This window comes from Neomonachus schauinslandi, chromosome 6, assembly GCF_002201575.2.
Source record: "Neomonachus schauinslandi chromosome 6, ASM220157v2, whole genome shotgun sequence".
Classification (NCBI taxonomy): Eukaryota; Metazoa; Chordata; class Mammalia; order Carnivora; family Phocidae; genus Neomonachus; species Neomonachus schauinslandi.
In genome coordinates, this window is record NC_058408.1 from 122,920,534 (window position 1) to 122,981,481 (window position 60,948).

General features: G+C 36.0%; 1 protein-coding gene, 2 long non-coding RNA genes and 1 pseudogene across 3 annotated transcripts; all 4 read left to right on the plus strand.

The window, feature by feature from the left end:
- Positions 1-26,828: 26,828 nt before the first annotated feature.
- On the plus strand, positions 26,829-43,635 carry LOC110589639. The gene is made up of 3 exons (XR_002480905.1): positions 26,829-26,881; positions 29,373-29,458; positions 43,583-43,635. It is a non-coding gene; the product is annotated as an uncharacterized LOC110589639 (long non-coding RNA).
- Positions 43,636-43,648: 13 nt separating this feature from the next.
- LOC123325114 lies at positions 43,649-47,099 on the plus strand. The gene is made up of 3 exons (XR_006540233.1): positions 43,649-43,686; positions 46,446-46,495; positions 47,043-47,099. It is a non-coding gene; the product is annotated as an uncharacterized LOC123325114 (long non-coding RNA).
- LOC123325170 lies at positions 45,476-45,576 on the plus strand (annotated as a pseudogene).
- Positions 47,100-47,378: 279 nt separating the features above from the next.
- ZNF518A (zinc finger protein 518A) lies at positions 47,379-51,958 on the plus strand. The gene has a single exon (XM_021699914.2). The coding sequence runs from the start codon at positions 47,429-47,431 to the stop codon at positions 51,905-51,907; it is 4,479 nt and encodes a 1,492-aa protein (XP_021555589.1). The 5' UTR covers positions 47,379-47,428; the 3' UTR covers positions 51,908-51,958.
- Positions 51,959-60,948: the final 8,990 nt, after the last annotated feature.

Here is a 60,948-nt window from a genome sequence, read left to right on the forward strand (position 1 = left end):
AGCCACCCAGGCACCCCAAATAGTGAGGCACTTTTTAAAGAAATGCTATGTCACAAGCATTCTTTATGGTACAGAGGGTAACACTGTGTAGAAAAATTCAGATATTTATGCTTCTGGGGATTGAGAATAGTCAGACTCTGAATGTGAAGAAAATTTTTAAGTATCTTAAATGATTTATTTTTTGCTTACATATCCCTTTTTTTAATAAAGATTTTATTTATTTATTTTAGAGAGAGAGAGAGTGAGAGAGCACGAGAGGGGGGAGGGTCAGAGGGAGAAGCAGACTCCCTCCTGAGCAGGGAGCCCGATGTGGGACTTGATCCCAGGACTCCAAGATCATGACCTGAGCCATAGGCAGTCGCTTAACCAAGAGCCACGCAGGGGCCCATTACATATCCCTTTTTATGTATGGACAGAAGTGATATATAATTCAGCTAATGTCTAAATTAATCAAAAAGTTATGTTTCAATAAATACACAATAATTCTAAGTGATAAGAAAGTATAGTCACAATTTAATTGGAAGTGGTTTTTTGTATTCTTAGATTCATTTAAAATATAAGCAGTAATGGTCTCAAATCTTCATTCCTACCATCTTCTATAGTAACAGAACTCTCAAATGTAGTAGGGCACCGGACTGCCAAAAATAAAGATTCACACTCCTTTGCGGTTAGATCATGTGACTTAGTTCTAGCCAATGACACATGAACATAAGAGATGTGTGCACTCTCAAGTCATGCTTTTAAAAGGAAAAGTTGTGCCCTTTCCTTCTCCCTCTCCCATCCTTACTGATTAGAATCAAGATACAGTGATGAGTCATGTTAGGCCATAAACCAAGGGTAGCAAACTCAAAATGACTGAGCAATGAGACAGAAGGAGTTTAGTTCCCTGACACTGTAAGTCACCATAACAATCCTAGATTGCTTAAATCTAGGTTGTTACATAAGGGAGAAATAAATTCCTATCAAGTATAGGCTGCTGTATCCTGGGTCTCTATAACAGGAGCTAAACTTATATCCTAATGAATACAATTCTCTTCACTGAATTGTGGTGAATATTATTAAACTAAGTAATGTATATAAAATATTTAGCAGAGGCACGTAATAAATGTGTGTTAAAGTAACTTGCTTTAAAGTCTCAAAACAAGCCATGGCAGGTTTTAAAATTTAATTGACTTTCTGTTTTTCCTTTCTTTGTGCATTTAATAAACACTAACTGAGCATTTACTATGGGCCATTTACTGTGTTTGGCCCTGGTTCCAGAATTGGGAACAGATACAATAATATAGAGTAATAAAATACAATGAAAACCAGTTGCTACAATACAAGTGTTTATTCTCCAGGAGCAGGTCTTGAGATGAAGGAAATGTCTGATGTAACTGGGTAAGAGTGAGGAGCAACCAGACATAGGGAACTCAGATACCAAAACTGGCAGTCCATCTTCACCCCACGGCCCTTTGTATAACACAGACATTGACCCTGAGCAACTTGCTTTCACCTCTCCTACCAAGAAGGCTGCACTGAGAACTAGCAGGAAATCATAACCGCAAGGATGAGTTCATAGTAAATTATCACTAGCTACTTAAGGACTGTAAACTCTGAAAGAAAAACCAAATAGGAAAACTCACACTCAGTGAAACAACTAATAACTAATATGTAAAAGTAATATTCTCAGATAGGAGGGTATTTGATACATAAAGCAAGAACAAATGACTTTTCAAAAAAAAAACACAAAGATTTTAGAAATGAAAAATATAATTGCTGAGAATAAAGGCTCAGTACATGGGCTGAACAGCAGAGTAGACATAGCTGAAGATTGGTGTAGAGTGTTAGTCCATTGGGCAGCAGGAGGGAATGATAATAAGAAGAGTAGCTTACTATATATAGGGCTTACTGTCTTCAGAACATTGTTCCAAGCTATTTACAGATCTAAAACTCATATAATTCTCATAACAACCCTGTCAGGAACGCACTAGAATTAGTCCCATGGTACTGATGAGAAGCATATGGCACAGAAAGGATTATAACTCACCCAAGGTCACACATTTAGTAATTAGGAGGACCAGGCTTTGAACCCAGTGGCTGTTCCAGAGTCTTTTAAACACTAGGCTATACTGGGATGATGGAATGTTTAAAAGAAATATTGAGACATGTAAAGGATCAATCCAAAAGCATTAACATCCATGAATTCCAGGAGGAGAGAATACAGGGAATAGAGGGGAAGAAATAACAGATAAAAGATACAGATCCTTAAATTGAAAGCATCCTTCCTAGTAGAATAAATGGGAGACATCGAGCATAGTATGGTGATGTTTGAACAATTTATAGTGAAATTTTAGAGACTCAAGAATGAAAAACAATTCTGAGAGAGTAGATCGTAATTGTGTGCTTGCAGAAAAACAAAAAGTAACTATTATTTGGGGTGTAGAGTTGTTAATCAGCTTCTTTGTAGTAAACAATTCACAATGTATACATATATCAAAACTTCATGTTGTACACTATATACAATTTGATTTGTCAATTATACCTCAAAGCTTGGAAAAGAAGAGGCAGTCCAAAAAGTTATCAGATATAACCTACAAAAGGAATGAGAATCATTGAAGTCAGATTTTCATCAGCAATACTGAAATCAAGAAAAAAAAAAATGAGTATCTTCAAAATGTTAAGAAAAAGAATTTTGAACCCTGAATTCTATAGTTACCCAAAGCATCATCCAAATTCAGTGGTGAAAAAAGAATATTTTAAGACATCTCAACACCTGGGGCGCCTGGGTGGCTCAGTCGTTAAGCGTCTGCCTTCGGCTCAGGTCATGATCCCGGTGTCCTGGGATCGAGCCCCGCATCGAGCCCCGCATCGGGCTCCCTGCTCCACAGGAAGCCTGCTTCTCCCTCTCCCACTCCTTCTGCTTGTGTTCCCCCTTTCACTTTGTCTCTCTCTGTCAAATAAATAAATAAAATCTTTAAAAAAAAAAAAAGACATCTCAACGCCTCAAAAATTGATCCCCTCTGAGCAAACTGACAAAGGAGCACTTCTACAAAGGAAAGGCAGTGAAATGCAAGGAAAAAAAGGTGTACATATCATTGGTAAAATTTATTGTTAAGTAAATATTATTTGTAAAATGCTTCTCAGTAGCACTCTGGCATATATACTCTAAATGATATTGATGTCAGATTCTATTTTCCAAAAATGGACATAGGAATGCTTTCAGTTCCACATCCTTTTCCAGAAACTTGTCACTCTTCATCAAGAGGTGTAATTTATTTTCCCTCCCTTTGAAGGTGGGCAGGCTTGTGACTGCTCTGACCAATAGAGTGCACAGAAGTAATGCTATGTGACTTCTGAGAGTAGGTCATAAGCATAGAGCTTTACCCTAGCTCTCTCTTTTTGGGAAGTTTGCTTTGGCAAAACCAGCCACCGTGCAGCGAGGAAGCCCAAATTAGTTTACAAAGAGGTTGTACAGAGAAGCCAATGTGGAAACGCAATGCACCTCCCGGCCAGCATCCACCACCAGACTTCTGAGTAAAGTCACCATCAGATGATTCTAGTGTCCAGCCTTTGAGTCTTCCAACTGAGACATGAGACATTATAGAGCAGAGGCAAGCCATCCCCTCTGTGTCCTTTCTGAATTTCTGAACCACAAAATTCATAAACATAAAAATTGGTTGTTTTATAACATTATGTTCTGGGGTAAGTTTTTCACAATCGTAGCAACTGAAACAGATATCAGTGTGGTAGGTACTATATATAGGAAAGGATACGAGGGAAGTAAAACATGATATTTTTTTTTGTCATTTTGGGGAATGAAATAAATGTTGATGAACTCTAGACATGATAGAAAGAGGAATAAGCTTAATGAAGTGTTTGATAATTAAGGATAGTTATTAAGGGAAAAGATGCAGATTTAATTTTTTTAAATCAGTTTTATTCTGTTTATAAGAGACAGCTGAAAAAAATACCATAATGAAAGGTTAAATGTGAAGAAATAGTAATAAATATACCAGAGACCTAGTCTAGGAAAAGATAATATCAGACAAAATAGAGTTTAATGTGAAATTATTAACAACAAAAAAATAATTTCTTAATGATAAAGGTAATAATCCATCATCAAAATCATGACCTTTGTTTTGTCCAGCTTTATAACTCCACATACATGTAGAAAAACTGATGTAATTATGGGGAAGAATAGACAATTTCAAACCACGGATAAAGATTTAACATACTCTGTTTCAGAAACTGATGGCTCAGCCAGAAAAAAAAGGTTATAAAAATGCTGATCTAAATTTATATGTAAATTTTAATAAATATATGTAATACTTTGAATCCAACAAAGAAAATATATTCTTTGCAAGCATGCACAAAATATTTACAAAATTATGTATTGAGACACAACAGAATCTTCAACAAACACTTTAAAAACTGATAATATAGAAACAATGCTCTCTGACCAACATGAAGTAAAATTAGAAATTACTGCAAAAAGATAGTTTAAAAATTAATTTGGAAAACAAAATCCTCACTTCTAAATAACCCAAGGTCCAAATAAGAAATCAAAATGGAAATTATGAAATTTTTAGAAATGGAAGGTAATGAAATCACTACTTATAAATAAATAGTGAGATGCAGCTAGTTAAAGAGGAGCTTAGAGGGAAATTTATGGTCTTTACATATTAGAACACAAGAAATATAAAAATAAATACAGTGAACACTTAATTCAGAAAGCTAAAAATAATATAGCATAAGCCCAGAGAATATAGAAGAAAATAATAAATATGAAAGTGGGATTTAATTATTTAACAAACAAAACAACAAGAGAAAAAAATAATACCACCAGAAGGTTTTTTTAAAGTAATAAATAAATCAATATAAAAAAGTAGAGAAAGAGAGGGAAGGCAAACATAAAGGATCAAATGAAAAAATAGCTGTAATTGAGCTAAAAGTCCTAAAAGAGTAAAATGAATGGCTATATTCAGGAAATTTGTAAAAGCTACATGAAATATATTATTTTCTGGGAAAATATAATCAAACAAACTTAAAAAATCTGGTCAAATAATCATTCAAAAGTCATAATCAGTATTCAAATTTCTTCTTTCTACAATAAAGATGACATTTCTAGGCAGGTTTAAAGTAGTTCTAGCAAATTTTCAAGGAACAACTAATCACTATCTTACACAAACTGTTGAAAACATTACTTTTTAAAAAAGAGGAAACTTGGGGCGCCTGGGTGGCTCAGTTGGTTAAGCGACTGCCTTCGGCTCAGGTCATGATCCTGGAGTCCCTGGATCGAGTCCCGCATCGGGCTCCCTGCTCGGCAGGGAGTCTGCTTCTCTCTCTGACCCTCCTCCCTCTCATGCTCTCTGTCTCTCATTCTCTCTCTCTCAAATAAATAAATAAAATCTTTAAAAAAAAAAAAGAGGAAACTATTCAATATTCATGAGGCCATACAAAGTCAATGAAAAAAGTTATAGCCAAATTTCACTTTGGGCGTGGATGTAAACACACTATATCAACAAATTGAATCAAACACCATATTATAAAATATATACAGACCAAGTTTACATCAGACATGCAACAATGGTTCAACAACTAAAAATTCTACCAATGTAACTCACCATATTAACCAATTAAATTAAAAATAGGACAATTTAAGTAGTCAGTGAATGAGGGAAACTGTTTGATGATATTCAAAATCTATTCATGATTTAAAAAAATAACCCTTTAACAAAGTAGGATAAGAGGTAACTCCTTAATGTTGTAACTGATGTCAATGCAAAACCTCAAAAAAACATATTAATGATTAAATTTAGAAGTATTTGCATCAGAGTTAAGACATGGTATGGATGGCTTTTTGTTTTTTTGTTGTTGTTGCTGTTGTTTTACCACAACTACCACTCAGCATTCTACTGGAGACCTTAACCATCTTCAAATTGCCTTCACATGCATTTAAAATTCTCCCAGGTCTTTCTGGCTTGATAGTTCATTTCTTTTTATTGCTGAATAACATTCTACTACATGAATATACTATGGTTTGTTCATCAGCTTATTCATCTTTTGAAAGCATCTTGGTTGTTTCCAGTTTTTGGCAATTATAAATAAGGCAGATATAAAGGTTCAAATGTAGACTTTGTGTGAATATAACCCTTCAATTTATTTGGGTAAATACCTAGGAGGGCAATTCCCAGATTGTATTATAAGACTATGTTTAGCTTTGTAAAAAACTGCCAAATGGTCTTGTATAGTGCTATTTACATTCCCATCAACAATAAATGAGAGTTCCTGTTGCTCCTCATCTTCCCCAGCATTTGGTATTGTCAGTGTTTTGGGTTTGAGCAATTCTAACAAGCATGTAGTAGTATCTTATTGTTGTTTTAATTTTGTATTTCCCTAATGACATATGATGATGAAAATCCTCTGTGCTTATTTGCCATCTGTATATCTGCTCTGGTGAGGTATTTGTTCAGATTTTAGCTCATTTTTTATTTGAGTTGTTTTCTTATTATTCAACTTTAAGACTTCTTTGTATATTTGAATAAAAGTCTCTTACCAGACTTTTATAAAAAAATTTTTGGCAAATATTTTGCAAATATTTTCTCACAGACTGTGGATTTTTTTTCATTTTTTTTTTAACAGTGTGTTTCACAGAGTAGAAGCTTCAAATTTTAATGAAGTCCAACTTACCAAGTTTTTCTTTCATGGATCATGCTTTTGGTGTTGTATCTAAAAAGTCATTGCCAAACCCAATGTCAACTGGATTTTCGACTGGATCATCTTCTAGAGTTTTTATACTTTCAAATTTTGTATTTAGATCTATTATGCATTTTGATTTGTAAGTCATGAAAGGTATAAGCATCTTTGAGGCTAAAGAGCGGAACAGAGATTCAGAAGCTGCAGGGTACTAGGGAGACAGGATGGAGTTAGAGACTGGTACGTGGAGAAACTATCTAAATACAATGAATTTTTATAAGAAACCACAGGAAAGCCATATCCAAGGAGTAAGGACAAAAAAGTAAATCATCTTTAACAAAGCCTTAAACCAAGCCTAGACAGTATTAAGATGATCTACTTGCACTATATCTGCCTGCCAGGAGAAAATTTAACTGGCTCAAGAAAAAGATAGTGTCATTCAAAACATTTACATTTTAATACACAATGTCTGGCATCCGGTAAAAATTATGAGGCATGTTATAAAAGGGTCCACATAACCAAAAAACAGATTAAAAACAGATGGCAGAAATATCCCCACAGATGATTTATATATTGGAGTTATTAGAGAACTTAAAAACAATAATTAATATAGTCAAGAAAATGGTGAAAAATATAGAGAATTTCAATGGACACTTAAAGCCTGTTAAAAAGATCAACTGGTGATCTGGGACTGAAGTTATAACTAAAATTATGAAGTAAATAGATGGATTTAATAAGAGATTGAACACATCAAAACAGGTTAACTAGAAGACATGTAAGTAGAAAGTTTCAAGATTAAAGTACGAAGAGAAAAGAATGAAAAATACAGAACAAGGATAAGAATACATAGAACATGGTGAAGGGTTCTAACTTGGGTGTATATCTCAGAAGAGGAGAGAATAGAATAGTAGCAATATTTCAGAACATATTGACTGAGATTTTTCCAAAATTGATAAGGTATTAAATCACAGATTTGAGAAGCTCCAAGAATCTTAGTAGAATAATTAAAAAGAATATGATACCTGGGATCATCAGAGTCAAAGACCCCCTTCACCCCGCATAAAGAATCTTAAAAGCAACCTGAGAAAAATAAGATGTTATTTTCAAAGGAGCAGCAAATGACTTTCCAATGGAACCAATGGAAGTCAGAAGGAAGGAATGAAACCTTTAAGTTGTTAAAAAAAAACTATCTATAAAGATAGAATTCTATAACCAGCAAAAATATTCTTCAAAAGTAAAGCAAAGTAACAAAATTAAACCAAAATACTTTTTTAGCCTTTCTCTCCCAAAGCTGAGAGAATGTATTGCAGGCAGACTTTCAGCACAAGAAATACTGAAGGGAGTTGTGTAGAGAAAAGAAAAATGGCCCAAAAGGAATAACAGAAATGCAGAAATAGTTCTGAGGAGGATAAATACGTGGTTATAGAAAAGTGAATGTTGACTTTATAAAATAACAATAATAAATCTTTGGGTTTGAAATACAATATCCCAATGGATATAAAATGTGAAAAGTGCTTTCATTGTTTGTGAAGAGGTAAATTTCAGAGATACTCTAATCACTCTTATCAGTCCAGAGGGCATAATGTAATCTCTGTGGTAAACACTAAATGACTGATTAGAAGCTGTATAATCAGGAAAGTAATAAGAAAGAATAAATAATAAAAACACTTGAGTCATGTAAAAGAAGAAAAGAATTAGTAAATGAATTAGTAAACTGTGAGGAAAGAATGAGGTACAGAGAGGTGCCTGGCTGGCTCAGTCGGTAGAGCATGAGACTCTTGATCTTGGGGTTGTGAGTTCGAGCCCCATGTTGGGTGTAGAGATTACTTAAAAATAAAATCTTTAAAAAATAATGAGGTACAGACAGGCAAAAAGATACAAATGTATATAAGAGTATAAGAGACATTTATTTACTAATAAAGTGGAAAGGTATTACATATTGTCTAATATATGCGTAATTGTAGTTGTAATTCCAGAAAGAGGGGCAAGAGAGAATGGGACAGAAACAGCGCTTGGAGAGATCACGGCTGAGATTTTCCCAAGGTGAAAAGTGGTTCCCAGCCTCAGAGCAGTCTCCACTGATTTCCTCCTTTTGGTATTCTCCTCCCACGTGTGGTTTCCTCCCGCATTGTAGAGGGCTGATCTGCATAACCAATAAGATTGTGGAAATGATGGAGTGGGACTTCAAGGCAAGGCCATAAAAGACATGTGCTTTCTCTCTTGCTCTCTCAGATCACTTTCTCTGAGAAACTACCATGTCATGAAGACGTTCAAGCAGCTCTATCATGACACATGTGGCAAGGGACTGAGGTCCACTGCCAGCAACCAGTATGCACTTGGTAGACATGAGTAAGCTACGTTGGGAGCAGACCTTCCAGGCCTCGTTAAACTTTCAGATAACTACATTCCTGGCTGACATCTTATATTTAACCTCAGGAGAGACCCTGAGTTAAAACCATCAAGCTAGGGCGCCTGGGTGGCTCAGTTGGTTAAGCGACTGCCTTCGGCTCAGGTCATGATCCTGGAGTCCCGGGATCGAGTCCTGCATCGGGCTCCCTGCTCAGCAGGGGGTCTGCTTCTCCCTCTGCCCTCTTCCCTCTCGTGCTCTCTGTCTCTCATTCTCTCTGTCTCAAATAAATAAATAAAATCTTTAAAAAAAAAAAAACCATCAAGCTAGGCCACTTCCAGATTTCTCACCCACATGAACTATATGAGATCATACATGTTGATTGAATTATGCCACTAAGTTTGGGGTAATTTGCTACACAGAAACAAACAACACATACAGATTGCTGAGGCCAGGAAGTGGAGTTTTGCTATAATGAAAACATAAAATATGGAGTGGCTTTGGAACTAGGCAGTCAGGGGTACCTGGGTTAGGGAAAGCAGGAAGAGCCTTTATGTGTCTGTTGGTAGAAGCCTGATGGCCTTCATGGAGACAGCAGGCAGGGACTTAACTGAAAGTGACCTGACGTCTACTGAATGTTGAAAAAAGTGGATCCTAGCTGTGTAGAAATAAAGTTTAGCAAACAAGTGAGTGTAGTAACATGGAAGTTAGAAAACATATCAAATAAGCTGGGTGATCTAGCTAAGGAGAAATTTCAGGCCAAGAATTGGGAGTGCCTTATTTCTTCTTTTTTCTTGTAGTAAAATATAAAAGGGGAGACATAAACCAAAGGTAAACTGTTTTAAAAAGTGGGTGAGGAGAGTCAGAAATCATTGAATTAAAAATTCCCAGCCTTGGGTGCCTGGGTGGCTCAGTCGGTTAAGCGACTGCCTTCGGCTCAGGTCATAATCCCAGAGTCCTGGGATCGAGTCCCACATCGGGCTCCCAGCTCAGCAGGGAGCCTGCTTCTCCCTCTGACCCTATCCCCTCTCATGCTGTTTCTCTCTCTCTCTCTCTCTCTCTCTCTCTCAAATAAATAAATAAAATCTTTAAAAAAAAATTCCCAGCCTCTCCAAATGACACATAATGCTAAAATTAAGAAATCGCTTCCAAGCAAAGTTCAAACCCAAAGCACTTTCAGAAAACATGGTATAATAATGAAGTTAAAAGTATTACAGTAAGGGATGCCTGGGTGGCTCAGTCAGTTAAGTGTCTGACTTTGGCTCAGGTCATGGTCACGGGGTCCTGGGGATTGAGTCCTGCTTGGCAGGGAGGCTGCTTGTCCCTCTTCCTCTGCCCCCTGCTCATGCTCTCTTTCAGTCTCTCTCTCAAATAAATAAATAAATAAATAAATATTTTTAAAAAAAGTATTACTGTAAAATCCTTTTGAAGGTCTCAGAATGATGCAAGGTGATGTCTTAGTGACATTCAGGCAGAGAAAAGGGATTATATGAAGCTTCAGTGTGTTTCTCCTTAGCAGTATCAGTAGAAGCCCAAGGTAAAGAAGGGCTTACTTCAAAGAGATTTGTGGTGTATCCTTTGTCTAATGGAGTAAACTCCAATAGCATCCACAGCATATCCACAAAGATGAAAAGGAACAGTACTCAAGGAGACCCATGCATACCTGGACCTGATCTAGGTATAGAATTTTGGACTTTGAACTCATGCTGTAATGGGATGAATCTTTTGAGGATGAGTGTGTGTTGCATATGAGAGGGAGAGGGGGTAGAATGTGGTAACCAGCCACCAAGATGGCCTCTAGTGATTCTTGTCTCTCAGTATTAACACACTTGTGTAGTCCCCTCCCACATTGAATATAGTTGAATATATAACCAATAGGATATTGTAGAAATGAGGAAGTGTGACTTCTGAGACTGTGTCATGAAACACAATGCACCTTCCATCTTGTGTTCTCTTGGATCACTTGCTTTAGTGGAAGCTTGCTGCCATGCAGGGAAGGGCACTTAACTGGCCCTATGGACAGGTCCATGTGACATTGCATTGAGTACTGTTCTTTTTCATCTGAAGCTATGTGAACTAAAGAGATAAGTTATCTGCCCCTTCCATGCCAAACATAGAATGGTTGTTACAGCAGAGGTTAAGTGCTATAAATGCTCTTGTTCAGAAAGGAGAAAATGGGCACAACACATAGTCCACAGCAATTCTGAAATCAAATTGGCCAGAAGATAGTCTGAAAACAGACTACATTCATGTGGACACTTGACTTATGAAAAAAAAAGTTCTATAGAACAGTAATGAAAGGTCTGTCTTTTCAATAAATAATGTTGGGCAAATTGGAAATCTCCATGGCAAACAGATGAAGCAACTTCTACTTCTAAATGTGAAAAGTAAGCAATAACACTTCTAGAAGGTAATACATGAAAAACATTTTCTTTCTTGGGGTGGGGACACAATTCTTTCGTTAAAAAATTGAGATATAATTGACATATAACATTATGTTAGTTTCAGGTGTATAATATAATGATTTGATATATGTATATACTGTGAAATGATCACCCCAATAAGTCTAATTAACATTTATTACTACACATAGTTACAAATTTTTTTCTTTTGATGAAAACTTTTAGGATCTACTCTCTTAGAAACTTTCGAATATACAATACAGTATTATTAACTGCAGTTGTGCTGTATATTACATCCCCAGGGCTTATTTATCTTTTAACTTGAAGTTTGTACCCTTTGACCACTTTCACTTATTTCACCCAACCCCCCCCGGCCCCCATCTCTGACAACCACAATACATTGTTTGTATCTATGAGTTCAGTGGATTCTTTTTAATTCTACATGTAAGTGAGATTATACAGTATTTGTCTTTCTCTGTCTGACTTACTTCACTCAACATAATGCCCTCAAAGTTCATCCACATTGTCACAAATGGCAGGATTTCCTTCTTTTTAATGGCTGAATAATATTCCATTGTATATGTATACCACATTTTCTTTTTCCATTCATCCATTAATGGACACTTAGGTTGTCTCCATGTCTTGGCTATTGTCAATAATGCTGCAGTGAACATGAGGGTGAAGATATCTTTTTGAGTTAATGTTTTCATTTCTTTCAGACAAATACTCAGAAGAATTGCTGGGTCATATGGTAGTTCTGTATTTCATCTTTTGGGGAACCTCCATACTGCTTTCCACAGTGGCTACAGCAAATTACATTCCCAACAACAGTGCATTAGTGTTCCCCTTTCTCCACATCCTCACATAATTCTTAAACAACATAAAAAAAGACCCTAACTCTAAAAGAAAATACCAGTAAGTTGGACTATGTTAAAATTTAAAAGTTCTATTCATCAAAAGATATCACTAAAGGAAATCCTACCATTTTTAACAACATGAATGAACCTGAAAGACATTATGTTAAGTGAAATAAATCAGTCACAGAAGGACAAATACTGCTTGGTTCCTCTTATAAGAGACATCTAAGGGGCGCCTGGGTGGCTCAGTCGGTTAAGCGTCTGCCTTCGGCTCAGGTCATGATCCCAGGGTCCTGGGATGGAACCCTGCGTTGGGCTCCCTGCTCCATGGGGAGCCTGCTTCTCTCTCTCCCTCTGCCTGCCGCTCTGCCTACCTGTGCTCTTTCTCTGTCTGTCAAATAAATAAATAAAATCTTTAAAAAAAAGAGAGAGAGACATCTAAAACAGTCAAATATATAGAATTAGAATGGTGGTTACCATGGGATGAGGGGAGGGGGTTGTTCAATGAGTACAAAGCTATACAGTTATACAAGATGTGTAAGTTCCAGAGATTTGCTGTACAACATAGTGGCTATAGTTGACAATATGGTATTAAAAATTTGTTGAGAGTAGATATCATGTTGAGTTTCTTAAAACAAATTACAAAAGAATGTAGGGAAACCTTTGAAGGTGATGGATATGTTCATTACTTTGATTGTGGTGATAGTAACATGAGCGTATACATAATGTCCGAAGTCACCAAATTGTATACATACGTTGTGTGCAGTTTTTTGTATACCAGTTATACTTCAATAAAGCTGTGGGGAAAGGGAGATTGAAAATAATCCATGAAGGACGAGAATATATTTATAACACATTTAATCTACAAAGAACTCATATCCAAAATACTGTATAAAGAACTCTGATAAATCAGTAAGACATACAACCAAATAAAAAAGTGGGCAAAAACTTAGACATCTCACAAAAGAGAATCCAGCTAGTGAATAAATATATATAAAGATGCTCAATCTCATAATTAAAGAGTAGAATACAAATCCAACCACAATGACAAATATTAATGTACATATGAAACCATTAGTACTCTCATACATTCCTAGTCAGAATGCAAATTAGTGGAATCATTTGGTGATGATTTGGCAAAGTATGCTAAAAATAAATATACACAATCATATCATGTAGCCAGTCCACGCCTAGGTATATATATCCCACATAAATGTATGCACATATGCAACAGAAGACATGTATAAGAATGTTTATTGCAAAGTTATTTGTGATTATTCCATATTGGAAGCTGTCTAACTGTCCATCAGCAGGAAGAAGGATAAATATAACATGATATATTCATACACTATAATACTTCACAGTTATTTAAAATTGTTATCTATTGCTACACAAGAAAATGGATGACATGTTGAATGAATAAATACATACAAGCACAGATCATACTGTATGATAACATTTATATAAGGTTACAAAACAAGCTGAACTAATTTATGGGGACTGTAAGTCAGGAAAATGATTACCTCTTGGGAGGCGGAAGTGTGTGGAGATTAGGAGAGGGCATGAGGGAGTTTCTTGGATGCTGACAATTTTTTTTACTTCTGTGGTGATTACATGGGTGTTTTTGCTTTGAGAAAATTTGTTGCACTATACATATGAGATTTTTCCACTTCTCTATATTAGAAAAAACATTTCATTAAAATTTTTATTTTAAAGATTTTATTTATTTATTTGACAGAGAGAGATAGTGAGAGCAGGAACACAAACAGGCGGAGTGGGAGAGGGAGAAGCAGGCTTCCCGCTGAGCAGGGAGCCCAATGTGAGGCTCGATCCCAGGACCCTGGGATCATGACCCGAGCCCGGAGCGAAGGTGGATGCTTAAAGACTGAGCCACTCAGGCGCCCCCCATTAAAATGTTTTAAATGAACTCACTCTTCCTAGGACAACAACTACATAAAAACACCAATTCTTGGCAGCCATGTCATGGCAGATGCCCTGATAATAGTTGCTGGTTCTGCTATTTGCTTGTCCCTGAGGAATCATGTTTTCCCTGGTCTCCAGTTGAGTTTCTTACTTTTCCACCAGATCGGCAATATTTTAAAAACATTTTTAAATCTAAGTAGCATTTTTCAGGACTTGGTACTGGGAGATGTTTCTCTACACATATAATCTATAAAAAAATTTTTCAGAAGATGTTAAATTATTTGAATTCAACAATCTATTTTCTCTGAAGTCAGATTCAATACCTTTATGAAAACATTGGTGTTTCTTCTATAAAAGCTGGCCATTGAAGCATGATTCTATCAAAAGACAACTCTCCTACAAATGTGACTATGAGGATGACCATGAAAACACTGGCTCTGCAAAAATCCTCTCTTTCCAGATAAAAATGCTGCATTAAGATATTGAATTAAACAAATGTTTTTGTAGTCGCCATATTCCTCCCAAAGAGAAAGAAAAAGACAATTAACAAGCAAAGTTTCTATTTTAAGATTATTTATTATTCCAGGTCAAAGACTTTTCTAACAACTGGAATATGAACAGGGCTGCATTAAAATGGATATAGTTAACTTTCTGTGGAATATTATTTACTGGAGATGAATTAAAGAATATTAAAACTTACTGGAAGTGTTTTCTTTGAAGCAAGACTGTAACAGTTTACTACTAATGAAAAATACAGTCTGAGTCATCAAAAAGAGATGGAATTATTTGGCAATGTAGGAGGATAGAAGAAAAGATTTGACATGACTTACAACTTACCCTTCTCACTATTTCCCCATCCTCATATAAAATCAGAGATATTTAAACAGCTGGAAAAAATGTACACAGAATAAACATACAACTTAATGATGGCACCATTGACACATGGTTTTTTTTTTTAAATTTTTTTATTGTTATGACACATGGTTTTTAAGATTTCACTTTCTAGAAATCATTAAACATTACTTCATTTTCTGTTGTTTTTTTTTTAAAGATTTTATTTATTTATTCATGAGAGACAGAGAGAGAGAGAGAGAGGCAGAGGGAGAAGCAGGCTCCCAAGGAGCAGGAAGCCCGATGCGGGACTCGATCCCAGGACCCTGAGATCATGACCTGAGCCGAAGGCAGATGCTTAACCATCTGAGCCACCCAGGCGCCCTCATTTTCTGTTTTTTATTTTAAATAAAATTTTATCCATTTTGGGGTAGTGTTTAGGTATTTTTCAATAGCTTATTATCACTTACTACTCAAAGATTTATATCCACATGATAGGCAGGTTAAATGTTTATATATTTTTTAAATTGTGCTTTGCATGCTGTTTTGTGACATATGATAAATGTTTAATATTTAATGTTCCTGTTTTCAAAATTTCATTGATCTTGAAAATTTTAAAGAAAATACTCATCCTAATACACACATTTCAATACTATGTGAAGTGAAATGCAATCCTATTTATAGGGTCATTTTGTCCTGGTTTTGGAATCATTAGATTGTATGGTATTGATTCTAGGAAATGTGTTAAGACTTTCTTTATGTCTTAAGTTGTGTTCAAGTTTTGTAAACACTCCATTTGTTCATTCTTAGCTCTTAAGTGCAGGAATGTATAAATTAGATCAAGCCTGCTGATATCCTTACTAATTTTTTTCGGCTTGTCCTATCAGTTTCTTAAATATTTGTATTTATTTGTCAGAGAGAGAGAGAGAGGGCACAAGCTGGGGGAGAAGCAGGCAGAGGGAGAAACAGGCTCCCTGCTGAGCAAGGAACCCAGTGTGGGACTTGATCCCAGCATCCTGAGATCATGACCTGAGCTGAAGGCAGACCCTTAACCCACTGAGCCACCCAGGCCCTGCTTGCCCTATCAGTTTCTGATATAGATGTATTAAAACCTCCTTTTATGATTGTGGATTTCTCAATGTTTTTTTTTCTTTTCATTTTTTAATTTGTTCTGTCCCTTGATTTTATTTTTTTTGTTCTTTTTTTTTATTAATAAGTTTCAGAGGTAGAATTTAGTGATTTGTCAGTTACATATAATACCCAGTGCTCATTACATCAAGTGCCCTCCTTAATGCCCATCACCCAGTTACCCCATCCCCCCACCCACCTCCTCTCCAGCAACCCTCAGTTTGTTCCCTAGAGTTCAGCATCTCTTATGGTTTGCCTCCCTCTCAATTTTCATCTTATTTTATTTTTTCTCCCCTTCCCCTATGTTCATCTGTTTTGTTTCTTTAATTCCACATATGAGTGAAATCATATGGTATTTGTCTTTCTCTGACTCAGTGTTTTTCTTTTAATTGTTAGCTTTTGCTTTATAAATTCTAACCTTATGGTGTTAGGTATAAGTAAGTTCAGGATTGTGACACCTTCTTAGCTGGTTGTTCCTTTTACTATTAATATGTAGTGACTCTTTTAAATTTCTATTATAGCTTCTGTCTTTAAATTCTATTTTGGGCTCAATATTTTAAACCTATCTTCCTTTAGTATTTTCTTGGTGTATCTTCCTATTCTTTACTTTCAAACTTTATCATTTTAAGTTTTCTCTTGTAAGCAGCATAGAGATGGAATTTATTTTTGTGATGTATTCTGAAAATCTGTCTTCCAATATCTAAGCTTAATCTACTGAAATGATTATTGATATATTTGGACTTATTTTTGTTTACCCTAGTACTTGCATTTTTGATTTATCAACTTTTACCATTGTATGTCTCTCTCTTTTTTTATGTTGAATTGAAAAAAATTTACTGTCTTTTTATTTTTTTCTTGGTTTGGAAACTATAGCATATTTGTCTATTCTTTTAATAGTGGCCTTCATTTTTATTTTTATTTATTTTTTTTTAAAAGATTTTATTTATTTTTTGACAGAGACAGAGACAGAGAGAGAGGGAACACAAGCAGGGGGAGTGGGAGAGGAAGAAGCAAGTAGCCTTCATTTTTAAAGTACATACATATGTACATATGTATAAAATTTTCTGACAATGTCTAGAATTACTCAATATTTCCATCTTCTGAATACAACATGACCTTATTCATTGAACACCAAATCCAACTCCAAACCCTGTAATTCTTGTGTAAATTTTCAGCTTCAACTTTTTTCAAAGATAAGAAATTGTTTTTTTGAAGAGTTCATTAATTTATAGACATATTTTGTAAGTTTCAGAACTCACCATTTTGTTAAATCTCATACCTCCTCTACTTACCTGCTGGCTAAAGTTCATTCTTTGAATAGTACTTTTAAGGAGTAAATTAACTTAATCTTCATATGATGGCAATTATTTTTATTTTGCCCTCATTATAATAGTTTACCTAGTTATGAAGCCCTAGGTTGATAGTCAATGTCTCTTAATACTTCAAAAGATTAAGCTATTGTCTTATGGCATCTACTATAGAAATGAAAAGTTTGTTTTTAGTATGTCATTTATATTTAATCTGTCTTTCCTAGCTGAAAATTTTAAACAATTTTCTCTGTACTTTTGACATTCTTAAATTTCACTATGGTGTGCCTAGGTATGTTTTTATTTATCCTACTGACTGCTTGTAACATATTTTAAAATGAAGGACTCTTAGATATGTTCAATTAAAAAAAAAGTTTAGCTTTTGTCTGTTCAAATGCTGCTTTTCCACCATTAACACATTTGTATACTTCTGGTACTTTTCTAATGGGTGTATGTTGGAGATTTTATTTATTTATTTGACAGAGAGAGGACAAGCAGGGGGAGCTGCAGGCAGAGGAAAGCTGTCTGCTGAGCAAGGAGCCCCATGTGGGACTTGATCCCAGGACCCTGGGATCATGACCTAAGCTGAAGGCAGACACTTACCCCACTGAGCCACCCAGGAATCCCTGTTGGGGACAATCAATCTCCATGTGTGTTAACTGCTCTTTCATGTATTTTAATGTATTTATCTCCCTTTTCTGCATTTTGGGAAAATTCCTCAGGGCTATCTTCACATTTATTCTCTTTTCTGTTGTAGCCACTGTAGACTTTATCCAGGCTGTAACATACATTTCAGTGGCTGTTCCAGGATTTTCTCATTGTATTTTTAAAAAAGATTTATTAATTTATTTGAGAGAGAGAGAGAGCATGAGCAGGAGGGGCAGAGGGAGAGGGTAAGAGAACCTCAAGCAGACTCCTCGCTGAGTGCAGAGCCCCACTCTGGATGGCCTGATGCGGGGCTTGATCCCAGGACCCTGAGATCAGCACCTGAGCTGAAGTTGTATGCTTAACTGACTGAACCACCCAGGTGCCCCTGCCTGTTCTTTTTAATAACATCATTTCTTCGTTTACTTTTGTGAGGCAGTTCATTTCCTTCCAGAGTGAATTGACATTCTAAAATTTGATTTTGTATGTTAATGTCATAGCATTAGATTACTTTATGGAATTTAGAATTTAATTTAAATCAGTGGGAAGTTTATTTTTTGTTATTCCCCTCCCCTCTCCTCTCTCTCTCTTCTCTGTCTAGTTATTTTGAAGCTGTCTTTCTGAGCCTACCCCAGCCCATGGGGAAACAAGAGTTTATATTACAGGTTGTGGGTCTTCTGTTCCAGAGTAAGTTGAGGCTATCACAGTTCCCCATAGAGCCAGTGGATGATTTTGTTTTGTTCTTGGAACTTCCTGGATTTTCTTGTTATTTCTTACATTTAGGACTTACATTTCCTATTTCCTAGTTTCTATGTCTTCCTCTTTATTGTGAGGAAGCATTATTTTAGTGAAGCATCACTTTCTTGGTAAAGAGTACAAGCGAGGTAAATTTTGGAGAATTTGTCTTGATTCCACTCTTATGTTTAATTGATAGTTTGATTATAGAACCCTGTGTTGGAAAAAAAATGTTAAAGGTATTTAGAATTCGAAGGTATTACTCCATTATGGACTAGCTATTTGTGTTATTGTTGAGAAGAATGATTCTATTTTTATTCACAGTCTTTTGCATGTGACCTGCTTTTTCTCTCAGAAAGATTTTAGGCTTTTCATATCCTGAATTTTACAGTGATGTATCTTGGTGTGTCATTGTGGTGGGCATTCAGTGAGTAAATTCAGGATGGAAATTCATGTCCTTCAGTTCTGAGACATTTTCTTGTATTATTTATTTAATCATTCTTTCTTATTTCTCTTTTTTCATTTTCTAGAACTTCTATTAATTGAATGTTAGATTTTAATTTTTTATGTTTTCTACTTTTTAATTCTTTTTTTTTTTAAGATTTTATTTATTTAGGGCGCCGGGGTGGCTCAGTTGGTTAAGCAACTGCCTTCCGCTCAGGTCGTGATCCTGGAGTCCCGGGATCGAGTCTCACATCGGGCTCCCTGCTCAGCGGGGAGCCTGCTTCTCCCTCTGACCCTCCCCCCTCTCATGTACTCTCTCTCTCTCTCTCATTCTCGCTCTCTCAAATAAATAAATCTTTAAAAAAAAAGATTTTATTTATTTATTTGGCAGAGAGAGACACAGTGAGAGAAGGAACACAAGCAAGGGGAGTGGGAGAGGGAGAAGCAGGCTTCCCTCTGAGCAGGGAGCCCAATGTGGGGCTCGATCCCACGACCCTGGGATCATGACCTGAGCTGAAGGCAGACTCTTAACAACTGAGCCACTCAGGCGCCACCATCTACTTTTTAATTCTTAATTTTTTTCTATTTGGGGGAGACTTTTTTACAATTTTATTTTCAAAACTGATTATTGAGTATTTTACAGCATATTTTAAATTTTCAAGAGCTGGGGCACCTGGGTGGCTCAGTCGTTAAGCATCTGCCTTTGGCTCAAGTCATGATCCCAGGGTCCTGGGATTGAGTCCCGCCTCAGGCTCCCTGCTCCATGGGAAGTTGGGGAGGGAGAAGCAGGCTTCCCGCAGAGCCCCCCCCAATGCAGGGCTCGATCCCACGACCCTGGGATCATAACCTGAGCCGAAGGCAGTCACTTAACAACTGAGCCCTCAGGCGCCCCAATAAATAAAAATTAAAAAAAAATTTTTTTTCAAGAGCTCCTTCTTAGCCTCAGGATATCCCCTTCTCACAGTATTTCTGTTCTTCTTTCATAGATGCAATATCTTTTCTTATCTATCTGGGGATATTATACTTGCTTGCTTTCTTCTGCTTGCTGCACCAACTTTCTTCAGAGTTACTTTCTTGTTTGTTTGTTTGTTTTTACAAAAAAAAGTCTATATTTTTTAGCGCCTTTTCTTGAATTCCTGGTTATCTTTGGCTCCCAACAGTTTATATTTAAAAGTGAGGCAATTAGTTAAACATTGATTGGAATGGTTATTAACTAATAGGCTTTATTGTGGAGTCCTAGAGTTTTATTGGCAGATCCCTAAATATCAATCTCTGCAAGTATTTTTCTTGAATTCTTTCATTTAACCTGAGAGGAAAAGGGCAGTGGTATGATTTCATATGGGCATCTTTTTCATTTAAATCTCATGGATCTTTGCCTTTTGTCCTCAGAATCAATTTGCATATCCTTGGTTTCTTGGTTTTGAGGAACATTGGCCATCATGGTGATAGGATGAGTTAAAGTGAAGACCTGTGTTCCATGGACACATCTCTTAGTCTCAGTTGACTGGTAAATGCAAAACTGTTTGTCAAGATAGCGTCTCCCTTTTCTGTTGTGGTCCAGTTGTCCCTCCAGGTTTCCTCACCTGTTAGGAGCTCTATTAAATAAAAAATGGCTAGTTATGGGGTCACCTTCAGTTTCCCTCTCTTCACTTTATGCCAACCTTAAAAAATACTTTACTCTGGAAAATGTAGAAATATAATGCTACAACTACTTTTATTGTATGTATTAAACTTACAGAATTCTACTGTTTTTTCTCAGACGGCAATTTACCCAATCCCAGAGTATAAATCATGATTGGTTTAAATCAATCACAACAATCCTGTTTTCCTTTGTCATTCCCTTTGTTCTAAAGGGGAGTATGTGACTCAGTCTTGGCCAATGAAATATAAGAAGTTTATTGGAAGTGATTCTCCTCCCTGATAAGAGAAGACAGACATTTTTTGCTTCTGTCTTTTAATATTTCTACATTTTTTCAATGATTTCTTGTTCTTGCTTTGGATACTAACTTCCCTCATATCTTTAAATATAGTTAGCATGTTTATTTTAAAGTCTAGTCTGTTTTAATTATTCTTTTTCAGATGGTATATGTTATTTGCTTTGATACATTTCTTCCTGTTAATTTTTCTTCTCACAAGTCTTGGGAGCTTATGTTCCTCTTTCAGGTGATGTGTATTTGGGTCAGATTGAAAACCAGGCCCTAGTTAATGTGTTCCCACTACTGAGTGTCACTTGTTGTGTGTTTTAAAGTGAGAGGAATGGAAGAACCCAGAGCTGAGATTCAGGTGCCCAAAGCCACTGCTGAGCACTGTTGCCAACCCATTAAGCCCATTACATCATGAACAACTATTTCCTTTTTGCTGATTAGCCTTAAGTTCACCACAATAATTCTTGTTACTGCCTTTCTTTCTTACTAATAAAGAATTCTTTGTTTTTTCTGAGCAACAGCAAGGCAGGTCAAACATTTCTGAGATTATTTGCTCTTAACAGATAAGATTTCTATCAGTTTTCTTTTATCATTACAGTGATCATGCAATTATCATCCAAATCGAGATACTTTTGACTGAAAAAGTAAGAGATAGGGAAAACAGGTATAAATCAGGGTTTTTTTTTGGCAAACTGAGTTGCCTGGTCCCTCTATTCAACATTGATAAACCTCATGTCTGAGGACAGAGGCAAGTATTTGTACCTTAGAGCACTTAGAAGACATTCCAAGATGTTTATTGAACTCTGGGCCACTCTTGTGATTTATATTGTGATAGTATCACTTGTCTCGTCCATCTCTCTGAGGCATTCTGAATCTATTCTTATATCAAGCCTAGCTGTGTTTTTGTGTACCTTTATGTTCATCCACATGCTCTCCTCTGTGTGTTCAGCTTCCAGTCAAAACCTTTCTCTATATATCTATAAAGTTTTAGAATAGAGCTTTCCCTTCCTCCTTGCATTTAATACTTTCCTCTTAAACAGGTTATGCTCTTCCTATTGCTATAGTATACTCTTAAATCCTAGTCTATCCTGGCCATCCAGGATTGCCTCACTGCCTTGAAATATCCTAATGTCAGCAGGAACAAGGCCCATGAAACTAAATGAAATGAGTTGTTGGTTCTTTTCTATTTCATAATTGTTTCTCATTACTCCATCAGGCATTCTAGGATATACTGCAGGGAGCTGTATGTCCCCTTACTTCCCACTCCCCCAACAAACAACATTAACAAAACATGAACATCAGTATTAATAGAACTTCAGGACCTCTGAGATACTATATATAGCATTATTAAGGAATATGATTATTTAAAACAAGAAAATTTAGGTTTTTGTTTTTGTTTGAAGGGAGAAGTTAGAAAAATTTACAGGTGGATGCAACTTGGAAACTTTAATGAGCCATAATGATCTACTCTTACAAGTTCTTAAGTGTAACTTATTGATATTAACATGGTCCAATGTCACTGGTCTCATAGAAATTAGAGTTACCCTTTTAAAAAAACTTTCCAAAAGAATCATATTAATATAGGTAGCATTTAATCTCTATCAAATAGCACACACACACACACACACATGCACACACAAATGCCTTATACTTTTTTATTCTTTTAAAACGTCAAATAATGAAATGTACTATGCATATGAAAGAGTATACAAAAAAGTATATATAACATATATGTGTAGCAGATATGTTCTTTTTTTTTTTTTTTAAAGATTTTATTTATTTATTTGACAGAGAGAGAGAGAGCAAGAGCAGGAACACAAGCAGGGGGAGTGGGAGAGGGAGAAGCAGTCTTCCCGCCGAGCAGGGAGCCCGATGCGGGGCTCCATCCCAGGACCCTGGTATCATGACCTGAGCTGAAGGCAGACGCTTAATGACTGAGCCACCCAGGCGCCCTACCAGATATGTTCTTAAAAGAAATATAATTAACAAGGATTACATTTCCTCATTTTCTTCTTCTTTTTTTTAAAGATTATATTGATTTATTTGAGAGAGAGAGAGCAAACATGAGGGGGGAGGGAGGCAGAAGGAGAAGGGGGAGGGGCAGAGGGAGAAGGAGAAGCAGACTCCCCACTGAGCAGAGCAGGGAGCCTTACACAGGGCTCAATCCCAGGACCCCAAGATCATCACCTGAACCGAAGGTAGATGCTTAACCAATTAAGCCACCCAGGTGCCCCCCTCTTTTTATTCTTCTAAGGACTTGAATTATCTGTGCCACCTGTTCTCTTGCCCTCAGGATACAGGGATTCTTTTAAAGAATTTGATGTGACTGGGGAGAGGGAGAGATACCCTAAAATATTTAGGGAAGGCCAATATAGTTTATATACTTTAATGTTCTTCATAATTGAATATAGTATCCACTGAGAGAACTAAGAGAAAGTGACTATATCTTTAATAACAACTGAATAAAAATAGCAGCATATCTAAAGTCTTATCATCTAGGAAGTTTGAGTTGAGAGGAAACTGGCAGGGATACCTATCCTAAAAAGATCTTTCTCATCACCTGTTACAGGGTCTGAAATCCCATTTTTGGAATTGCTCTGTTGAATCATGAAATCTTTTAGATATTAGGAATCTCCTATCGAACTAGTTACTCCTTGAGGGATCACATCTTATTTATTACTAGCACAGTTTCTGGCACATAATAAGTGTTCAAGAACATGTCTGCTGAATGAATATTAAATAACATCCATGCAGAGGACATTGGGAAGGATAGTTTTTGAAGCTCGTGTTCAACTAACAATTGTTTGATAGCTTGAAGAGAGTAATCAACCTATAGTATTCTTGACCAAGAAGTGGGACCATTTTAAGCTACATTACCAGGCTCTTGGTATCTTTATTTTTCCAATTCTGGTTGTATTTGATTATATTATTGGAAGTAGGAACTTGGGACTTGAGTTGAGAGATCAGCAAAAAGGAGAGAGACATTTTTCGGAGAAACTCTTCAAATTAAATTATTTAATTCTTTAATTAGAATTGTAACAGTTATCATCTACATAATATCATATAATACTTATGATATACCAAGCTATCTATGACTAAAAGTATACTGTTTTTGTAAATATATGTACTTACATAAATATATAATAAATATTTCAAATATTATATATGTATATATAGGTTTGTTATAACTTTATTATGATATGGTGTTACCTATGATTCAGAGGTGTGAATCCCTAGAGTGAAATGTAATTCCCACTTATATATTATTTTTAGGAGAAAATTTCACTGTCTTGAAGTGATCTGCTTCATGATTCAATGACCATGAATTATATCTTGAAAAGGAGAAAGAGGTTTGTAATCAAGATGGAAACTTTGTGACTATCACCACCATCATCACTTCTACCATTTATTTACACAGTGGGTGCAATGGGGTTGATTATTCTCTACAGTCTATCAACTGTTAAGTTATGTATTGCATAATTCTGTGAAGTTCAGAGATTAAATGCTCTCAGCTAGTAAATAGTAGATTCAGGTGTTCAGAAGAATCAACTATTTAAAGCATTAAATTAGGTGCCCTATCCCCACTAACTATCTTTCTCAAGTACAAAATATCCTCTTAAGCTATGATTCCACTTTCTCTCCTTTGTATTTTTTCTTTCTCTCTCTTCTAACGTCTTCTTTTCTTCCTTTCCATTTCACTCCCTTTTCCTGTGCTAACTTAATGTTCAAAATCCAAAAAGAGGGCAAGAAAGTGGGTAGAGGTTGTGTGAAATAGATGGAGAAAGAAAAGAGGGAAGAGAGAAGTTTGTGGCTGAATAATACCTTATTTACTTAAAAAAACAAAACAAAACACCCTGGGGTGCCTGGGTGGCTCAGTTGTTAAGCATTTGCCTTTGGCTCATCAGGCTCCCTGCTCAGTGGGAAGCCTGCTTCTCCTTCTCCTACTCCCCCTGCTTGTGTTCCCTCTCTCACTATGTCTCTCTCTGTCAAATAAATAAATAAAATCTTAAAAAAAAAATTTTAAAAAACCACCCCCACACACTCCAATTCTTCCACATCATATATGCAGGTTTGTAATGTTTTTAGGTGAACATATATGTATAAGTAAAAATGAAGTTATGATGCAAATACTGTGGAGGAGAGGAGTGCAATTTCTTAATCTGAAAAACAAAAAACAAAAATTGCATCAAAACACAAACCAAACAACTCTGTGCACATTCTCAACCATCATCTTTTTTTGCAATTAAAAAAAAAAAAACAAAAAAAGCTCTTATCCTCTCTTTACTCTGTGATGTGTGTGTGTGTGTGTGTGTGTGTGTGACTTGCATGCAAAGGAAGACCAGAGACAGGGGGATGATGTTTAATGCAAAATAAAATCCATTTTGTAAACATGTTTTTTATTTTATAATAGCCTCCCTTTTGGTATTTACAGAAGATTTCTCCTTGTGTATTTTTTATACAGGCATAAGAGTACAAGACATAGGAGTACATCTAATGTGGATTATTGCTCATTTGCCTTTTCCAGGAGGCATCGTGTAGACCAATAGACACAGTGATGAGAAAGCTCCCTAAGGACAGTGAGGATTTCTTAGTGTTCTTTTATTAAAGGATGCAGAAAATCTTGTGTCTGGCTACAGATTGATATTTTCAAAAGCATACTCTTAAGACAATAAAAAATATTTATGATAAGCATTAATTTTTTTCAATTATAAACACCATATATACTACATAAGACAATAAGAAACACAAAAAAACTGAAGACAACAATTCGATTTAGTTCCATTTTTAATAATTTGATGTATCCCTCCCCCCCCCCCCCGTCGGTTTTTTTAACACACTTTTTGCCATATATATACACATATGAAAGTATATAATATGTAAAATACATAAAAAGTGAGATTAATAAGTTGGCTTCCAGAAATGCTCTACAAGAGTGAAGGGGAGCCATACTGGCCTTTGGGAGAAACCCATAGTACTAAATGACCTCTTTGTCCAGCCCAGTTCTGTGATGTTGCGGAAGGATTCCTTTGATGGGGATGAAAACCTCCCTTGTGGTAACGACAGTTTTCTGATCAATTATTAAACATGTACACGTCTGGAGTTCAGTAGGTCTTCCTGAGGGACTTGGGACAGCTTCCTTCACTGATGTGGGTTGCAATGGCTTCTAAAACCTGGGAGTCAAAAGCAACGGGGCGGGGGGGGGGGTGGTGGTGGGGGACGCCATTTGCAAAGCCGGAAATGATTAAAATCACAGGGTTGAGACCATTTCCAGTCAGTAAGGGCTTGCCAAGACCACAGTTCCTGCTTCTGGTGTCTACTCTGCATAGAGTAGAGGTTTGTCTACCATAACATTGGCAGTAAGATCTCTCCAGCTGCTGGAGAGCACAGGGCAAGAGTGAGTCACTGGCGTGGCAGGGATCGGGGAAGCGCGCTAATTTGAGAGGTCAGCGGCGAGTCCAGCTCAATGGCCTAGTCTCGCTAGGCTGAGGCGCGGACCCTGCCGGCCTCCGTCCTCTTCCGCTCGCCTCAGGTACAGCCCGGCGGATCCCTCCGCCGCAGCGTGCGCTCCCGGTAGCGCCGCGATCGGCTTTTCGGCAATACCCGGATGGAAGCGTAATGGCCGCCATCAGGGACTCGCAAGCAATGGGGACCACGACAGGTATTCCCTATGAGCGGGGCCACCCAGACTTGTTAGGATGCCGGGACTTCTAGATGGCCAGCCAGGGGGCAAAATGCGAGTTTGTGGGGGTGTCGGGATCCCCTGAACCGGCTCAGGGATCCGCCTCTTGTGATAGGAAGCGCCTGCTAAATAGTCCCGGCTATTCAGCGCTTCCGCCTAACTTGCCGCAAAGTTTTTCTAGAGAAGTCGGCTCTTTTACTCGGCGCTCCTGCAGGCTGCCAACGCTAACCTCCCGCTTCTTAGCTGGGTTTGCACTACGTTCGGGCTTTTTGAACTCAACATTCTCCCACAGCCTAGGAGCTGGAGCGGGAGCGCGGAGACAGTGTGCCTCCGCGCGCCCGAGGGGAGCCGAACCCCGGAGGAAGGGGCGGATCGGGCGCGGTGTTTGGGACGGAGCGGGGCGCGCGGCGCTCGAAGCACCCACTCGGCGCATTCCGGGGCTGGTGGAGACAGCATGGGTACTGCTGCGACCGCACCCCTCGAGCTGTAGATTCGCAGGCCCACGGCAGTCCGACTCGACGGCGTCCCCATTGTGGGTCCAGTCTCTGGTCATTGGAGGTCTTTTTTTGCAGATACGCTCAGCTCTCTGGCGCGCGCTCCCTCCTCCACAGAGTTGGCCAAAGGCGCCCTTCTTACAGACCCCAACCACACCCAGTGGCAGATGGATTTCTTTGTAACTGGCTTTCTCACTTGTAGGGTCCATTTTGAGTCTGTTCTTAACATGGTGTCCTCATTGTCAAGTAGACAGTCTCTTCCTAGATGGATATGGTAATGGAAAATATATAGGGTGAATGTATATAAGGTAAAATGTTGTAACTTTTAAGTAGACCAACGAAACAGATATGGTAGCTTTAAGGTTCAGAATAGAAAAGTTTAGGTTCAGTTTTCTTTTTAGGCTTAAATTTGGGGGCGTTTAGTATTGGTGAGCTATTTTAGCCAAAACATTCGTAGAGTGTGTTTGGATATCAAAAGTCTGTAAACACCAGAAAAATAAAATAAGTCAATATTTAAGGAATTCGTAAGAATGCTGAACTTTGTGTGGTTGTAGCAACTGTGAAACAAGACACCAAACTGTACATCAGGGTAGGAATTTCATTAACTTGAGTGACTTTGTGTTAGGCCTAGTTTACTGTTTTTTGGGTTTTTTTATGCAGCCAGGGATCTGATTTGAGTGTACCTTAAAGTTAGTATTCTCAGGTTGAACAGATAGAAACCATTTAAATTGAGGGAGTGAAATACCCTGACATCTTTCAGAGTTTTAACTGCAAATCCATAGAAATGGATTTATTATCTTTTAACAAAACTATGTGTTTCTGATATTCATAAAGACATTGCATTGTGTTAACATTTTTCAGGGCGTTAGCATTTCCTGAGGATGGTAAGCATAGTAGACCACGTTCATTTTTCTTAAAATTCTTATAAGTAAGATGAGCCTTAGGTTTGTTAGAAAATTGTTAACAAAAGGGGAGGGAGGGATATAATGCAGGTATCTGACTTGTTTTGCACATCCAAATTACTCATTGTTGCAGTGAAAATAAGGATAGCTATCAATTCAAAACGTTATATCTGGTTTTATGGAAGGGTAAAAGGATAACAACCACAATGAATACCTACTATGTGCATTGATAATGTATGAGCTTTTAAATGGTTGAGTATTTTTTTTTTATCATCACATTTTAAATCCTATCCTATTCTTTCTTACTAGTATATGTGGTCCCAAGTTTTTGTATCTTGAAGCATTCCAGAGGTTATGTTTTAGCATAAATACACAATTTGACTTTAGAATATGTTTTAAACACGTCCTTTAATGTACTTTTATTGTTTATTTTTCTGTCTGCAATTGTTCTTATGGAAGCGTTGTTTGCTTTAGATCACTTAATACAACTTTTTTTTTTTTTTTGATGGTAAAAGACTTGAGTCTTGTTCAGTTTCATTCAGGGACTCTACTAAAAGTTTTGTGATAAAGCACTATAAGCAGAAGAAAAGAATTGTGATGAAGTTGAAATTTTTATTAATTATCTGATTTCAGGTGTGTGTAGGCTATGAGTGTTTTAGTTCTGTATGGGGGTATTGGCTTCACACGGTGAGCAATTTTCATGGGATGTTAGCACAAGTGAGTATAAAGAGGTAGTATTGTGGTGGTAGGATATCTGGCTTAGAATCAGATCTAGATTGTTCTGGGTTTGTGATTTTGGCAAGATTCATTTTCCTGATCTTGAAATAAACAAAGAAAGTGAATTAGATTGAGCTTAAGCTCCCTTCGAAGCTTTGAGTTTTGTGATTTTTATAAATTTATGACATGTTATCATGGAGTAACAATGAAGGGTTATTCGCCAAAATTGCAGAGAGGTTTTTTTTTTTTTCCCTCTTAAACACATAAGTTGAATATGAAGCATAATTGAATCAAGAGTATAAAAACATTTTACTAACAGGTTTTGGTCAGTTTTAAAATCTTGGTCTTCATTTCCAGATATCGTCTCTTCTTTTGATCACTGTTCCTGATTGTGGCTTTGTCCAAGCATTAAATTGCGTGCCTTTTGTTCCTTGAAGAAGGAGGTATGGTAAAGATTGAAGTATTACAGCATGTAGTCTATTAAGCAGTAAGTTAATACGTTTTGATATTGGACAAAATAAAGTAACCTAGTTCTGTATACATAAGTTTTCATAAATTATAGTTTTATTTTTGGCCTAAATACTTATAGGTTTTCTTTTAATGTAAGCAAAAAAGATCATTTTGATTTCATAGTTGATTATTTAATACTTCATTAGCTATCTAAAGATAATTTTAACTATATTCTTCTAAACATAAAGACAGCATTAAGGGCTTCTGGGTAATGAACGATGGAGTTATATATGGTTGGAAGATGTTTTGAAGTTGTATAAATGACCAGAAGAGTGTTTCTGTTTTGCTCTAATAAGTGCAAAGTAATGCACCTAAAGAAAAACTGAAATATATTTATATCATGATTAATGGCATCAACATTATGAGTCAGAAAAGGTACTTGAGAATCACTGTGGAGTTATGACTGGTTTCCTGAAGACAATCTTCTGAATATCTTGGTGTGAACAAAATGAAGGAAAAAAAAAATCTGCCATCAAATCCATGGTATTATAAGGGGAGCTTTGCAAACTCAGTGGAAAATATTGTACCCTTGTACAAAAACATGGTTTATCTACCCTTGAAACATGAGTGTCTCTTACTGTTTGTTTTGAATAGGTACTGGGATACCACAGTATCATTTAATTCCTCTCACCAAATACAATAAGTATACCCATAAATATAACCCTAAATTAGAAATAAGGTTGTTTACATAACTACTAAAATGGCTGAAGTAGACTGTATGAACTTAAATTATTACTTCAGTAATCATAACCATGTTTTGCCATGAGTTTTACTAGTAGATGGCTTTGTTTTCAGGGCCATTTTTCACAAAGGCAGAAATGTTTTATTTTATTAGAAGTTAATGTCTAACAACTACAGTGAGTAGGGAGCAACAAAGCTTAGATACTTGGTAATTACTTATGTTCATTTATATGTCTTATTGTTTCCTACATAGCATTTGTTTGCCCTCTTACTGAATTAGGTTCACAGGGGTACTGTGTTATTCCTGAATAAAGTAAATGCTGAGTGCTAAGAATTTTCTTTACTGTGTTTGATCCAAAATTCTCAGAAAAAGTAATATGATGAAGAATGAAAACTTCAAATGTAATGAAGTGAACAAGAGGCTGCTATATGATGACTGACCAAAATGATTTGGATTATTCCATCTTGAAAAATTGTGAGCAAAGTCTGACTAAATTTTAAAATCATGATTGGTATGACTGCATGAGAGAGATATCAGAATATCAGAATGAAGTTGCATGACTTGAAGCTTATGATAAGTAGGTCTCACATGGGTCTCATTTCAAGAAATGGTAATAGCTGAAAAATATTGGCTTCATGGAGGGTCAAATAATTTCACAATGTGGTAAAATCATCACTAATTCCTAATTAAAATTGGGTTGTTAAAGGTTATAGCTGGTAGGAAAAAAAATGTGTTTGTTGACCTTGAACAATGCAGGGGTTAGGGAAACTGACCCACCACACAATTGAAAATCTGCATGTATTCTTTTGATTCCCCTAAAATTTAACTACTATAAGCCTTCTGTTGACTGGAAGCCTTACTGATAGCATGAATAGTTGATTAACATATATTCTGTGTTATATGTATTAGATACTATATTCTTAATAACAGATGATAATGAAGTAGGCAAGAGAAGAGAAAATGTTATTAAAATCATAAGGAAGAGAAAAATACATTTACAGTACTGTACTGTGTCAAAAAAAAATCCAGGTATAAGTGGACCTCCATGGTTCAAAGCTGTTTTGTTCAAGGGTCAGCTGTATATTAATTTGTCAACTCAGTATCTCTTCGTTTGGGGAGCCATCTCTCCCCTATTATGAGTGGTTAGTGGCCAGTCCTACAGTCTTATAACCCAAGCCTAGTCATCCTTATTGCAACAGAGATTGCCTGTTAATCAAGCAGAATCTTGTTAATCAAGAACCCTTCTTTGAAATTGATGTATGAATGCTGGAGAAAGATGCTCCCTTTTCTCTAAAGTGATTAATCTGGTAGGGTGTTAGTGACATTCTTTCCCACAAGTATGAGAACCCCATCTGTAGTAGGAGAAAGTGAGGCCATATGGAAATGGGAGATGGGGGGAGATAGCATGCCAGTTTCAGTTCTAGGGACCATGGTAAGAGGTATCTACGCTTTTCTTTTGATCCTGTCAGTTACCCTGGTGTCCTTCCCAGTCCCATGTCCCAAAATTTTGTATATAAATTAGTTTGAATTGGATTGCAGCAGAAAATGATCTGAGGGGGGCGCCTGGGTGGCTCAGTTGTTAAGCATCTGCCTTCTGCTCAAGTCATGATCCCAGGGTCCTGGGATCGAGCCTCACATTGGGCTCTCTACTCAGCGGGAAGCCTGCTTCTCCCTCTCCCACTCCCCCTGCTTGTGTTCCCTCTCTCACTGTGTCTCTCTCTGTCAAATAAATAAATAAAATCTTTAAAAAAAAAAAATGATCTGATGGATATTTGGCCTTTATGAATTTAAGATCTATAGCTTCAAGTTGATCACATCCATCTACAATTTGCCCTTCCACCTTATGAAAGATGCTCATTGTTCATCATGTATACATTCAGTCCTTCATTCAACCTACAAACATGTGTTGAGTGTCTACTATGTACAAGTATGTGCAACTCTCTGGATAGTCAAGGATTTTACCTTCTAGCTGAGTGCATGATGGACTTCCTTTAATGTAGCACGTTTTTATATATTTAGGTTATACTGATCAATAAGAATGTGTTGAGAATAATCAGTGCTGTGCTCAGCATTTTAGCGATAGGAAAGAATAAAAGGAATTCTTTGCCTTCAAAGTTCTTATAGTTTAGTTAAGGAACCCAGATTAACATATATGAAACAGTACAAACAGCAGAGAAATGAATGTGTGATTGTATGGTATAGATTTTAAGTCTGAATTCTGATAGAAAGGAAATTAGTGAGGGCTGGCAGGTTTCTTGAAGGAGGTATCACTGCAAATGTGTTTTAACTTAGGAGTTGAGTTTTGTTAGGCAGAGAATAATTGAGGAAAGGATGGAGTTGAAAATGGCTAAGGGCTGATCCAAGATGGGGAGGAGGTTGGTTTGACTGTAACAATGTGTATTTTGGGGGAATGAGAGATAGTGAGATGAGAGGTAGTGAGATACGAGGTTGAATATTTTAGGTAAACCCATGTATGAGGCATTTGGAAAGCCAAACACATTTTATTTTCTGCTAAGGTGGGGATTTCTTTGAATAAAATGTTTGTATTTCTTTTAGTGTGATGTCACTTGGTGATGCTAAGATACAAAATAAGTGTAATCAAGTGATGGAAATTTATTTGTGGAAAAGACCTTGTTATATTCCTCTGCTTTGAAAATTTTTAAAAAACAGTCATTAATCTGCAATGCTGTTGTGTTTTATACATGTTATGTAGGTATATATAAAATTAGTTTCTTTCTTTTTATTTCCCCCTTTTTTGAGAGATCTCATAGTAATACTGTCAAAACCATACCCTTCCTCTAGAGATACAGCCAGTTCAAAACTAATGTTGCAGTAGATATAAAAACATTCTGAGAGAGATAAGGAATGAAATTAATGTTTGATTACTCATATAGTATTTGTTTTGAGCTCCAGATACTAGGAATGATGTATAGGTTAATTCTTTCATTAAATGCTGTTGTTTACTTAACCTTCTTTCTTCAATAACCAGTTAGCTGATCCTCAACTCAAGAGAGTATATAGGAACATTCCTATATTCCAGGGTTGGCAAACTCTTGCTGTAAATGGCCAGATAGTAAATATTTTAGGCTTTGTGGGCAATATGGTTTCTTTGCACCCCCATCAGCTGCTGTTGCAACATGATAGCAGCCATAGACAATATGGAAATCAATGAATGTGGCCATGTTCTAATGAAACTTAATTTATAAAAAAAAAAAAGGCAGCAGGCAACATTTGGCCCACAGGCTGTTGGCTGTGGACCACCTATCATAGACTTAATGAGGCATTTCATTCCACAGTTTCTCATACTCATATCTTCCCATTATCCTCTTCTCTGGTAACTAAAGATGAATTATCTTTATTATTTTCTAAGTTCACCTCTTCCACTTGTTCACTAGATTCCACCTCTTCTCACCCAGTGAAGGACATTGCTACTGCATCTCTGTTTTTTTTCTCCCTCATCATCAGTTTTTCCATTTTTGTTGGATGATTTTCATAAGCATGCAATCATACTGTAATTTCTCCCAGTTTTAAAAAACAAAACAAAATAACTCTACTTCAGTTCTTCTTTTGGTCTTTTATACTGAAACTCCTTAAAAGAGTTGTCTGTACTCCATCTCCACTTCTCTTCTTCCCATTTCCTCTTAAATCCATGCTAGTCAGCCCTTTTATGGGGCTAATCAAAGTCACCACGGTCTTGACATTTAGTCCAGTGGTCATTTCTCAGTCCTAGTCTTGCTTGACAGATTGATCAATCCCTGATCCTGGAAACTCTTTCTTTACTTTGCTTTCAGGACACCACTCTCCTAACTTACCTCACTGGTCATTCCTTTCATGCTTACTAGCTGGCTTTTCCTCCTCTTTTTTACTCTAAATGTTGTAGTATCTCGAGGCTTAGGCCTTGGACTTCTCTTTCTTTGTGTACTTACTCCTTGGTGATTTCGTTCAGTTCTGTATACATAGATATATATACACACACCAGTGACTCCCAGACTTTTACCCCTAGATCTCTGTATTCTGTATTCAGCTACACATCCGCATTTCCACTTGGCTATCAACTAGATATCTCAAATTCTGTATGGCTAAAACTGAACTCTTGGTATACTTTCTATACTTAACTGTAATCTTTCTATATTAATAAATAGCAACTCATTTCTTCCAGTTGCTGAGGTTAGGGCTTTCAGAGTTAATCCTTGACATACTCTTTCTCTTCACAGACCAAACGTAGTCTGTCAGCATATCCTTTGGCTCTCTTGTCACCACATGTCCACGGTCTAACCATGCCTCATTGTCTCCACCAATGTCTCCCTCCTGGCAGTTGTAGTATACTTACCTCCAAACTGGTCTTCTGGCTCTCACTCTTACCTCCTTCCCAGATATTCTATTCTTAACATTGCCCCCAAAGTGATCTCTAAAAGATCATTCAGCTTATGTTATTTCTCTACCCCAAATGCTCCTGTAGCTTCCCATCTCATTTATAGTAAAACCAAAGTCCTTTTGGTGTCCCTCAGGCCTTGTTTAGTTCCTTTACTTCTTTGACTTCATCTCCTACTGCTTTCCCTCTGGTGTTTTCTGTTTCAGTCATACTGACGTTCTTCTTTCTAGTCTCTGAACATGTTAGGCACACTCTACACTAGGTGTTAGCACTTACTCTTTCTTTTCTTGGAACGCTTTCTGCCTCCACTTCTTAGGATCTTGGCTCAAATAAGACTTTTTCAAATGAGGGCTACCTGACTTCACGTTTAAAATTGCAACTCTCTAGTTCTGCCTGTTTTTCTCTGCAGCACTTGTGATGTTTGAATATATTAAATAATTTACTTACTTTCTTTATCATCTAAATAACTAGCAGAGTGTTATGTCCATGAGGGAGGGATTTTTGTCTGTTTTATTCACTGCTGTATTCTCAGTGTTTAGAACAAAGACTGGCACAGATTTGGTGCTAGCTACATGCCCAGAACTATGCCAGATGCTGGTGATATAGCAAAAAACATGACAGATGTGTTCTTATGCTTATGCACCTTTTATTACAGTGGTAGAGACAGATAGAAAATAAATTGGCAAATATATAAAATATTGCTGAAGTGTTACAAAAAAGAAATATAAGGGGTTTAGATAGAGAATAATTTTTTGTTTGAGAAGTGATGCTTTATAGGTTGGGGAAGGCCTTTCTGAGGTGATGATATTTTTTTTTTAAGATTTTATTTATTTGACAGACACAGTGAGAGAGGGAGAAGCAGGCTTCCCGCTGAGCAGGGAGCCCGATGCGGGCTCGATCCCAGGACCCTGGGATCATGACCTGAGCCGAAGGCAGACGCTTAACGACTGAGCCACCCAGGCACCCCTGAGGTGATGATATTTGAGCTGAGACCTAAAAGATGAGAAAGATCTAGCCATTTGAAGAATAGGAGAAGGAATAATTCAAGCAGGGAACAGCAGGTGCAAAGGCCTGAGATAGGAAAGGAGTATTTGAGGAACTGAGAGACTATCTATGGTAGCTTGCTGGAGTATATTTACAGATGAGAGTGGTGTGAGGTGAAGTTTAAGAAAGAGGTACAGTACCAGATGTCACTGCTCCTTGTAAGCCTTGGCAGAGATTAAGTTTATTTTAAGTGCTTTGGGAAGCCACTGCAGATTTTAAACAGGGAGCATTGTGATCTATTTTATATTAAGATCATGTTTGCTCCTGTGTGGAGAATGGATTCAGAGGAAGGTGGTGGGCAAGAGAGAAGCGTGAATGCCAGTTAGAAGGTTATTTTAATCCAAGTTATAGATGACAGTGGACTGAGATGATGACAGTAGAGATGGAGAGAAGAATTCAAGGTGTATTTTGGAGATAGAATTGACAGGTCTTGCTTATGGATTAGCGTGGGAGTAGGGGAAAGAGGATACAGGATGATTCGTTGATTTCTGGGAGGAGTAACTGGGTGGATTGTGATGCTCTAAGGTGGGAAGCCTGGGAAATAGAATTTGCTTCTGTCATAAAGACAAGTGCTTTACAGAGCCAGAGAAAAATTGAATAGTTTATATTATTTTGGGAAGCTGAGGGTAAATGGGTTACATGTTGATGCATGTTGTCCCAATCAAGTAGCCATAAATCTTTTGATTCCCCCCCAGCATGTGTTCCAAAGTCTTAAGTAAAATCTACATCACTGCCACAGCAAAATGACAAAAGAAGAAAAGCACAAGAGATGAAATACTCTTTCTCCTTCCCATACTAAATTTAGTGGTTTCTATTTCACTTTGGGTAGAATAATTCTGATTTTTCTCCCAATTTCCACATATTGAAAATGTGATTTCTGACCATGTGATAGAGAGAGTGTTTTAAATCAAATTCCATTGCAGCAAAAAAGTTTACATGATCTGTAGCATTTGCTATAAAATAACTTAATCTAAAATCACAGGAGGTCAGGTATTTGGGTTGCAAATAAAAGAATAAATGAGTCAAGAGTGTGTTAGGACCCTGTGTACCAATTGTCTTGGTTTTTGTGTGGGATAAGTGAAAAATATAAAATAGAACTTGTTTTTAAGAAGATTATGAATAACCTTGGGAGGTAAAACTTAAAAATGAAATGATGTAACTATAAAGAAGTATAATGGAGTGGTGAGCAATGGCTGTACTTTAAATGGATATTCAGAGAGGGAGAGATTAGTGTGTATTGCAGGTTTCATGTCTCTATAGGAGATAGAATTAGAAAGGAAGTTTGACCAGTATTGAGAAGATAGAAGGGGATGACAAGCCTGGTGAAAGGAAATAGGATGAACAAATAAATAAAGGTCTATGTGTAGGGGAGCGGAAAGCATCTTAGATATTTGGCACTGTACATTATATATATAGTCATCGTGTCAGTAATAAGAAAGAAGATTAACCTGAACCAGGAACTGGTTCTATATTTTAATTTCTGATTTTGGACTCCTTCATAATTGTATACCAACCAGTGTCACCAACCTACCGGGGTGGTACATGGCTCACATGTATACTAGCATTTTGAATCTTTCTATATCTCTACTTAATTAGATTAGCATATTTAACTCTTCATTTCTCTTCTCTGCGTTTAAGTTGATTAGGCCATGATTTGGAGGGAGCTGCCTTTTATTATATAAATTCTACAAAATTTATTCTTTCACTTATTTAAAATACGATAGGTATTAGCCCTACAGGTAAACTTTTTAAAAACGTAAAGCAGCTACAAAAAGAGTAAGCCCAGAATGTGTGTTTCAAGTCATGAAAAGATTATTATTTTGAAGGCACTATAAGGTTCTGCTTTTAAAATAAGTTCTAGGGTTTTTTTGTAATTTTCTTCTAGATCCCTTTTAGGCACAATCTTAGGTTTTTTTCAGTACGTTCTTCTTGCGGCATGCTTCTTTTGTTTTCTTTCTAGTTATATATTCATATGACTTTTGAATTCAGTTATCTCTAGAAAAAAATTTGATGACTCCAGGAATGAAATTGTTATACAAAATAATTACTAATTAGTCTTTCTATTTGTGTGATGTGACAAGTTAGGTTACAGAGCTACATGCTGAGTTACAAATGAGGGGAAGCTAAAATCAGAGTTTTTTTAGTTCTTTAATGCTTAAGCAACTAAAATAAAGAACATATAGATTCTTTTTATATCATTTCAGTAAAGATAAAAACTGTAGAATGTCTTTGCTTTTTAATCTGTTGTAGAAAGCAAACAAGACCCTAGGAATGGTGCTTTTTGATTTACTCTACTCAGGTGTTTCTTATCCTTGGCATTTTACTTTGGGAATCATCCTTTTAAAACTTCTCTGTGCGATTCCTAACCGATGCTAACGTTGCCAGTTCTCTGGTTCCTCACTTTTTATTTGGATTGTCAGTCCTCTAATTTTCTGACCTCTATTTTTACTGTTTCCAGTATATCTTGCTTTCTAGTACCATTCTAATAATATTTCTACAATACTGCTTTTATAACTTCTCTCTGCTCATGAATTCACCATGGCTCCTGGTTACCTTTCATTTCAAGTTCAAATCTGTCCTCTGTAGTCTGTTCTCACTTAACCTCACTATTATATATTTTCTCTGTGATCTAGATCCCACAGTGCCATGGGAGAAAAACGCTTTTCTTCCATTGTTACTCTGTTTTTCTGGTCTAGATAGCTTTTGCTCCTTTTTTGCAAGTTTAAGTCTACTGCTCTTTAAAGGATCATCACAAAACCTACCTTTTTGTGAATTAAATGCAGTCAGCATTGATCTATCAACTTAATGTCTTAACAGTCTGGTTACAAGTAATAAAACTAGCTTAAAGTAGTTTAAGTCAGCGTAAGCTGAAAAGGAGGAATTATTTTAAGGATACAAGATTTCCTAGAATTTAAGGGAAGGAATAGACGCAAGCCTCAGTAAAGACTTGTGGTAGTAACATTGTCCTCTTGGTTTCACTCAGAGTACTTAGGAGAGTTGATGATTCTCTCCCTGCTGTTTGCGTACGTTTGTCTTTTGCTCTGCCGTGCTGTCATTCCCTAAGAAAATTAACTTGTTGTCAGTAGTTCGGGAGGTATCTTTCTATAGATTTGTCTATGCTTCTACAAACATAGCCCTATAGTATCTTTGCTCCTGACATGAAAATGAGGATTCTTCCCCTAATATAAAAATGTTTTACACACTTTCATCTGTAACTTCTTTTGGAAAAAAAAAGTTCAGAATGAAATCTAAGTCAATTTAATACATAAACCTTTTTGTTTATATAATTTACTTAATCATTTCCAACTCATGGACGTTTAAGTGATACTGTTACATATGTTGTGCTTTTATTTCTGTAGGATAGATTGTTAAAAGTGAGGTTTATTTATAGGAGTGTACTTAGACGATGTGAAGGAAATTGGTTATTTTCAAGGAAAATATAAATTGCAAAAAATAACTCAAGCAGTAGAAACCCCTAAGAGCCCAGAAACCATAGAAGAGCTTTTAAAGGTTTGTAAGGGCTAAAATCCAAAGAGGTATCAAGCCTGTATGGTATTTTTGGTACAGTTACGTAATTTTAAGAAGTGGGCAATTCTCGTGTTTAGTGAACTATTCCAGAGGAGATGAAATGGTGGAAATTACTCCAATTCATTTTATGTATTCTCCATAATGCCAGTATTAAAACTATTAAAGATAGCATCAAAAAATAAAATTCTGAGTAAAATTTTGTCAGATGAATAAATTCTTTATTAAAGAATAACATGCTTAACTGATGTAAAAATAGTTCAGCATTATTCTTGCTGTCCGTTTCTTTGTATGGTATAAAGGTTTCCCCCACTAATGTGAAAATAGAGCATTCTTATGAAACCTTTTGTAAGTTGAAATGGTATAAAGCAAAGAAGCCGTTACCACTAATTCATGTGGAAATTTTTTGAGTGTTCTCAGACCCCCAAAATAACCTTAGTCTTAGGTTTTTCTGATATCTTAGGGGGCACATCTTGTTGGTGGAGGCATAAAAAAATTGAGATAAAGCACAGATGCCCAGATACAGTTCGAAGCTATGGCCTCTTGATGCTGACATACTGAATTGTAGTTGCTGGGGAAGGAGCTTGGCTGTACCATTCTCACTGCTTGGGCTCCATGCTGCCTCTGTAACAGATCGCTGCAAAACAAAGGTTGAACACTGATTTAGTTCTTTACTTTTTTTGTAAAAACAGAAACCCTCTTTGGATTTCTTTTGGTTAGCAAAAACAACTAATGTAGGTTTGTAAGTGAAGTGGTATAATGAGAACTTTTGAAAAGCAAACTTCCGGGGCGCCTGGGTGGCTCAGTTGGTTAGGCGACTGCCTTCGGCTCAGGTCATGATCCTGGAGTCCCGGGATTGAGTCCCGCATCGGGCTCGCTGCTCGGTGGGGAGTCTGCTTCTCCCTCTGACCCTCTTCCCTCTCATGCTCTCTGTCTCTCATTCTCTCTCTCTCAAATAAATAAATAAAATCTTTAAAAAAAAAAAAGAAAAGCAAACTTTCATAAAGCAGGGGATACCTGTATAGAAAAATAGTAGTCAAGTTTAGATCAGTGTTACAGTTTTTCTTATTTCTTTGTCTTTTTAAAAAAGTTTTAATTTTTTATTTAAAAGTTTTTTCTTTTAATGGTGTACTAAGATCAAGAAGCATATTAGTTGAATAGCATTTGTTTTCTATATAAAATACAGTTTTGTATTTGTATAACAACACTGTTATTCATAACTTTGGTAGTGCCAACTTCCTTTACTTACTTTTTAAGGTAACCTCATGACTCACTAATTAACTATTAAATAAGCAAAAAAATTACCTCTCAGTAGCATGAATTTATATACCATGAGTAACATAGCATAATTTTATTCTCTGAGTATAATGTTTGCCAGTAACTTTATGGCTGTTGTACAGTCTTTTCTGCATGGATATGATTGAGTACCTGTTACTGATGCGAGGAGTGTAATGTTGAATGGATACCTATTTTGTTTTGATTTCTACCTTTAGTGTCAACATTCTTCAACTTTGTGCTGGCATCAGTTTTACTATTTTAAGTTTGTTCAGAAAAAACTCAGTTGGTTTACCACAGAATTCACTTGCTTTGCTTGAGAATTTCAAATTTTCCTGGCTTCATGCCATTTTTTGATAAAGTTTCATAACAGTATGGTCTAGAGGCAAAGAGGTGATTTTCATTACATCCAAATGTCAGCTCTTTGCTTGTGCTGTGATAAGGAAGTCTGCCAGTGTGGAGGCTGTAGTGATCCAAGGACAACATTTTAAGAAGCACTGACCTAAGGATAACCAGGAATCACTATAAACATTTTTATATGTGTACTCTTGACTTTTTACTATGAGTTTGTATGGGCCCATGTGTTTGTTTGCTTATCCATCTATTCTCTATACACCTGTCAATTTTTGAACAGATTAACTCCTAATATGTCTACTATGTATTTTCTGGGTTTTTTTTTTCATTGAATACATCTTGGATATCTTCCTATTAATAAATGTAGTTTTACAGTATTGTTTTTAAAATTGAATAATACTCCATTGAATGAAAATACCATAATTTATTTATTGGTGGACATTTTGTTATTTTTGATTTTGTGATTTTTTATAGGCAGTGTTTCAGTGAACCTGATTATTACCTTTAGGATACATTTCTAGAAGTAAATCAGAAGTTACATACTTTCTTCCTGGTCATGTATAGATTTATATTTTATGTATTTTAAAATATATACTATATTATATATAATTATATATGTAATTATAATGTGATTTATGTTATATTAAATGTAAGTAAATATATATAGCAAACTGTTCCTTATAAAGATTATATCATTAGTATATCATAGTGCCTCTATTACTAGAAAATGAAATTTTAAAAATGAAGGCATACAAAATACAAGCCCACATTTTTATTGTTCGTTTCAACAGATAGAAACTTAACTCTGTAAAGTTGCTATAGTAGTTTCTAAATGCTTAACTCTCAGTTTCTGTACATACATTGTCATGGACTGGTGACGAATGTTTCATGGACCATTAGCAGACCATATTTTTAGTAGCACTATTTTAGCCTAGGAGCCAGTGTAGAAGGGGGAATAGGGGAGACTGGGGTGGGGTTTGTGTCTCATCCATATATGGTCATTTAATCCTCTTGCTTTTGGTATGGTACCCACTCTCAGCTGTGTCTGGTATCCCCGATTAAGAGAGTCTGTGTACCTTCTGCAGAGAATAAACCTGCAGGCATCTGCTATGGTGGGGAAATAGCAGTAACCTAGCGTATGGAGTGGGAAAGGGAATCTTAGCATCTAACCAGAGCTCAAGCAATTTTCTCCGAATTTCTCTTTGTTTTAGTTTTCTCCTCCCTTCTTCATAGTTACTTGGTACTGCCAGTTCCTAAGCCTTTCAAAGATTCAGAGTGTAAAATAGGTTAGTTCTTAGCTTTCCCCACTCTGTCTGGGATTAAGTTTTTTTGGGTCTGCAGGGTCATTTACTAATTAATCTGCTTTCCAGCATCTAGAAATTTGTTGCTATTGTCATGTCTCCTGTTTCCTATTGTTAATTTTTTTTTAAGGACCTCTTACAAATATATTTGTTGTGTTATAAGTGTTCTTCTTCTCCAGTCTTTTCTGCTTTTCTTAACTGTCTTAACAAAATATTTGCTTTTATTTCTATTTCATGGATTTTATTGTTGACAGATATTTCTCTATAACACATTATTTCCTTTTTAAGTTCTTTTTTTCTGATTGAAATTTGATTTTGCTAAAGTATTTACTTGAAACTTTATTCCAGAAAGAGTACATATGTAGTATAGTCTCTAAATCTTTGTACATCTAAAATTGTGTTTCTCCTTTACATATGAATTTTCCTGTGTATAGAATTAATTCTTGGATTAATCTGTTTTCCTCAGAACTCTGTGTCATTCCATTGTCTTCTAGCATTTAGAATTGTGAGTAAAATGCCTGATTAATATTGATTTCTGATTAAAGTTGGCATTGCTGATGAAAAATCAAATACCTTTTTAGGTAACTCTCCCTCTCTACCTATTTTTTTTTTTTTTTGTAGCATTTCATTTTTTTTTAAGGATTTCATTTATTTTTTTGAGACAGCGAGAGAGGGAACACAAGCAGGGGGAGTGGGAGAGGGAGAAGAGGCTTCCTGCTGAGCAGGGAGCCCGATGTGGGGCTCGATCCCAGGACCCTGGGATCATGACCTGAGCCGAAGGCCGACGCTTAACGACTGAACCACCCAGGCACCCCCGTAGCATTTCATTTTTATTTTTTAAACCCAAAAATTTGACTAGGATAAGTTGTAAACATTGAGTCTTATATTCTGTTCTCACTAGTAATCTTGCCTGGCATTTGAGGAGCCTTTGATTTTGAAAATTCAGGTCTTTAAAAAAAACCCAAAACTCAAATGTTATTTTTTTCTTGTTTTCAAAATCATTATTTCTCTCCCATCTACTTTGTTCTTTCATGGCAGTATGTTCTTAGTTTTTGTGGGGGTTTTTTTTGTATATTATCTCAGGTCTTACTGAAATTGCTAATTACTACTTGATTTATTTTTTCCCCCCTTTCTCCTTTTTCTGGTAGTAGTAACTTTTGTGTAGTTACTATTTTTCATTGCTGGTTGGGGGAATGGGGAGGGGTTTCTCCGAGTGTTCAGGTTATTTTCTCTTTGTTGAGCTGCTGCAGCTAGTGATGTTTCTGCCTACTTAACTTTTGATGGCCTTGGTAGTTGAGATGAATTCTTAAAGAATGAACCAAGATTTTTTTTCAGTTTTTTAGTTAAAAGGAGGGGGGAAGTTAATGTAACTTTTTCCTGACAACTTAGAGATAATTTACTTATGTGGATAAAGGACAGAACTATTAAACAGAAGATAGGCATGGATATAGGAAGATTTATCTTTGCTCAGAAATAATTTCCTCTTTATATTTTTTCCCAACAGCTGGTGCTAACAAGTCTCAACTCGGCCCCTGGACCCAGCTCAAAACTCTGGATTCATTCTCTTCCTTCCCATACCTCAGCTCAAGCTTTCTATCTCCTCAGAAGGTACCACATGATCTTCCTCTCAAGTCCTCACTTTCTAGAAATCTCAGGGTATGTTCAGGGAGGGAGTGGGCAGATTTATGTCCTTTACTTTCTTACTTAGGGCATAAGAGATGCTTATTAAATGCTTTTTAAATGAATGTCCCCTAGTCAAAATCCTCTTTAAAAGTGGTGCTTGGCAGTGGGTTAGCATTTGTTTTCACTCTTCTCTCTCTGGACTGTTTCTTACCAAACACCTTGCAGTATGTGTATGGAATGTTTTTCTAGTTTCTAGTTATTTTGTAGGACTTTATTTTTTGGTTTGTGTTTCATTGGGCAGTTGGAAGAAGGAAATCAGATGGCTTAAGTTGCCACCTTGATGCAGGCAGTTCTCCAGGTTACTTGAAAGGGCTGGGCATATTTTATGCAAATTGTATTCTTTCAAGGCTTGAAGAGATGTTGGTTAAGTCTTATGAGGTAATAATATGTAGAGAAAGGGCAGTAGTTTAAATGGGAGATTTAAAATCAGTAATCCTTGTTGGTGGGGTAAAGATTGAACTGTAGTGAAAGGAGCATTAGCTAGTAGGTTGGAAGATTAAAATTAGAGTAAAATTCCTCTTTCCTTTTTTTTGTTATTTGAGAAATTCACAACACGTTTTTTGCCCATAAGTGGCAACCCCAGTATAATTTGCTACCAGATGTCGTCATTGATTGCTTCCACATACTACAGGTTCAACATAGTTGAAGACAAAATAGATTCTCCAAATTTAAAATTTGAGGGTGAATAACAAACCCCAAACTACCTAAAATATACAGACTCCCCTAATACTGTATTGTACATGCCATTCATTAAATGTAAAAAATACTGATGTTCAATATTAATTATTTAGCAGTTACCAAACTTAAGTAAAAGCTAAGTGGATTTCTTAGTAAGGTCCCTTTTATTAACATTGTTTTGCTTGTGTTGAAAGGACATGCACTTTAATGGGTGACCTTTGTGACATCTGTTTTGGCTGCCATGCATCCTACTTAATTATTTTCTATTCTTAACGTCCTGGAAGGGTGAGGTTGCTGAATGGTCAACTCTGAATAAGCAGTATTTTAATGTATATGTCCTGCCTCTCTCCTTCAGATTGTAAGCTGTAGTAGGGTGGGGACCATGTTTTTGAATCTTTCCACAGCACCCATCAAAATGCCTCACATTCATAGTAGGCATTTATTAGTTAGTTGATTGAGTTATTTAAAATCCTATTTTTATACTGGTCGTCAGACTCTGGGGTATGTGTTATAAGAAAAATTTTAAATTGTGTAGATATTTTGAAATGGAATTGATATTTAAAAATAGTATCAATCTATTTTTAGCATTACACATATATTTTTGAACACATGTAATATTACTGCAAGAAGCAATTTCCGTTTTGTAATAAAACCCATGATATAGTTTCTTGATTATGTGTATAATAGAAAGGCTTGAGTATGGTTAATCCAGAATGACCGCAACATGGTATTCAGGCAAATGGAGAACCTTTATAGGTGTGCTTAAAAGTTTCACCTCTTTGAACCTCACCTTCAGATTCTGGTATGGTGAAATCTCCATCGGTGATTATAATACAGAATGTGACACTGTAGGGAATCTTCTTAGTTGGTGTGGAATATCCACCAGGTGTCATTGAACTTTATTCTAGCCATTTATTTAGTTTTTCTTACTTTTGAAGAAAAAGTATTTACATTTTGCTTTAAATAATACAGTAAAACGTTTTAAGTAAAAATTTTAATATTTTACTGAATTAGACATAGTATATAAAACCAGTGCGTGCTTCGGCAGCACATACACTAAAATTGGAACAACACAGAGATTAGCATGGCCCCTGTGCAAAGGATTACACGCAGATTTGTGAAGCATTCCATATTTTGTGCAGTTTCTGAGCATCCTACCACCCTTTGCAGATGAACTCTGAAGAAATGATATGAGTCAGAGCGCAGTGTGTGGCACTGAATAATGCAATTGTGATTTTTCACTACTAAAAAAAAAATTCAGTAAACTGGTACCTTGCTAATGAATTCATTATCAGTTTAGCATATATATACTTAAAGACTATTAAAGGATGTGTTTTTTAGACCCAACCAAAATTACTGAGTGTGAGAGAGATTAAAAGTCTCTTAATACATAATTTAACTTTTAATTGTATTCCCCTAATAAAGGGTTTCTGAAACAGTAAAGTATCTAGTTACTTAGATTCATTGAAATTTTTTTTTTTTAAGTTTTTATTTATTTAAGTAATTTCCTCTGCCCAACATGGGGCTAGAACTGAAAACCCAAGATCAAGAGTCACATGCTCTACCAGCTGAGCCAGCCGGGCGTCCCTAGATTAATTGAAATTTAAAGCTGAGACCTTTGACTAGACATTATAGATGAAGTTCAGTGTGATCTATACTTATTTTCTTTAGCTTATCTAATTTTGTTTATTATTCATACATACATATTTAAGATGACAAAGGTAAGAAAACATAATTCCTCTAATACACATTTTGATATTTTACTGAACCTTCAGTACTCAGATTCCAATCTCAATAATGTATTATCAAATCTTATTACTTTACTCTTTTTTATTCCTTTGCAGTTTAACTCATAATGTGTCATTTCATGGTAATCACATACAGTAATGATAGCTACAATTTATATAGCACTGTACAGGGTACTGTTCATATGTTTTCTCATTTAATCTTTACAATAACCCTGTGAAAGATAGGGAAAGTACTAATTTTTCTTTTTCACTTTGTAGATGAAGAAACGAAGACAGAGATTGAGACTTGTCTAGAGTAACACAAACCAGTAAGTGTTGGAATTAATGGTGGCAGATAGTAATGGGTGCATTCTCATATGCCAGGAGCTTTCCTTGCTGCCTTCTGCCTGAGTTCTAGGGACAAAAAGCCAAATAGCCAAAAGGTTGGGAACCAAAAAGGTAGTAGGTAGACTTTAACAGTACCCCAGCAAAATGTGCTATTCCTTTTCATTTCTTTTTCTTTTTCTTTTTTTTTAATTAGTAATGATAACTTGAAAGAGCAGATAATCTTCTGTTATTGTTGTTGTTAGATAAATGAAACTTACATTTTAAATATAAATTATCTCTGAAGCACTAAGGAAATAGAAAAACTGGAGAGAAGCCTGTTGAATTTCTCACAAGGTAATAGCCAGAGGGTCAGCTAAGGAGGTGAGGAAGTTAATAGTTCATGTGTATAATCGGAGACATGTGTAATTAGAACTTAAATTTTTGTGGTTCTCATTAAGATTTTGTAAATCCTGCTTAAAAATTTTAATATCAACTTAATATAAAAATCTTAGAGCTTAAGGGTGCTTATCCAATTGTGGTTTTCTTTAGATGACAAAACAGGTTCAGAGAAGTTGAAGCTTGTCCAGTGTCACAGAGCAGAGCTGGAAGTAAAACTTGTATTTCCTGACTTCCAGATTAGTATTATTTCTCCATCAAGCTATTACTTCTTGGTAAGCTGTTCTTAAAATACTTAACAGGTCTTTTATATCTTTTATGCTTGTGTTTGATCAACATTCCTATTTTGTATCAAAATGAACTTTAAAATATGAAATTTACTGATATAAAAATTCAATTCTTTGTTTGATTTTAGGTGAGTTAATGTGGGAAAAATTCTGGTATTTTGAAGATGTCTCGGCACAGTATTGTTTCCTGTTTAAATTACAAGTAACTTCAGTTTTTAGAGAAAAAAGAAGTTGGGATTTTTTTGTAAAATCATGCCATCTGAACAGAAACTGTTATTTTTTGATGAAAAACAAACTACTTTAAGAAAAGATTATGATGTGAAAAATGAGATAGTAGATACTATCAGATCAGTACCTAGAGCAAAAATTTCAGAAAGTAGTTTTCACTATGAACTAAAAAATGTGAAAATTGATTTGCCGAAGATAAATATCCCAAATGAAGTCTTTTTGAACCATGAAGTTGACAAATACAGAAAATTATTTCAGCGTCAACCACAGACTGCAAGAAAATCTATCAGTGTAAAGACTGTAAGCTGTGTAGAGGAGTGTATGTTGCTCCATAAGTCTGAGCGAGTTGAAGAAGAGGGTTTAAAAATGTCTGCAAAAATACTCAATTTCAACTGTTTAAAATGCCGAGATAGCACTCGATACAGTCCAAATGATTTGCAGAAACACTTTCAAATGTGGCACCATGGTGAATTACCTTCATATCCTTGTGAAATGTGCAGTTTTTCAGCAAATGACTTCCAGATATTTAAACAACACAGACGGACACATAGAAGCACTTTAGTAAAATGTGACATTTGTAACAATGAGAGTGTATATACTTTATTAGACTTGACAAAACATTTTGCATCCACACATTGTGTAAATGGTAGTTTTCAATGTGAAAAGTGCAAATTCTCCACCCAGGATGTTGGCACATTTGTTCAGCACATTCATAGACATAATGAAATCCATTATAAATGTGGTAAGTGCCATCATGTATGTTTTACCAAAGGAGAGCTTCAGAAGCACCTTCATGTTCATTCTGGTACATTTCCCTTCACTTGTCAATATTGTAGCTATGGTGCCACTAGGAGAGAGCACCTGGTAAGACATGTTATAACTCTGCACAAAGAACACTTATATGCGAAAGAAAAACTGGAAAAAGACAAATATGAAAAGAGGATGGCAAAGACTTCAGCAGGACTTAAGCTGATACTGAAAAGATACAGAATAGATGCATCAAGGAAGACGTTCTGGAAACGCAAGAAGATCAACAATGGAAGTGACAGGAGTATAGAAAAAAACACTCAAGTGCTTAAAAAAGTGAACAAAACACAGGCTAAATCTGAAGACCAGAGCCATCTTGTTCAAGAGCATTTAAATGAAGAAAAGGATGAAAGACCACACTGTGAGAATAATGATAAACCTGCTGAGTCAGAGTCAGAAAAGCCAACTCTTCTGTCCACTGGGCAATGTAATAGAGCTGAAGAGGGATCAAATTCTACTCTAGGTTTCTTGAAGACTGCTGTACAAGGACCTACAGTGTTAATGGTGAAAAATAATAGAATAACAATTCCTGCTAACTACAGTGCTGATTTTATGGGATTTAAGATGGTGGATGGAAAACAACATATTGTAATAAAATTGTTACCTACCAATAAACAGAATTTATATTTACCAGGCTCACAGTCAGATGCTGCAAAGGACAGTACTGCCAATTTGCAGCCCCAGACTTTGGACACTGCTGGATTTTTAGCAGGAGTAACAGCTGAATTAAGTGACACAGTTTACATGAAAGCAAATACTCCATTTTCATGTTCATCTCCTATATTTTCAGGGAAAGTAACGTCAGAAAAAGAAATGGCTTTGCTATCTCAAACGAGTAATACGCTTCAAACAGTGGATGATGATAAAAATGTGTCTTCTTTGTCAGCATCAGAATTGGTTTCAGCATCAGTGAATTTGACCACAAAAGTTGAAACAAAAGATAATATTGACCTATGGGGAAGTTATATTACTCAGAGTCACCCTGAGATATCAGGTGCTGCCATTAGAAGTCCAGATAAAGTCAACTCTACTGCCAAACAAAATGCATACAACAGTGGAGATATGCATAACTATTGCATTAATTATGTCAACTCTGAGTTACCTGTTGAATCTTCCAACCAAGGATCATTGCCCTTTCATAATTACTCAAAAGTAAATAATTCTAATAAACGTCGTAGGTTTTCAGGAACAGGAATGTGTGAAAACCCTCAAAAAGAACCTTCATCAAGCAAGACAGTTGTTCAACAACCAATAAGTGAATCAGTTTTATCACTGGTGAGGAAGGAGAGCTCAAATCCAGATAGCATGTTAGCATCTATTAGCCTTTTAAATACTAAAGATGGAACTTTAAAAATGCAAACTGAAATTGAAGAACAGTGTGTTTTAGAAAAAGGAGAAAACATTGATGGACAGAACTTATACACTAATGAAAATCAGAATTTAGAGAGCATGACTGAGAAATCTAAGTGGGATGACATTTCTAATGTTGAGTCACCTATGATGCCTAGAATCACATCTGTTTTCTCTCTCCAGAGTAAACAGGCATCAGAATTTTTGCCACCTGAAGTAAACCAGTTACTTCAGGATGGATTAAAAACAAAATCTGAGGTAAAACAAGACTCTAGTAATAGTAACACTCCTGATAAAGGCCTGCCACTTCATTGTGACCAGTCATTTCAGAAACTTGAGGGAGAAGGCAAAATAGTTGAATCTTCAAAAGACGTCAAAGTACAAGGCATCTTCCCAATCCCATCTGGTGGTATAGGGATTAATGTGCCTACAAATGATCTGAATTTAAAATTTAGTGGAAAAGAAAAACAAAATGTGTCAATATCACAAGATGTGAGAGATTCAGAAAAGACACCTAGAATTTCAGGTATTGGCACATTACTTAAGACTCAGTCAGATGCAATAATAACACAGCAGCTCGTAAAAGATAAACTACGAGCCACTACACAAAATTTAGGTTCTTTATATAGGCAGAGTCCACTTCTGAATTCAGAACCAAAAAAGGCTATATTTGTTCAGACTCCAAAAGGCTTTTTTGTACCATTGCACATTGCTAACAAGCCTGGATTACATGTTGTTTCAGGAAGACCACTTCCATTGGTTAATACACAAGGTGTACCTGCTTCTCTTCTTTTAAATAAGAAACCTGGGATGATTTTAACATTTAATAATGGGAAACTTGAAGGTATTTCCACTGTCAAAATTGAGAGTTCTCAAGCTTGTGGAACTACAGCTAAGGAGCCCTGCAGAACACCTTTTTTAAAGGTAGAACCAAACAGTAATTGTCTGACACCTGCACTTTGTTCCAGCATTGGCAGTTGTTTGAGCATGAAAAGTAGCTCAGAAAATACTTTGCCATTAAAAGGCCCTTACATTATCAAAACATCAGCAAATTCTTCAGTGAAAGCTGTTCCTACTCCTAATACAGTATCTGAGCATCAGGGCACCAAGTTGAATAACTTGGACTCAGTAAAACAGCAGAATGAGATTTTTCCAAAACCACCTCTTTATACCCTCTTGCCTGATGGCAAACAAGCTGTTTTTTTAAAGTGTGTGATGCCAAATAAGACTGAGCTGCTTAAGCCTAAATTAGTCCAAAATAGTACGTATTATCAAAACATACAGCCAAAGAAACCTGAAGGAACACCACAAAAAATATTGCTGAAAATTTTTAACCCTGTTTTAAATGTGACTGCTGCTAACAATCTGTCTGTAAGCACCTCTGCATCCTCATTGCAGAAAGACAAGGTACCATCTAATCAGACTACAGGAGGAGAGCAGAGAGAGCCAGAATCTTCTAGAGATGCCTTACCCTTCTTACTAGATGATATGATGCCAGCAAATGAAATTGTGATAACTTCTACTGCAACATGCCCAGAATCTTCTGAGGAACAAATGTGTTTCACTGACCGTTCAGACACCAGGGTATTAAGGTGTAAAACAAATTGTACAATCGAGAGAAACTTCAATAGAAAAAAGACTTCGAAAAAAAAATTTTCAAGAATTAAAACTCATGTAAGAAGTAAAGATTCCGAAACTGCCTTTGTATCTAGAAACAGAAACTGTAAACGAAAGTGTAGGGATAGTTATGAAGAACCTCCAAGAAAAAAAGCAACATTACATAGAAAGTGTAAAGAAAAGTCTAAACCTGAAGATGCCCGTGAATCGTTTGATTTTAGCAGACCAAGGCTTTCAAAAGATTCAGTCAGAACTTTGCGGCTTTTCCCCTTTAGTTCCAAACAGCTTGTGAAATGTCCTAGGAGAAACCAACCAGTTGTAGTTTTGAATCATCCTGATGCAGATGCACCAGAAGTAGTAAGTGTAATGAAAACTATTGCTAAATTTAATGGACGTGTACTTAAGGTTTCATTGTCAAAAAGAACTATCAGTGCTTTACTGAAGCCAGTTTGTGATAATGCCCCAAAAACAATTTATGGTGATTTTTCCAAAAGACATAAAACATTGAAACCTGTTAGTTCTGTCAAAGAAAGATTTGTGCTAAAATTAACACTCAAAAAGACAAGCAAAAACAATTATCAGATCGTGAAAACTACCTCTGAAAATGTTCTGAAAGCTAAATTTAACTGTTGGTTTTGTGGTAGAGTATTTGACAATCAGGATGCTTGGGCTGGTCATGGGCAGAGACATTTAATGGAGGCCACTCGTGATTGGAATACGTTAGAATAATTTACTGTAGTTACCAAGGAAAAGAAAAGTAAAACTATCTTAGAAAAAAACATGGGTTGGATTACCTTAAGGCAGACATTTTCTACTTCAGTATAGTACCTAAAATTGAGCATCTGAAAGTTGGCTATATTTCCATGGGAGACAAAAAAAGTTTTATGTGTGATACTTGAAAATGCTATCACTGCACACATAAGTTTTGCAAGGAACTAATTGCAGCACAGATGTATCTTGATTTAATTTTTTTAAATGTGTTCTTGGGAAGTTAGGGCTAAAGAAAATTTTGATAAAAGTTTTCCCAATTTAGTTATATAGTGACTCTTAGTAGAGGGTAACGGCTGACAGCTCCATTCCCTCTCTTCTTCCACCAGCCTTATGAATCTGATAAGTGTAGCTCCTCTGAAGATGGAGAGCTCTTTCACCATGGAGCTGAAGGAGTTTCTCCTCATTTGTGAAGATACACTAAGAGCTTGAGTAAAGAACTTAACTTTATATCTGCTAAATATAGTTCTTTTGAAGGGTGTTAGGCTCCTCTGAGAGTACATTTAACTAACTACAGTTGCACCTCATGATGCTTGAAATAGAGTTTTTCACAAGTAAATCTTTTTTCTCTTATGCTGTGTCCCATATCAGGAATTGGAATACCTTCCCAAGGTGATTTTCTTTTTCTAAATGGCTATGTCAAGCATTGCAGTAGATGGGCAGCCTCAAAAGAAGAATTAAACTCTCTTGGTCCAGTTTAAAGTCTGATTAAAGAACTTGAACATTTTTCTGAATTTGATGATAATCTCCAGTGATTCTCTTGCACAGAACTATGCTTATTAAATTGTTTGTACCCCATAAATCAAGTGGCCAATATTTATCTTGGTTTCCATCCATTTGAAAAGTGGAACATAGAAGCACTTCCATGGGAATGGCTTTTCTTGAAAATTAAGAATCACTCTACAGGAAAAATATTTTTAAGCAAGATTAGCAAAGCAAATCAAATTTTTGCTGTTTAATTACTATTAGGTGTCTGAACATGTACACATTGGGACAAACCATTTTTGTTAGCACCTTTTCAGTCTCACTGACAACCCAAAGCAGATTATTTTACTGATTGTTGGCAGTTGAAATGAAGAAGCATTAGTAGTGGACTCAGTGGCAGGGCATAAAACTTCAGGACCAATTCCTAGGGGATATACCCAGCAGGTAGAGTTTTAAAATGGATATTTTCATGACAACAGCAGAATCATCGACTGAAACTTCACCGTGTAAGTTTGGATCAAATTTTGTTGGATTATTGGATAATGGAGTTCTTGTATTACAAATTACTGTATAATTTTTGTTATATTGTTACTACAAGTGTTAAAACATTTTCATTGATTGAAAACTTCAGGGCTTCTTTTCTGTATATAAGAAAGAATTTAAACCTGTACATATTTTTGTACTTTTCAGTTTGTTATGTAAATTTTGCACAGAAGATTTTTGACATAAAAAGTTTATTTTCTTTCCATTTAGTTCTGTGCATGCACTAATAAAACTGGTTGTTTAATTTAAAAGGAATATGTAAGACTTTACCCATGTTATTTTCTTGGTTTTTATTTTAGATGTAGAATTTTTTTTTTTTTGGGTAAATTCATTTTTCAGGGATTGAACACTATTGTTAGCAAGTGCCTAAAAGATGTGAAACAGTTTACATATGTCAACTGTAACAGTAGGTCCCAAATGGGCCCATTCCCCCAAAAGTTTTATTTTAAAGAAAGCCATACATAGATGCTTCAAGCTATCTTGCTATGCACATTATACGTGTACTTTTTTGTGTAGTTTGTCTACTTTCCTAGTGAAGTGTTTTTTGTATAAAACCTGTTACAATTGTGTTTCTTAAATTGAGCCTAAGAATGGAGTTGATTGGAAATACACAGTATATATTAATAATGTATAAGGTGTTTAAAGAATGGTAAGCAATGTTAATTTCTGTAATGAACATTTTCTTCAATTAAATTTATCTTAAGTTTGTGTTTACACAATAATTTTTTTACTGTACTAAAATCAAACTGGAATTTTATTCTAATGGGAAATATTTATATTTCAAAGATGTTTTTTCTTTAAATGCTAGGGAACTATGTATAGTGTGGGTTTTTCCCCCCCAAAATCATAGGTAAAATTTTGAAATTTTGAGAAGGGTAACATTTATCATGAAGTTACTGTAGTTATGCTGATAAGGAAAGTCATAGGCTGATGCTCTTTAGTATCCTAACAGCAATAAACTTGAAATGCTCTGCTTTTATGGGTAGATTTATTATAATTCCTTGCCTTCCATGAATAGAGGAGAGAAGCAGCAATCTTGGCAATGTTTGCAGCATTATACAAATACATTTCAGAATAGCCATACCAGTAAAAATATATTTAATGTTGTGATACATACCTTTTGCCTTAAAGTTTTAAAAGCCATTTTAAAAAGCTTCATGCCCCAGGTACTCTGGTTAGTACCTTTTCTGATTTGTTAGGTTATTCTAAAGAAGGCAAACCTGCTTTGGAGCCTCTTTATTGCCATAGTGAAAAATCCAGAACCCAAACCCTCCATCCTTTTTTTTTCTCCTGGCTGAAACTGAATTAAAGATGGTTCTCTAAAATATGAGTATGCAGTGGTTTGAGGTTGTTACTACAACTGGAAGAGTTTTATTTTTGCAATCCAACTTCTTGGTCAGGAATGTGTTCTCATTTTTTCATACTTGTCCATCTCCATTGGAAATGGGCCTCTCTATTTGGCTTTCAATTAAAAAAATAATTTAATTTTAAAAAAGTTTACCTTTCTATCTTACTAAGCACTCAGTAGATTGAAATGTAATACATATATTTTTTAATGAAAAATTGTGATTTTGTTAAGGGGTCAGTAAAGTTTACCAGTAAAGAGTAAGTTAAGTTAGTAAATAACTTAGGCTTTCTAGGCCGTTTGGTCTCTGTCATAACATCTTAATTTTGTCATATTGTAGAAGCAGCCCTAGACAGTACATAAATCAATGAGTATGCGTATGTTTTAATAAAACTTCATTTAAAGAAATGAGCCATGGGCTGAATTTGGCCCACCACATTGTTTACTAACCCTTGGTTTAGTTCTCTCAAAGGTCTCCTCTTAGAATCGGATTTTTTTTTAATTAAAAAGTTTGATACAGTTTTTTTTTAATGATGTATAACACTGTACAAAACAAAGTATAAAAACTAAAATAAGCATGTAAGTTATCAGTGTAGATGTGTTTAAAAGTGAAGAGAATGTAAATGTAATGAAAAGGATTAGTGGGTAAAGTAGATGGGTCATTTGTGTGCAAAGGATAATGCATCTTATGGAGGGATTAAAAGTTAAACAGGTGCTGTGGGAATTTCTGTCCAGGTTAGATGAGAAATAGATACTAGTTCTTTAAGTGATTTGAAATAGCTGTTAAGAAAAGTAATAAGAGTTCTTGGGATGGGGGAGAATGGAGGTGAGGTGAAAATAATATTAATTCCATACATATGCTGATTTATTGATTTTTCCCCCTACTATTGACATCTTTTTTAACTTGGGGTATGTCCCCTTTTCATTGCATAGCAATTTGTTAGGATTCTTGTTTTCAACAAAGTGCCTTGACTCCATTGAGGATCTTATCTGGTGAAACTTGCTGGAGGAATTTTCGGGACATTATTTGCTGCTAGTTGAGAATGTAGCAGTAGCAGAAAAATTTTACTATAATGCAGAGTTGAAATAGGATCTCTTTGGTTGATTTTGGTGTTCATTGATTTAAGTATGCTCTTAATTGGATAATTGAGAAGTAGTCAATATCTTGGAAGAGGTGTTCGACAAAGTCTTCTTTGAATTATTATTATTTTTTTAGTTCTGTCTTCTGAGCTTCTGTTAATAAGTGCCCCAAATTTAAAAATCTTTCTTTGAAAAGTACATACATTATTGTGATAGTGCAAATATTTGAGTAAATAGTGTAGGAAGAATGTTAATATTAAGTACATCAATTTCAAAAATCGTGATTTTAGTCAATGTTAAGAATGTACTTACTAAAAAAATACTCATTCCTAGTAAAGTCATTTTTAATATGTTCGGAGAATTCTTCCTTAATATTTCAGAGTCCTTTAACCAAAAGTGAAGCTAATGTTTGGAGTTGTGACTGAAATTGCTTCTTTCCGTTAGGGTGCCTGCTATCATCAGTTACTTCATAAGTTACTGCTAATGTAAAAAGGTAAGAAAACAAAATGAAAAACTTGGGTAGAGATCAAAATACTGTTTGCAAATGACTTGATTTCAATATTTTGAAAATCTAAAGAAGTACACTAAAAATTAGCTTTCCTGAACACTTAATAGTAATCATTTGGCAAACAATAAAAGAAGACCCATTTATAGTAAGAGCCACAAAATAATAAATTTGAAAGTTATGTGAAGTTATGCCAAAGGAAACACCACAAAACCTAACTGGGAGATACACAGCTTGGGTGTAAGATTAAATATATCCCTGTTTGGTAGATCCCATTTTCCACACAGGTGTTCCACAGAAGGCTTATAACAAATGGGAGATGGCTGCTGATTAGCCATTGTATGACTCCAAATCCTGCAGTATAAGGAGAATCAGGGCAGGACAGCTCCTCTTAATAGTGCAAGTCCCCTTTCCCACACAACCGTGTTGCAAGGGACCTGCTCTGGGGGGCTTGGCATCAAAATGGCAGCTTATATCTGTCCCAGCTTTCTGGGGACAGAAGAGCTATTCTGTGTATATTCTGCCGCTGGTGAACATTAGCAGGTTCCATCCTCCCTGATTCTGGGTTATGGAAGATCCATACTGGGAGGTGATAGAAAATTCTCCCCCATGCCCTCTAACCCCTGACACAGCTACTCTGCAGGGAGGATCTGGGAGACATTCAGTAAGAGCCGGTTTCCCATACTCAACCCCCCCCCCCCCCCCCCGCCCAAAACATGCTCCATAGCACAAAGGCAAAGGGGTTCTGTTCAGGGGAAGGTTTAAATGAGCTTCAAAGACTTGACAGCACACTTCCCATTACTAGGGGCCTAACTTTACCTGGAACAGACTGGAGCAGTTTGTACCCCTGAATATTGTTGAAAACTATAGGACAATCAGCTACCAATAAATAGAGGCTAACAGTTGCTGGTGATACCAATAGATACCAGCCAGAAAACGTAAAGACAAGATCAGGGAGAGAAACCAAGAGAGTGGGTAAAACTACAGACATCCCTTGTAACCAGAAGTAATGTGTGTAGGTTCAAGACTATAGCTGCTTAGGAGCAAGCAGAGGGGGAATGTGAGTTACAAGTCTCTGACAGAATGTAGGGCAAAACTTGGAAACTCCCTAAATAGTGCAAAAAGGCCAAGCCCCACACAGTGGTGAAGGGTGTTAATCTCCCTAATTCAGGGGGCTTAAACACAACCTCTTATTAATTGGTGGCTAGTCATTACATGATGCTGACTCAGAAGCAACCGCTTGCTGACCCAACAAGCATAACAGCATATACATAATGGGAGTCTCAGGGGGAAAGAAGAAAAAGGAAACATTAAAAAGAATATTTGAAGAAAACTTCCCAAATCGGATGAAGGAAATCAGGCTTAAAAATGAGGGAGAAACAAGTTGAGCCGTAACAGAGTCAGACTTCATGAATTAGTCAAGCCAAGTCACTAAATAAAAATAAGCCCAGAGTGGACAGGAGAACCAACATGGAGAGATTCTATATTACCTAAAATGTTCTGTTTTCAACACAAAATTATGAGATGTTCAAAGAAACAGGAAAGTGTGACACGGGCAGAAGCAGACAATAGAAACTTCCTTTGAGGGATACCAGATACAGGATAAGTGTTACGCCGCAATTGTAAATATGTTAAAAGACCTAAAGGAAACCAAGTTTAAAGAATTAAAGTATGCTGAAAATGAAAATAAAAAGATGGGAAATAACAATGAAAATTTTGGAGTTGAAAATTTCAATAACCAAAGTGGAACTTTTGCTAAGGAGGCTCAACAGTACATTTGAGCTGGCAGAAGAATCAGCAAACCTGAAGATAGTTGGGGAGAGATTACAAAATCTGAAGCACAGAAGGAAAAAAAAGAATGAAAAAAAAGTCTTCTTCACACTACATGCACAAAAGTTAACTCAAAATGGATCACGAACCAAAATGTAAGCAAAACTATAAAACTCACGGAAGTAAATATTGTGACCTTTGTTTATATAGTCTTCTTAGATATGACACCAAAATTACAAATGAAAAAATAAGAAATAGACAATTTAAAACGTATAGAATTTTTATTAGAAAAGATTGAGCTGATCTATTTTACCTAGTTAAATATCAATAATAAAAACTTTGCTTTACACGACTTCATTCCTTCCCTCATGCTGTTATTATCACAAATTATATCATTAGAAGTTAGGTGCCCATCAATTATTGCTTTATGCATTTGACTTTTAAATTGAGGGGGAAAAAGTTATAAATAAAAGATACATTTACTCTCTTTTATAATTACCATTATCAGTTCTGTCTGTCTTTGTGTGTGTCTGTCTTTGAGTTACTATCTAGTGTCCTTTCAGCCTAAAGGACTCCCTTTTGCATGTCTTTGTAGGACAGGACTGCTAGTAATGTTTATCAATGTTTTCTTCCTTTTTGAAGGGTAGTTTTGCTGACTATAAAATTGGTTGACAGTTTTTTTCCATTCAGCACCTTGCCTATGCCGTTACTGCTTCTGGCCTCCATGGTTTCTGTAGAGAAGTCAGCTCTTAATCTTACTGAGGACCCCTCGTATGTGATGAGTCACTTCTCTTGCTGCATTCAAGATTCTCCCTTGTTGTTTAAATAGTGTGATTATAATATGTCTGGTATACATATCTTTGAGAACTTGGAGTTCCTGGAGTTTCATGGATTTGTAGGTTAGTATTTTTCATCAGATTTGGGAAGTTTTCTTCAAATATTCTTTTTAATGCTTTCTTTTTCTTCTCTCCCCCTGGGACTCCCATTATATATATGCTGTTATGCATGTTGGCTCTATTCTCATAGGCTCTGTTCATTTTTCTCCATTTTTTTTCCCTGTTCCTTAAACTGGACAATGTCAGTTGATCCATCTTTAAGTTTATAGATTTTCTCTTCTGCTTGCTCAATCTGTTGCTGAGCCCCTCAAGTGAAATTTTCATTTGTTATTATACTTTTCAATTCTGTAATGGAAAGTTTTAGAATTAAAAGTTCTTTTCACTACTTCTATTTATATTTATTTGGTTAAGACATACTTTCCTTTCATTCTTTAAACATGGTTTCATTAAAGTCTTTGCTTAAAAAATCCAGTGCCTGGGCTTTCTCAGGATTTCCATTGATTGCTTTTCCCCCTGTGTATGAGCCATACTTTTCTCTTTCTTTGCATGCCTTGTAATATTTTGTTGAAAACAGAACATTTAAAATGTTACAATGTGGCAACTCTGAAAATCAGATTCTCCACCCCCACTTCCATCCCAGGGTTTGTTGTTGCTGCTTGTTGTAGTTGTTTGTCTAGTAACTTTGCTGAACTAATTTTGTAAAGTCTGTATTATTTGTCATGTGTGGCCACTGAAGTATCTGTTACGTTAGCTCAATGGCCAGCTAATGATTGGACAGAGATTTCCTTAAACACCCCAGAATGAAAAAATCTCCCAGTGTTTGCTGGGGACTCTGTGTGTTTTTGTGGTGCACCTCCAACACTCAGCCAGGCAATTTACAACTGTGCCTTAGCCTCCACTTTCTACTTTGGCAGAACCTCCAGGTCAGTCAGAGATGACAGCATGAGGCCTTCTCAGAGCTTTCCTTAGCACACACACAACCCTGACTCTGTATGTAGTCTTCTAGATTCCCAGGAATATGTTGTAACTTTACAAAGCCCTTACAGACATCATTCATTCCCTATCCTGTCCTCCCTAGTTTTTGGTCAGTCTGTTGCTTGCCTCAAATGTTATCTATCACCTTAGGCAGCAGTAACCGAAACATTTGCCTGTTAATGTTTCAACATTGCCCCTAGGTAGCAGCTTTAGCTCCAGGCAAGCTTCAAGTCAGACAAAAACTAGTCTTCCAGGAAGCCACCAGACTAGTCAAAACAAATGATTACAATTCTTTGTGATTGAGGTCTGTTCTATCTATTGCCAGGAATGGGACTTTTATCTTCAGGGCTACTGCTAACGTCAAATTTAAAGGTGAAAGACTGAAAACCTTCCCCTTAAGATCAGGAACAAGAAAGGATGTCTACTCTCACTGTTTCCATTAAACATTATACTAGTCATTCTAGTCAGGGCAATTAGCAAATAAAAGAAAAAACATCCAGATAGGAAACGAAGAATTAAAAATATCTGTAATCTTAAATGACATGATCTTGTATGTGGAAAATCCTAAGGAACCCACTAAAATTTTTTTTATAATCAATACATGAGATCAGTAAGGGTGCAGAATACAAGATCAGTAGAAAAACCAGTTCTACTTGATCTTAGATTTTAGCAATGAACAGTCCTAAATTGAGGAAAAAAGATCTAAAGTGTCATCTAAAGGACTAAAAATAAATTTGACAAAAGAAATACAAGACTTTTACATTGAAACTACAAATCATTGTTGAAAAAAATTAAGGCCTAAATAAATGTAGAGACATCCCATGTTCACGGATCAGAAGACTTAATATTGTTAAGATTGAAAGACTTCCCAAATTGACCACAGGTTCAACACAGTCCCTCTCAGAATTTCAGCTGCCTTTGCTTGCAAAAATTGACAAACTGATTCTAAAATTTCATATGGAAATGCAAGGGGTTCAGAATAACAAATAGCTAAAACACTTTTGAAGAGAAGAATAAAGTTCTACAAAGCTACTGTAATCAAGACAGTTGAGTACTAACATAATAGACATGTAGATCAATGGAATAGAGTTGAGAGTCCAAAAATAAACCCATTTATGGTCAATTAACTTTTGAAAAGAATGCCAAGACATTTCAATATGGAAAGAATAGTCTTTTAACAAATGTTGCTGGGACAACTGGATATCCATGTGCAAAAGAATGCATTTACACACTACCTTACATC

What these genes read in the sequence shown, in the direction of transcription:
- ZNF518A (XM_021699914.2), top strand. Translation starts at nt 47,429, where the DNA reads ATGCCATCTGAACAGAAACTGTTATTTTTTGATGAAAAACAAACTACT.